Below are 72,089 nucleotides of genomic sequence, written 5' to 3' on the forward strand. Positions count from 1 at the left end.
AGGTGTTGGGTTCCTAGGAGCATCTTCTCTACCCCATAGATGGGTTAGAGAGTGTCAACTCCGATTAGAAGGGTAGTTAACCCAACTTTGAGGAAATTGACACTCAAGGAGCATTTTCAAGGTTTTAGTTAACCTTTGAAAATGAAATGGAATTATTGATTACTCCTTGAAAGAGTAAAATGTGTCTAATGGTGAAAAATTGATTTTATCTTAAAATGGCACAAATTGGGAAAACCTTGAGAAATACCAAGTTGGGATTTTGGTATTCTCTTGGAAATTTAAGGCAATCCGGGCCTTGATTTATGTAATCACTCTTGAGGAAAAATGGAATATGCCAACATTTGAGGACATGTTTATTTTCAATTGGCATACATTAAATCAAGGAAATTAGAAATGCCAATTTAGGCTTTGGCATTGTCTTGTAGCACTTTAGGGCAATCTAGGTTTAAGGTGTAAGTTTAGCTAAGACTTTAAGGATACTTAGATAGTTAATCTAGGTATATTTTATTTATGCTAAATCTTGGCATGATTGTTTGCCCATCATATGCCATGACATCATGTCTAGTTTTGCATTCATGTTTTATTATGAAAAAATCCAAAAATACCATGTCATGACATTCATACATCATGTAGTAATAGGATATTTTCTTTTGAAAATTATTTTCTTTTGATGTATGCCATAACATTATCATGCATTAAGTTTAATTCCTTGTAATTAAGGACAAATGACATTTAACAACACTTATTAACGAGTGACATCCTAGGTGGATGTCTAATATTTCTAAAATGCCTAGATAAATATGCATGATCCCTAGATTAGGGCAAAAACCAAAATCTACATCTCACAAAGACTATAAGGTGACTTGTATGTGTTTTGTCCACAATAGATACAAGTGAGATGTTAGGATGATGAACAAAACTCAACATGTTGATTTAGTGCATTCTTTTGAGTTTTTAGGTTCATCAAAACACATAGTTATGTGTTTTCCCATCATTGGGAAAGCTAATGTACAAGTAATGTGCATTATGCCCATGGAACATGATGGGATATTGGTTTTGAAAATGTTTTTGGAAAACCTTGGTGAAGGCTATCTTTTGATAGTAATCACCATTGAATAGTTAGACACAAACTTGAAGAAAAACACTAAAGTTTTTGTAAGTTTTCAAGTTTGTGTCAATCTTTGAAAATATGATGTATTTTCATAGAAAGCTATTTTTCCATGATTAAGTATGCCCTAAATAATGTCTACACGAAATTTCATGATTTTTAAATTTTTGTAGAATTTTCTAGGGGTTTCTGAAGTTGACTGAAATGGAATTTCAGCAACTATCAGAGCTCCGATCGATCCATGGATCGATTGGAGTTCCCGAATCGATCCGTGGATCGATTCAGAAGGCAAGTCTCCCGCGAGTAGAAGCTCGCTGGATCGATCAGCTGATCGATCCAGGTAGTCTGAATCGATCCGTGGATCGATTCAGAAAGGTTCAATCGATTGGAACCCAACTCCAATCAATCCAAGTTGCTGATTTTGGCTGGGAAGGCTTGATTTCAGCATCTTTGAACCTCTTTGAGTCTAGGTAACCATTCCAAACCCCTAAAATACATTTGTATACATACAAAGGGTGTTTTCATGTGAAAACAAGGATGGATTGGTTAAGGAAGGCTTCATTGAAGTTTAGGTTGAGGTTTGTTTCAAATTTTGAGTATTTGAACCTCAAAACTTCTAAATTTGGGTTTCCTAAAGGTTTAGGGATTCCAAGTCATTGTTGGTGCAATGACAGAAGTCACCACCATGTCTTTAGGGGGAGGGACTCTTTAAAGACATGAAAAATTATTTTTCATGAACCTTGGAAAGTGGTTAACCTTCTTTAAAGAAAATGCTCATGTATGAGCTTTTGAACTTGAAATGGGGAGTGAATATCCTCATTATTTCAAGTGGGAACTCAAGTGGTTAGATAATGCTCAAGGTTGGGTATTTGTCTACATTGAGGGAGAAGTTAAGGAAAAATGAAGGGTATGGGACCTTCATTATCGTGTTGATCACAACGAGTGATGTTGTGAACAATGATGAGTAACTCTTCAGGGGGAGAGTCGTCAACAAATGGATTTGTTGATGTGTACCCAAAATTGGGGCATGGGTTGATGTGTGCCTAAAGATGGGTTGATGTGTGCCAATAGGGGGAGAATGAAAGGACCTATGAATGGGTGTAAGTTAGGCTTTCATTACCTAGAGGGAGTGTGCCCTCGTAGGGGGAGAATGAAGAGCTAAATTTATATGTTCATTACCTAGTGGCATGAAGATTGAGGCTATAGGATTAGCCTAACTTACATGTGGTATTGTAAGTGTTATTGTGGTATTGTCAAACATCAAAAAGGGGGAGATTGTTGGTGCAATATCCCTCAGGTCAAGGTTGACCTGGGTGACCAAGCTGAGTCTTGGTTTGAGTTTAGATGTTTGACAATAAGAAATTGATTGAAGAAGAGTCAAGTAGGTCAAGGTTGACCGGATACTTGACAGGGAAGTCCTGGTGAGTGAAGCCAGGCAGAAGGAAAACCCTAATGAGTGAAGCTAGGTGAAAGTCCTGGTGAGTGAAGCCAGGCAGAAGGAAAACCCTAGTGAGTGAAGCTAGGTGAAAGTCCTGGTGAGTGAAGCCAGGTGAAAGCCCTAGTGAGTGAAGCTAGGCAGAAGGAAAACCCTAGTGAGTGAAGCTAGGTGAAAATCCTGATGAGTGAAACCAGGTGAAAATCCTAGTGAGTGAAGCTAGGTGAAAGTCCTGGTGAGTGAAACCAGGTGAAAACCCTAGTGAGTGAAGCTAGGTGAAAGTCCTGGTGAGTGAAGCCAGGCAGAAGGAAAATCCTAGTGAGTGAAGCTAGGTGAAAGTCCTGGTGAGTGAAGCCAGGTGAAAGCCCTAGTGAGTGAAGCTAGGCAGATGGAAAACCCTAGTGAGTGAAGCTAGGTGAAAGTCCTGGTGAGTGAAGCCAGGCAAGGGAAAATCCAGATGGATCAAGGATGATCGGACATCTGGTGTTGGGAAGTCCAAGTAGGTCAAGGGAGTGACCAGATACTTGGCATGAATAGAAAAGTCTAAGTGGGTCAAAGGGATTGACCAGACACTTAGTGGGAAGTCCTAGCAGGTCAAAGGAGTGACCAGATGCTAGGCATGATGTACCAATAGGTCAAGGTTGACCGGATATTGGTTTGAGAGGCTTGGAACTTGGTTTTGGGCAAAAACCAAGTGTTGGATCGATCAGTGGATCGATCCAGGCTTCTCCTAAGCGAACAGAGAGCCTCTGGATCGATCCGTGGATCGATCCAGATGTTCCAATCGATCAGTGGATCGATTGGGACGCGGCTGCTTCGCGCGATAAGCGCTGGATCGATCCAGGCGTTTTTCCAGAGCACAGAGGCGCTCTGGATCGATCCGTGGATCGATCCAAAGCCTTCCCGATCGATTGGGAACATTCGAATCGATCGGGATCCGACCGTTGGCGTCGATAAAGGCCGCAGGCGTTCATTTCCTTCGGTATCCCTTCTCCGATTCACTCCAGATTTCTCGCCAGCTCCTCCACAGCACTCACAAAGCTCAGATCGCCAGTTCTTGAAGGATCTTGGAAGTTTTCCAAGTCAAGAGGCGGATCAAAGCCAAGAAGAGAAGCTAGGGTTAGGGTTTATACTCATTGTAAGCTTGTAAGCTTGTATTTCTTGTATCCTTTCCCTCTCTTCTTGTATTGAGTCTTGTAGGGCTTCTCCGCCCTTGGTAGTTACCATAAAGGAGAGTTTTATTTAGTGGAGGGTGTGTGTGTTGGTGTGGATCCTTGGATTAGTCACCTCTTGTGAGGTGGATACCAAGTAAACCAACCGTGTTAGCGTTGTGTGATTGTTTCTGTATTTTTCGCTGCACATCTTTGAAGGAACAAGCAACGCCGAGCAACGAGCGAACGCGACGAGCTATTCACCCCCCCCCCCCCTCTAGCTACTTTTGGTCCTAACACCAGACACCAGGCAGGAAGTCCTAGTTGCGGCTAGGCAAGGAAGTCCTAGTAGGTCGGGTGGACCGAGGGGCATGAAGACCTGGTGGGTCGAGGATCAGACGTGGGAAGCCTATGATCCTTTGTTTGAGGGGGGGATTGTTGGAGTTGCAAGGTTGCAAACATAGTCCCATATTGGAAACACATGGGAAAGATCATGGGTTTATAAGAGAAAAGATATCTCCATTGGTATGAGGCCTTTTGGGGAGAGCCCAAGAGCAAAACCATGAGGGTCTAGGCCCAAAGTGGACAATATCATGCTATTGTGGAGATATCTAAAACCATGAGGGTCTAGGCCACAAAAATCAACAATTTAATTAAGAATTGATAAGGTTTTCTCCACAACTAAAACCCTCTCCTTTCTCTTAAGGCCGACGCCCCATCCTTTTCTTCTTCCCTTTCTTCCCTCCAGGGTCGGCGCCCCACTTCCCTTTCTTCCTTCTAGGGCCGACGCCTCATCTTCTCTTGGTGTCCGGAGCTTGGAGGAAAAGAAAACGAAGAGACGAAGCACCTTGGTGGTCGGCGATTTGGAGGAGGAGAAGAAGAAGGAGGTGCCCCTTTTCTTTGCATCCTTTGGTGGTAGGCGGCTTGGAAACAAAAAGGGTTCGGGTGTTTTTGTCTTGGTAGATCGTTGCCCACACGACGTCCAAGAAGAGGAGAGGAATACGACAGAAGATCAAGAGGTCTTTGTCTACGAAGAAAGGTACAACTAGTTATTTATTCCGCAACACAATTAGTTTTGTTTTCTTCGTATGGATCATGAAATACCAACACAAGAGGCTAGCGATTTTGTGTTTTCATTTTTGTACTTCGATTTTGTGTTTCAATCTTGTGCTTTGATTGAGGTCTTTGCAGTTAAACCTAAGGTTACTGTGAGAAGTTTAAATATTCAATTTCTTTGAAAGACTTTATCTAGGAAGTGGTGGATGATCCCATAACCAAGAAGGCCTAGTGCATCGCCAACGACCTGGAAGACAATCATTGAAATAAATATTTAATCAACTTCTGTAATATGGTTTAAATTCTGAAGAACACAAGGGTTGAACTTGGAGTAAAAATGTTAAGTTTCGTTTCCAATCCAAGTTTAACTTTGAAGAACGAACTTGGAGTAAAAATATTAAGTTTTGTTTCCAATCCAAGTTTAACTTCTAAAGAGCACATGGGTTGCTAGGAAACGTTCTATGTTTGTACAAATTTTTGTACAGGGGAAACAAAACGGTATTCTGAGTAGTGCCCAACAATTGGTATCAGAGCCAGTTTTTTGCCTCTGCGTGTTTGGTTTTCGGCTAAATTATGCACTGCTCATACATAAGTTTAGGCCGGATAATAGTAGGATATGCTAGATAGATTAACTCTGTGGTTGCAGACATCCTAGATCCAACTATTATGGCTTTTGTGTGCTTGTATATGATTTGAACCCTCGGGCATGTCGAGGTTGTTGTGTGTGCATGATTGTAATAATTAACTATGGTCGGTTACTGTATTATTATTGTTGTTGTTTTACATGTTGTTCGATCTAGATTACATATATATTTCCTTGTGGAATATAGAATCGATAAGTGTAAAACTTTATTTTTGTCGTAGATCATATCCTTGTAAGGCGTGGTGCTATTTGAGGACCATAGGCACAGCGGAAAAGGAAGCAAGATAGACGCGATGACATGACCCGTTGGCGGCAGCTAGGGTCAGCGACATACGGGGAACAACTATGGATGAGGTCATAATAGTTGGAAAATTATTTTTTCATATTTATTGCCTTTATGTGCTGTGATGTGTATGTCTTTGTGTGCATGTGTGATATGTGTGCATGTTAAAATTCCTTGTTTAAATAACTAAGTGGGAGAGAGTTTATTTATTTAAATTCCACGATCTCCATTACTATTTTGTAAGTGATGCATTCAAACTTGCGCGTTGACTTTAAGTGTCTTCCTCCACATCGGATGAGTTTGTTTACGGATCACTAGATCAAACTTCCTCTATGGATGATTATAGGAAATTATTTAGGTTTGTGTGATCTTCTCCATCTAAAGAGGTACAATCTTAATTAATGGACTAAGTAATCAAGTAATGGTATACACTTAGGTGCATCTAATAGTATCCTCCCCATCGGAGTCACTGTTATTATTTTGTGTGACCAAAGACAAACCAACTATTAATTTTATTTGTCATAAAGTTAGGTTGACAAGATAATAAAATTAATGGGTAAATCCTCCTCTTACAAATATTTGAATTAGTATACGTCCACACTATCGTGACATACGAAATTCACAGTGTTTTGAGGTGTTGGTGAATTTAATTTATATTGTTCGAGGAATCAATATTATTTTAAATTCTAAAGTTTTGACCAAATAGTTTGTGATTCTCAGGATTCCAAAAATGACTTTCAATCCTCTTGTTGTTATTTTAAAAGAAAACAAACTCATTGGTCCCAATTATATTGATTGGAAATGAAACTTAATGACGACCACCATGACTGAGGGGACACCCGTAAGAGATCATATCCTCAAGATGATGACTCATTTAACAGACTGTCCTCACATAAACAAGAACAATGAAGGTGTATCTTATTCATTAGTTGTCGAAGCATGTTTAATGGTGTTATCTACCAGTACCTGGTGTGTAGATACGGGAGCCACTGATCATGTCTGCAATTCATTGCAGGGGTTCCAAGAAACCCGACGACTACATGAAGGGGAGAAAATTAGAGTACCAAGAGAAAATCTAAGGGTAATAAATTTGAAATTTATTTCGATACTTTTTAGAAAAAAAAATTCTAAGTAAAAGAAAATTTCAAAAAAAAATTCTAAGTAAAAAAAAATCCCAAGTTTAGACAATTTGCAAAAAATATCCTAGAATTTTTTTTAAAAATTTTTGCAAGCATAAATATTTTTGAGAATTTACAAACGAATTGAGTAACCCGTTAAAGCATTATTGAATTTTAATTTTATGTCTTTTCAGTTAGTCAATTAAATTTTTTATTTCAATACTTGGCTTCCAGGCAATAGCAAGGCACTAGACCTTCTTGGTTATTGGAACAACAATCACTTTCTAGACAAAGCCTCATAAAGAAATTAAATGTTTAATTTTCTCGTTGAAAGCGCTAAGTCTAATTAAAGTTGTTTAAGTTAGACAAGACTTTGGAACCCAATATAGATTCCAACCAACTGGATTAACTAAGAACTTTTTTGGGACATATTTCTTTGAAATATTTGTAATTTGTCCCTTGTGATATCTATAATATCGATTTAAATTAGTGAATTTTCTAAAGCTTGTATTTGATGAACATGTATGATTTTTCAAGTTATCTATTTGTCTTTTCAAATTTTCATTTTCTAATTTTACTTTGTCTAACTCTTCTAATGGCCAAGATTTAGTTAGAATTAATTTTAAATTTTTAATCTCTTTTTTAAATTTGCAGTAATCTTTAGTTAATAATTTAACAAACTTAAATAATTTATCGGGAGGAAGAGATTGTACCTGACTTACCTTGTCAATCTTGTTATCCGTGTCTCCCCCTGAACTGCTGCTTTCTTCCAACGTAGCTCCCCCTTCATCGATGTTCTCGATGCTCACGATGCTCATTTTGGACAAGCTTGAATCGTAGTCCTCGTCTTGATGACTTGCCATTAATGTAAGTTCGAAAAAAGCCTTGACTTCCTATTCGGACGACGTATCATCCCACGTCGCTTTTAGTGTCTTGAATTTGTTCGGTTGGGCAACCTTCTTTCTTTTGTACTTGTTTCTTAGCTTGGGGCAGTTATCCTTGACGTGCCCTTCTTCGCTGCAGTGGTAGTATCGGATCGTCCTTTTCTTTCTACCTTACGGATGGTCAGTTTTTCTAGATTTACATAATTTCTTAAAGCGCCTTACCATCATTACCAGTTCCTCATCATCGAGAGAAGACTCTAACTCAGGTTCGTCTCTCGATGCTTTGAGGGCGATGTTGTGCTTCGTCTCCTTCGTATTTGCACATCTCGATTCATGCACTTCAAATGTGGAAAATAATTCTTCTAAGAAAATAGTTTCTAAGTTCTTAGATATATAAAAAGCATCTACTAGTGATGCCCATTTTGTGTTCCTAGGGAAGATATTAAGAGAGTACCTTAGCAAATCTCAGTTACTTACCTTTTCTCCGAGATTTGAGAGTTCGGTGATTAGCTCCTTAATCCTCGAGTGGAGATGTGCAATGGTTTCGTTCTCTCCGAATTGCGGTTGGTGAGCTGGTTACGAAGTAAATCCCATCTCACAAGCTTGGCTTCGGACGCCCCTTCGTGTAGCTCAAGGAATTTCTCCCAAAGTTTCTTTGCTGAGTTGTAGGTGCCGATCCAGTTGACTTCTTGTGGCGGAAGGACGCTTAGCAGATGAAACTCTGTTTTACCGTTTGCCACGTAGTCGACCTGCTCTTTTTTCGTCCACTAGTATTCCTCCTTATCTTCGGGTGCTACAAAACTAAACTTCATTATTAAAACTAATTCAAAGTTGGTTTTAAAAAAATACCTGCATTCGCTTTTTCCAACTAGCGAATTCCCCTTCGAACTTCAGAGGTAAATGTTTGGTCCGACCATTGATTCGGTGCTTCGATCGGTGGTTAGTCCTCCCAAAGCGTCCTTGCTCTGATACCACTTGTTGGGACCGCGTTGGTCCGCTAGAAGGGGAATTGAATAGCCCTAAAAAAATATAAACACAAAATACCCTTTTCGAACTTATAACTTAAACACTTGCATAAAATAGAAAGCAATAAAAAAGAAGAGGCTCACAGACTTGACTTGGTTACAACCGGGGAGGTTGTTAATTCAAGGAATGAATCGCACACTAAAAAGATCTCCTTCGGGCGGAGAAGCCTCTTGCAATAGTGAAAGTACAAAAAGAGAAGCTAAACTAGAAAGAAACTCACAAGTGTTGTATTACTAATTCTTGTTCTGATTTGAAGCTTCTGGACCAAGGTTATATTTATAGCCTTGGTCGACGCGCCTGGAAGGGTTCCAGGCACTTGGGAGGGGATAGAACTTTATCCCTGATGTGACGGTCAACGCCCACGTCGATATTGATAAACTTGAGGTTCCGGGCGCCCAGACCCTTAAAGTCAACCTCGTTGACTTTTTTGGTCCGGGCCCTCTGCTCCGGTTCAGCATACCTCAGTCCGGGTCTTCCGCTCAAGCTCCGCTCACTTGGGTGATTTCGGCCATCCGGAATAGGGCTCATCCAAACCCAGCTTCCGGCCTTCTCGAGCAACCTTCCGGTCCGGCTTCTTGTCCCTCGGAAACGCCGCGCGCCTCCTTCTCGTCCGCCCGCGTACTCTTCCGCAGCACCTCGTCCCTCGGACGCACCAAACCCGTCGGCTCTCTCCTGAGTCGTTCTTCTCATTAGCTGCGTTTTTTACTCGACTTCCTGTGCTCCTAAGCTCCTGCACACTTAGACACAAGGTTAAAACACCACATGACCTAACTTAACTTGTTGATCACATCAAAACAATCTTGGGGTTCCAACACTTTCCTCAATTAGACTAGATGAACTCTTTTCAGAATTCGAACTTCATGTACAGAATAATGTGTGCCCGGCCGAGCAAGGTATTACTTTGATTATAGGTACAAGTAGAAAGAGGGAACCAAAAATCAAGCGCCGAACCGAACTCGAATCCGAAGATGAATCGGATCTCGAAGACAAAATCACCATCAAACTAGTCAAACAAGTTTGGAAACCTCTCAAGAAGAAGAAGGTGACTCAATCGAACTCAAAGACTAAGTCTGGAGTTATCTGTTACGACTACAACCAGAAGGGACACTGCAAGCCTGAATGTCCAAACCAGAAGCAAGGAAGAAGGAAGGCGTTGAAGGCAACGTGGTCTGAGTCATCAGAAGAGTCAGACAAAGAAGGACACAAAGAAGCGAGCTTCCTTGCTCTGCCGGTACAAGTGTACGTTGCCGAAATCGAGTTCGAGTCCGAAATCGAGAGCGAATCAAAAATTGAGTCCGAGAGAAGCTACATATCCATATTTATTTTCGAAGGGGTCAAACAGCGTTGTAAGATCTTCTCATGTAGATAAATTGTACAATTTAATTAATTATTTAATGGTAAATTAGCCAAGTTAAATATCCAAGTCAAGTCACTCCAAAAGGAGGTAACAGTCCTTAAGGAAGTGACTAGCCCAAGCTCTTTGACCGAACCTATTCAAACTGGAACTTCAACTCAAGTTCAACAACTTGAGAAAGAAAATTCTAGCCTGAAAGATCAAGTCAAAGAACTAAAGGGAACATTGGAGCAGTTCACCTTAGGTTCCAAGAATCTAGATCTGATTCTTGGAAAACAAAGAGTCATATACAATCGATCTGGACTTGGATATAAGGCTAAACGTAAGTTTAGATCTTATCTATCGCTTGTTAATCGAACACATAGAAGAATAGTCCAAGCATGGGTCCCAAAGTCTAATCTGACTAATGAAATTGGACTTGGTCAATATTAGATTCCCAAGGATCAAATTCATTATCTTGATAAACCTTATCGAGGTCATGATCTAGGGGAGCCAACAAAAAGACCGTCTTTATCATAAAATATAATTGTCTGATGTCTACTTTACTATTTTTCATTATACATGCTTAGATTAGGATAGATAAGGACTTAGACTTGATTCACACTTGACTAGTTAGGCCTAAGATTTTCATAAAGGAAATTAAATATTTAATTTCTTTAAAAGGTGATCCGGTGGTAAGGACGGGGGACCCTCATGGGCGGAGGGTCAAAGACACGTGGAGGTCAACCCCAAGTTCGCGCCGAACGAAGGATGTCGGGCCGAACGGAAGGATGCCGGGCCGAACGGAAGGATGCCGGGCCGAACGGAAGGATGCCGGACCGAACGGAAGCATGCCGGGTCGAACGGAAGGATGCCCTGCCGAACGGAAGGATGCCGGGCTAAACGGAAGGATGCCCTGCCGAACGGAGGATGCCGGGCCGAACGGAAGGATGCCTTGCCTAATGGAAGGATGCCGGGCTGAACGGAAGGATGCCGGACCGAACGGAAGGATGCCCTGCCGAACGGAAGGATGCCGAGCCGACCTGACATTCGGCCAGGAGCTTCCCGGGCCGAACATAAGACAACCCGACCATGGGCGGGTTTCCGACACTCATAGTGAAAAGGGTCACCTGGCCGAGCGGATAGCCCGCTCAGCCGAAGCATAAAGCATCGTTGTTGTGGAACACTCTCAGCCGAGCACCCGGTCGAACCGATACCTACGCTCGGTCGGACCTATGCCTGCCGAGCGGCTGGTCGCTCGGCGCGGGAACAGAAGAGACAAAAGGACAAAGGAAACATCGGGGGAACATCTCCTGACAGCGGGTATGTTCAACGACCAGGCCATACGCAAGATCTTACAACAGAGGATCCCGCTGTCCCATCATAGATGTGCTCGGACTGTAGCAGTATGCTGTCAGGTAAGCTCTTCTGACTAGCCCATACCGAGGTATGGACAGAGGACACGTATGCACCTCGGTATATGTGCCCGAGCCTCTTCACAGCTTTATATAAAGGGTCCTCACCCTTTGCCGGAGGGACGCGTTCTACGATTTTTGGAGCCACTTCTTCATTGTTCGCTTGCCTGACTTGAGCGTCGGAGGGTCGTCGCCGGGAACCCCTTCCCGGCCCGACTTCTGTGCAGGTTCACCGGAGGTTCGTGCGGACAGTCAGGAGATCTACGTCAGCCGTTTGGAGAGCGCCACGTGCCCAGTGTCCGTTGATTCAGCTTTCGGACATGATCAAAAGGTTTTGTCTAGAAGTGGTCGATGATTCCATATCCAAGAAGGTCTAGTGCCTCGTCACAGTCTGGATGCTAATTATTGAAATAGATATTTAATTAACTGACTGTGAAACCTTAGTCTAACTCAAATGTTGATCAATCCTTAGATTGGAATTTAAATTGAAGATTAAATTAACCTATCTCACACAATTATTAAGGTCCCGTGATTGAAAATCTAGAAAAGGGTGAGATGGACCTAGGTTTAAAATATAAAGTAGTTAACCAAATCCAAATTAATTAAACTCAATTAAATTAACTAAAAATTAATTCAATTAAACTAAGTCATTTTATTTAATAATTACCAAAATCTTTTTAATCATAGTTAATTTTAAAATTATACTTGATTTTAAAATTTTAATTATTTTCAAATGATATTCAAAATCTTAATTATTTTCAAATGATATTCAAAATCTTAATTATTTTCAAATATTTAATTATATTTTTTAAAATTCAAATTTATATTTTAAAATCTCAATTTTAGTATTTTTAAAATCCAAATGTAACTTAAATTATTTTAAAAATATTATTCAATATCATAAATATTTTTCAAATTTAAAGATAAAATCAACTTAAACTCCATCACATACACACTTATAAGTTGAACATGCTTGATAACATAGAATGAGTGAGATGGAAAATCAAAAAAATAAATAATAACTTTTATGTTTTTGATTTACATGCTTAGACTTTAGAGCCCTCAAATATTTTTCGCATTAATTAAGGGGGAGTAAAAGGAAGGTTAAGACATTAATTTTTATTTTGTTAAACATTGATTTTAAAAGTTCAAAATACTTCTGAAAGAGGAAGTTTAATTTTTTAAAATATTTTTGAAAAAAATAAATTATTTTTGAAAAGACAGAGAGTAAGTATTTGATAAAGTATTTTTCAAAGAAATCATTTACTTAGCTAAGTATTTTTATCAAAATATTTTTAAAAGATAAGTGTTTATCAAAATCTTTTTAAAAAAGCTAAGATTTTATGAAAATAAATCTTATTTGAAAAAAAAATAAGTTAAAATATTTTTGATTTTTTTTAAAAAAGTTTTTTTAGCTAAGTACTTAGGTTAAGTTTTTATCAAATTTTTTAATTACTTAACTAAATTTTAATCAAAATCTTTTTTAAGCCGTACTTTTAATTAAACTTTTTCAAAACCTTTATAAAGTTAAATTTTTATCAACTTCTTTTGAAAACTAAGTACTTCGACAAAATAATTATTTTCAAAGCTAAAAGTTAGCAAAGTTATTTTTTGGAAAAAGCTAAAACAGTTTCAAAACTTAAGATTAGCTAAAGTTTTTTTTACATCTAAGTAATTTTCAAAGCTTAAGTTAGCTAAGTCTTTGTTGAAAAAGTAAGTATTTTCAAAATATTTCTAATTTAGCTAAGTATTTTTCAAAACAATTATTTTCAAAGCTAAATTTAGCTAAGTTTTTTTAAATGCTATCCTTCTGGGGGAGCTTAAAGTTAAACAAAATATTTTTTTTCAAACAACCTTCTCTCCTTTTTGATATATGTCAAGGGGGAGAGAAAAATTAAAAGTTAAGAGTTAAACATAATTTTTATAAAAGGGGAGCATAAGGGAGTTTTTTTTACAAATTATTGTATTTATGCTAATGCTTAAATTCCTTTCTTTATTATTATGTTTTACTTAACTTTGAACCGTGTTGTCATAATCAAAAAGTGGAAGATTGTTGGTGCGAGAAGCATCAGACGATCGGACCTGAGTTTTGATTATGTTAAAGAGTCCAAAGTTAAGTTGTCTTGTGATCTAACAAGATTGATTGAGCTTGCAAGAAAGACCTAAGTTGTCTTAGACAAAAGTCCTAGTGGATTCTAGGCAGGTGGAAAACCTTAGGGGGTGATAACCCTAGGTGATGGAAAGTCCTAACTAAGGCAAGTGGAAAACCCTAGGGGGTGGTAACCCTAAATCCTAGGGGGTGGTAACCCTAGGTGATGAAAAGTCTTACCTGCGGTTAGGCAGGTGAAAACCCCTAGGGGGATGTAACCCTAGGTTATGGAAAATCATAGGGGAGGTAACTCTAGGTCCTAAGGGGTGGTAACCCTAGGCAGAAAGTCCATTCGGTCTGGAGAACCGGACTGACAACAAGTAATTTCTCCTGAGAGGAGTAGGTGAGGATGTGTTTCTTGGTGAGGGAACAATAGGCGTCAGTTCAACCTAGGGTTTCCGGACGAAATTTGAAGTCAGAACCGGACAGTCCGAAGGCTGTCAAGTTATTGATTTATATATTATTTGCTATTGTGTCTAACTCTGTTTTGCAGGAAACTAACCGTTTTGCAGGGTTGAACTTAGCCTTGATCGATCGACCGAACAACCGGATCAATTGACCGAACACAGTACAGCAGGATCAGATTTCCAGAGATCAGACTGGGTTTGATCGAGGGATCGGTCGACCGAACCTTGGGATCAATCGACCAAATTGAGGATAAGCGATGACCGGATCGAGCCAGGTTGATCGGATTGTTGGTGCGGGAAGCATCTAACGATCGAACATGAGTTTTGATAATGGCAAAGGATTCAAAGTTAAGGTGTGTTGTGATCTAACATGTTGAATGAGTATTTCAGGAAAAGTCCTAACTGCGGTTAGGCAGGTGAAAAACCCTAGGGGGTGGTAACCCTAGGTCCTAGGGGGTGGTAACCCTAGGTGGAGAAAAGTCCTAGCTGCGGTTAGGCAAAGGGAAAAACCCTAGGGGGTGGTAACCCTAGGTCATAGGGGGTGGTAACCCTATGCGGAAAGTCTTGGCAGGTCGATGGCTTCAGGCAAAAGTCCTAGGGGGTGGTAACCCTAGGTGGAAAGTCCTGGTGTCGTGAACAGGTGAAAGACTGGACTAGCCGGGAAGCAGAAAGTCCGGAAGCATCGAGTGCTGAGCAAAAGTCCAGTCGATCTGGAGGATCGCACTGGCAACAGGTAAATCTCCTGAGTGGAGTAGGTGAGGACGTGTTCCCCGTAGAGGGAACAGTAGGCGTCGGGTCGACCTAGGGTTTCCGGGGGGAAACCTGAAGTCAGACCCGGACAGTTCGAATGCTGTCAAAACTTTCATTATTATCATTCATTATGTTTATGTGCTAACTTTGTTTTGCAGGGTATGTGTTTGGGACTAACACATTTTGCAGGAACAAAGGAGCAAGCTACAACTCGGATGAATAGTGTCCGAGGCGCCTCCATGGAGCTTGGAGGCGCCTCGGGTGCGAACCAGGAAAAGCCAGCGCTGAAGGTTGGAGGCGCCTTAGATGAAGTTCAAGGCGCCTTGGGTCGAAGGTTGAAGGCGCCTTGGGTAGGCTGAAGGCGCCTTGAACTGGATGAAGTTCGACCAAGTTTGTGCTGATCTCCGCGGGTGACTCGGCCTGTTTAAGGCGCCTTGAAGGGCTTCAAGGCGCCTTGAACACCCTTTATAAGGGGTCTCGAGCAGCAGCACCAGAAGAACGAACTCCAAGCAATCCTTACGCTACAAGCTGCTCTAGAAACACCCAGAAGTGCTGTTACAAGTCCCCGACAACCCGGAGCTTCAGATTCTGCTACTTTATTGTTGTCGGTATAATTTATTTTAGTTCTTTCAATTGTAATATCTTATTGTACATTTTACGAGCTTATAGTTGTTGCCCACGGAAAGCGATCAAGGATCGCGGGCCTTCGAGTAGGAGTCGCCTTAGGCTCCGAACGAAGTAAAACTTCTTGTGTCCCTCTGTGATTGCATTCGTTATTTCCGCTGTTTATATTTACTTTGATAGTTTTACGATTCCGATACGATCAAAATAGCCACGAGCGCTATTCACCCCCCCTCTAGCGCGTCTCGATCCAACAATTGGTATCAGAGCGGGGTCGCTTTGAACTGGTGCAACCACCATTCAAGCATTTTTTTCGTGGCTTTGTCGTGTTTATAGGGTAAAAATAAAACCTTACGCCTTTCGTTTTTTCCCTCCAAAATTATTTTCGAAAAATACATTTTTCATCCTTTCACGATTTATTAGTATTGATAAAATATTACGTTTTCAAAAATTTATGGTAATATTATTTTAATATTATTTTAATAATATTTTATTATTTTTTCTCGAAATTCCTGAATTACTATCTTTATTTCTCTCCCGCACTACTAATCCAAGACTAAGTCTTGGAACAAGCTTTATTGTGTATATTTTGCGAGATTGTGTTTCTAAAATGGCCCATCAAGAAGGCTACAATACTGCTCGCCCACCGCTCTTCTCCGGAGATGATTTCGGAGACTGGAAGGGTCGGATGGAGGCGTATCTCCAGACTCACTTTGAAGTCTGGATGATCGTCAAAACCGGGCTTCACCTGCCAACTGACGGTGTCGGCAAGCCACTACCGTACGAGAACTGGGACGCGAACCTTATCAAAAAGGTAGAAGCAAACGCAAAAGCAACGTATACACTTCAGTGCGGCTTAACGAATAAGGAGCTGAATCGTGCCGGCCCATTCTCAAGCGCCAAGGAGCTGTGGGAGAATCTGATAGAGCTTCACGAAGGTATGTCAAACACAAGTAAGCATGATTTAAATGATTTATTTGAATTGGATGAGCAGAATGATACTACTTCGGCCGAGGAAGATATTATGATGGTTGCAGGTACAAGTAAGACAGAGAAACATATGTTGAAAGCAACCTTGTCTGAGTCATCAGATGAATCCGGATTCGTTGAAGAGCAACTGAGCCTTCTCGCTCTACCAGTACTAGCAAACATTATTGACACCGAGTCCGAGTTCGAGTCCGATTCAGAGACCGAGAGTGAATCAGACACTGAGCCCGAGCGAAGCCACGGATCCGCATCCGTTTCCGAAGGACCAAAACCCACAGTAAGTGCTTTAATGTCTAGTATCAACTTAGATGACTCACAAAATTTAATTCCATACTTGCTTAAAAAATTGGCTAAATCCAACGTTCGGGTTAAGTCGCTCCAAAAGGAGGTAACAACCCTTAAGGAAGCGACTGACTCGAGTTCTCTAACTGAGTCAGTTCAAATTGGAAGTTCAACTCAAGTCCAACAACTTGAGGAAGAAAATTCCAATCTGAAAGCTCAAATTAAAAAACTCAAGAACACGTTGGAACGGTTCACCTTGGGTTCCAAGAATCTGGATCTGATTCTTGGAAAACAGCAAGCCGTTTACAACAAAGCAGGACTTGGATTTAAGACCAAAACGAAATACAAATCGTATTTATCATTAGTTAATAGAAATAATATAAAGGTAGTCCAAGCATGGGTCCCCAAGTCCAAATTGATCAACCAAGTCGGACTTGACCAATACTGGGTTCCGAAGGATCAAATACACTACCTCGATAGACAATGTCGAGGCCATGATCCAGGGGGAGCAAAAAGAAAAACGATATTAATCAAACCAACTTAATTCAAATTCAAAATTAAAAAAAAATTCAAAGTTAAAAATTCGAAATCAAATTCAAAAATCAAATTACAAATTCTAAATTCGAAATTAAATTAAAATTCAAAATTCAAATTACAAATTCAAATTTTGAAAGTAAATCAAAATTCAAAAATTCAATTTAAATCAAAGAAAAATAGATGGAGGATCCAAACTAGCTGGCACCTCCAACTGAACTACCCGACAGGGTAACTGAACCTAATCTACCCGAAATGGGTAAAACAAGAATAGATTACTCGGCAGAGTAATTAAGGTTAGATTAAAACGGACTAGGTTTAACTTGACCCACAGTACTGGTGAAGTTTTTGGATAATAGTACGTTAGGGAAGCTTGGGCATCGCATGTCTAGGAAGATATGGCTTCGACCTGGTGCATTTGGCCAAGTGGAACTGACCGAAGCTATCCTTAAATGGATCCTAACTAGTTAGACCAAAGTTTAGTATTAAGTTCAGTGGGTAGGACTATTTGGAAAACCTCGAAGGCATGGTTACTTTAATGAGTTCCTTGTGACTCACCATAGCCCAGAAGTTTATCCAAAGAATGCTTACTTGTTGAATCCAAAGCTAAACCTGAATCTAACACAAAGTTAAACCAAACCCTTAAATAGAACCTCAATTCATCTCACAACAATTATAGGATTACCTGATTGAAAACTTAGATCGGGTGAGATGACTAAGAAATTTAAAATTTCAAAATTAAATTCGTTACTATAATTCTATGATTAAATTCTTAAAAATCATTTCAAAATTCTTTTAAAAATTATTTGAAAAATCTTTTCAAAATCATTTTAAAACTTAATTTCAAAATTCTTTTAAAAATGTATTTGAAAAATCTTTTCAAAATCATTTCAAAATCATTTTAAAACTTAATTTCAAAATTCTTTTAAAATTTATTTGAAAAATCTTTTCAAAATCATTTCAAAATCATTTTAAAACTTAATTTCAAAATTCTTTTAAAAATTATTTGAAAAATCTTTTCAAAATCATTTCAAAGTCATTTTAAAACTTAATTTCAAAATTCTTTTAAAAATTATTTGAAAAATCTTTTCAAAATCATTTTAAAACTTAATTTCAAAATTCTTTAAAAATTTATTTGAAAAATCTTTTCAAAATCATTTTAAAACTTAATTTCAAAATTCTTTTAAAAATTATTTGAAAAATCTTTTCAAAATCATTTCAAAATCATTTTAAAACTTAATTTCAAAATTCTTTTAAAAATTATTTGAAAAATCTTTTCAAAATTATTTCAAAGTCATTTTAAAACTTAATTTCAAAATTCTTTTAAAAATTATTTGAAATATCTTTTCAAAATCATTTCAAAACTTAATTTCAAAATTCTTTTAAAAATTATTTGAAAAATATTTTCAAAATCATTTCAAAGTCATTTTAAAACTTAATTTCAAAATTCTTTTAAAAATTATTTGAAAAATCTTTTCAAAATCATTTTAAAACTTAATTTCAAAATTCTTTTAAAAATTATTTGAAAAATCTTTTCAAAATCATTTCAAAGTCATTTTAAAACTTAATTTCAAAATTCTTTTAAAAATTATTTGAAAAATCTTTTCAAAATCATTTCAAAATCATTTTAAAACTTAATTTCAAAATTCTTTTAAAAATTATTTGAAAAATCTTTTCAAAATCATTTCAAAGTCATTTTAAAACTTAATTTCAAAATTCTTTTAAAAATTTATTTGAAATATCTTTTCAAAATCCTTTCAAAATCATTTTAAAACTTAATTTCAAAATTCTTTTAAAAATTTATTTGAAAAATCTTTTCAAAATCATTTCAAAGTCATTTTAAAACTTAATTTCAAAATTCTTTTAAAAATTATTTGAAAAATCTTTTCAAAATCATTTCAAAATCATTTTAAAACTTAATTTCAAAATTCTTTTAAAAATTTATTTGAAAAATCTTTTCAAAATCATTTCAAAGTCATTTTAAAACTTAATTTCAAAATTCTTTTAAAAATTATTTGAAAAATCTTTTCAAAATCATTTTAAAACTTAATTTCAAAATTCTTTAAAAATTTATTTGAAAAATCTTTTCAAAATCATTTCAGAATCATTTTAAAACTTAATTTCAAAATTCTTTTAAAAATTATTTGAAAAATCTTTTCAAAATCATTTCAAAGTCATTTTAAAACTTAATTTCAAAATTCTTTTAAAAATTTATTTGAAAAATCTTTTCAAAATCATTTTAAAACTTAATTTCAAAATTCTTTAAAAATTTATTTGAAAAATCTTTTCAAAATCATTTCAAAATCATTTTAAAACTTAATTTCAAAATTCTTTTAAAAATTATTTGAAAAATCTTTTCAAAATCATTTCAAAATCATTTTAAAAATTTATTTGAAAAACCTTTTCAAAAACTTTTCAAAATCATTTTATTTCGAAATTCTTTTAAAAATTATTTTCAAAATCTTTTCAAAATCATTTTAATTTCAAAATTCTTTAAAAATCATTTGAAATATCCTCTGAAAAATTAATTTCAAAACCCTTCTCAGAAATTATTAAAATCTTTGAAATTCTAAACTCAATTAAGTTTTAAATCTTCAAAATAATGGTCACTTATTTGGAATTCTAACTGATATTTTCAATGTTGTAAATTAAAGTAAACTCCATCTCACACTCACTCATATGCTAAACATACTTGTTAATCTAGAATGAGTGAGGTGGAAAATTAGGAAAATAATTTTTTAACCTCTCATGCTTGAACTCCTGAACTCAAAAATTTATTAAGGCATTAATTAAGGGGGAGTGATTTTGAGTCGGTTTTAAAATTAATTTTTCTTTAAAATAAAATTTTAACTTGACCTCAAAATTAAAAACTAATTTTTACTTATCTTCAAAAATTCAGGTTATTTTTAACTTAACTTTAAAGTTAAAATTATCTCAGCTAAAAGTATCTCTCAAACTAAAGGAAATGCAAATATTCAGGTTAAGCATGCTTGATCTTTAGGGCTCTGATACCTGATCAACGCCAATTAAATAATTTAATTGATATATAACTTGACTTATGCTTGGACTTAAGGACCAATTGAATAAATAACCTAAATTAAAATTTTAGCCACACTCTCTCTTCAACTTAAAAATTAACAAGTTCTTTTTCAAAAATAAGTATTATTAAGCTAAGTCCCTTTTTCACTTAAGCTACATTTTCAAAATTTAATGTTTGCAAAAGGCTTAGCTAAGTGACTCATATAGCAACTTTCAAACTTAGTTACATATTTTTTTCCTCTTTTCCTCTAAAACCAACTAAGCTTACAAAGAGGCTAAAGTCATCCATAAATTAGCCTTTTTAACTTAGGAGAAAAATAACTAACAAATTTTTCAGTTAATAGTTAAGTGTTTCACAAGCATTTTTCCAAAGTCTAAAACTACTTTTTCTAAAAAGCTTAAAACATGCTTTCCAACTAGCTTATTTTTTGATATATGGCAAAGGGGGAGAGTAGGAAATTCAAAATCATTAATTCAAAATCAAAAGTAAAAAGTGTTTTATTAAGGGGGAGAGTAGGAAATTCAAAAGTAAAACTTTATTCAAAAAGGAAACCCTGTGTTAAGGGGGAGCTTCACAAAAGTAAGTGTCAGCTTAAGTTAGGCGTTCATTTGAATTTATATACTTAAGCTTGCTCACTTAAAACTTTTTAACATTTTTATGCATTTGTTTTTACTTAACTTTGAATTGGGTTGTCATAATCAAAAAGGGGGAGATTGTTGGTGCGGGAAGCATCTAACGATCGAACCTGAGTTTTGATAATGGCAAAGGATTCAAAGTTAAGGTGTGTTGTGATCTAACATGTTGAATGAGTATTTCAGGAAAAGTCCTAACTGCGGTTAGGCAGGTGAAAAACCCTAGGGGTGGTAACCCTAGGTCCTAGGGGGTGGTAACCCTAGGTGGAGAAAAGTCCTAGCTGCGGTTAGGCAAAGGGAAAAACCCTAGGGGGTGGTAACCCTAGGTCATAGGGGGTGATAACCCTATGCGGAAAGTCTTGGCAGGTCGATGGCTTCAGGCAAAAGTCCTAGGGGGTGGTAACTCTAGGTGGAAAGTCCTGGTGTCGCGAACCAGGTGAAAGACTGGACTAGCCGGGAAGCGGATGTCCAGCAGAAAGTCCGGAAGCGTCGAGTGCTGAGCAAAAGTCCAGTCGATCTGGAGGATCGCACTGGCAACAGGTAAATCTCCTGAGTGGAGTAGGTGAGGACGTGTTCCCCGTAGAGGGAACAGTAGGCGTCGGGTCGACCTAGGATTTCCGGGGGGAAACCTGAAGTCAGACCCGGACAGTTCGAATGCTGTCAAAACTTTCATTATTATCATTCATTATGTTTCTGTGCTAACTTTGTTTTGCAGGGTATGTGTTTGGGACTAACACATTTTGCAGGAACAAAGGAGCAAGTTACAACTCGGATGAACAGTGTCCGAGGCGCCTCCATGGAGCTTGGAGGCGCCTCGGGTGCGAACCAGGAAAAGCCAGCGCAGAAGGTTGGAGGCGCCTTAGATGAAGTTCAAGGCGCCTTGGGTCGAAGGTTGAAGGCGCCTTGGGTAGGTTAAAGGCGCCTTGAACTGGATGAAGTTCGACCAAGTCTGTGTTGATCTCCGCGGGTGACTCAGCCTGTTTAAGGCGCCTTGAAGGGCTTCAAGGCGCCTTGAACACCCTTTATAAGGGGTCTCGAGCAGCAGCACCAGAAGAACGAACTCCAAGCAATCCTTACGCTACAAGCTGCTCTAGAAACACCCAGAAGTACTGCTACAAGTCCCCGACAACCCGGAGCTTCAGATTCTGCTACTTTATTGTTGTCGGTATAATTTGTTTTAGTTCTTTCAATTGTAATATCTTATTGTACATTTTACGAGCTTATAGTTGTTGCCCACGGAAACGATCAAGGATCGCGGGCCTTCGAGTAGGAGTCGCCTTAGGCTCCGAACGAAGTAAAACTTCTTGTGTCCCTCTTTGATTGCATTCGTTATTTCCGCTGTTTATATTTACTTTGATAGTTTTACGATTCCGATACGATCAAAATAGCCACGAGCGCTATTCACCCCCCCTCTAGCGCGTCTCGATCCAACACGGATCAGATAAGCCGAGGACCATCAGTTGATCGGTCGACAGAATGGAGGGATCGGTCAACTGAACGAAGGCTCATCCAGAGAGACTGCATCTGGACGGAAGGCCGAGTGGATTTAGCAGGTTCGGTCGACCGAACCTGGGGATCGATCGACAATTCGGGTCGAGTTAAAACTTGATCCCGAGATCAGGGGATCTGGATCAGGTCTGAAGAGACTATAAAAGGGGGTCTCGACCAGCTACTTAGAACAACTGAATTCGCAACGATCTTCGAATCTGCGCACTACACCGAGACGACTCAACAACGCTCACCTTCTGTTCCGACAAATCGACGAACAAATTCCTAATTCTTTATTGTCAGTATACTTTGTTTTTGGTACTTGTAATTGCTTATTTGTAAAAGATTTCCAAGCTATTAGTGATTGTCTACCGAAAGTGATCAACGATCACGGGCCTTGGAGTAGGAGTCGTCACATGCTCTGATCCAAGTACAAGAAATTTGTTAGCGATTGCGTTGATTTTTTTCTTTATTCCACTGCATCATTCTGAATTTTTCGAAATGAACGAATTAGTCATGAGTGTTATTCACCCCCCTTTAACACATCATCGATCCTACAACAATTTCCTAATGTGTATTGATTTATCTAATTATCTTTTATTTTTTATAGGTATAAAAAGTCCAAAAGGAGGTATAATTTTTCTTAAATTCAGCAAATTTGAATTAGAATTTAGTATATTTTTTTTATCAAATTGAGCACAACTATTTTTTCCACTTGATCAATCGATTGAGAATTATATCAATTAATTAAGTCAATCAATTGGTATGAGCTCCCAATCGATTGGTTAGGTGATAAAAGAGTTGTGCTCATTTGGATAGAAAATATACTAGATTCTTTTAAATGATATTGAATTTGAGAGTAATTATATTTCCTTTTAGTTTTTCTGTACCTATAAAAAATAAGGGTAATTAGGTAACTTGGTATCCATTATGTCTAGTTAGGGAGTTAAAACAAATATTTTTTGATTTACCTAATTATCCTTTATTTTTATAGGTATAAAAAGTTAAAAGGAGGTATACTTTTTTCTAAATTCAGCCTATTTAGTTTAAAATGTAGTATATTTTTTTTATTAAATTGTGTACGATTCTTTTTTTGTCTGATCAATTGATTGAGAATTGATACCAATCGATTAATTTATGATGAATCGATTGATCAATTGAATCAATTTAATCTAAATTAATTGATTAGTATGATTTTTAATCAATTGGTCAAGTGAAAAAAATAATTATACTTAATTATATTAAAAATATATTAGATTTTTTTAAACAGTACTAAATTTAAGAGAAGTTATATAACATAAATTATATTTCTGGTTAGGTTTTTTATATTTATAAAAAATATAAATAATTAAGTAAACTGATCTACATTATCTTTGATTAAGGAGGAAGAATAAATATTTTTGGATATGGGCACTGATGGTAGAGTTTAAATTGTGATTTACTATTGAATCAATGTTTACACTTGACGACATTGAGTGAGTCCCATCGGCCAACAGAGAATCCGACACTTAGGTGGGTTCCAGCTGGGCCTTGGCAACCAACAGACCCTCCGCTGTCCTCGCCTGCAGTAGCAATGCCAGCTGAAGTCGAGACTGGTCGCCCAATTATTCAAACTCGTTCTAGAGACGATGGGATTTGGGAGTGTTTCTTTGCTCAAGAGACAAAAACATCTGTGTCGTTTTCTGCACTCCATTTGTGATTTAGCGATCAAATGCGCAGGCAAAATGGTGCTAGTTTTTGTGCCAAAATGTTCTATGTCGCCTTTTTTTTTCCTCTGTCGTCTTGTCTTGGAACGAGCGACGACGACAGGCTGTTGCCTCAGCGCTTGCATTTGATGCCGAAGGCCGCTCCAGTTCTCTGTCCTTGCTCATGGTTGCCGAGGAAAGCAAACTTAACGGCTCCGTCTCATGATCTAACGGAACCTTGCGATTCTGTTGACACTTGGACGGCGGCAGACAGCTCATGTGCTTCTTTGCTTCATCCTATATAAATGGGCACCTCGGCCACCGCTTCCCGGCCTTGGGAGTGTTCCTTTTGCTCGCTCTGTCGATCTCAGTCGTTTGATCGCTTTGCCGGAAGAGTTGATGTCGGTAAGTGACAACTCCTCTTGCCTTGCTACCTTTGTTATTTTTTCCTGATTCGGTGATTGGTGTGTTGCTTGTTCAAGGAATATGGGATTCGGTTTGGTTGATCTCGAAGGGTTTGTCTCGTTTTGGATGACATTAATCTTGTGAAGGATCTTTTCTTGCTCTTTTCCTCTTGTCTTCCCCTTTGTTTGTTGAGTAATTGATGATCTAGGTCTTGTTCATGCGAAAATTCTGGTTTTTTTCGGCTTGCGTTTATTATTTTTTTTTTCTCGTGGTGCGTTTATTTAGTTCACTGCCGCTCGGAGCTATTCGGTATACTTTATGTGATTCGAAATCTGATGCCTTTGCTCCTTTCGACAGTCATTATGCGTTTGGCGGTCATCTTTGTAAAGTTGCAAAAGCTGCTTTCTGTTGCATCGTATATACCATACTTTTGTATATTTTGTGAATCACCATGTGAGTTTTATGTAAAATCGTTTTGTTCTGAGACAGGATTTTGAGATTAGCCTGACATGAATCTACTAGACTTTTGTTGTACAAGAGTTTCTGTTATGAAGGAACGAAGAGCCATAGCACTCGGTGCTTGTTTTTTGGACTTCATGAATGATGAGGGTTGAGTGCAAATATATTCGTTTGCTTCTAGACTTTAATTTGATTTAATTTTAATGCATATGCTTCTTTTATAAATTGATCTAAGATTTCATGTGTGTATCTTGGTCTAAATAATTTTTTTCTTGTGCCTTCTGGTATGCAATTCTGCTAATGTCTGACTATGACTATCCATTTGGTTTATTTATATTATAGTGTGTCAGTATTCAACAATCACTTATTCATGTTGTCTTAGTCTTTAGTCTTTGTTTTAATGCCATTCTGCAAATAGATGTAGTTTGCCACTTGCAATGACACATTCTCATGCAATTTTACCCTATAGTCAAGACAGAATAAATATTTTGATTTTCTATTTAAACTGTTGACTCACTGAGCCAAAATGAAGATGACTGGTCAAGAAGAGAGTACATTTCTTGTTTATATTAGATCGTCATTCGGTAAGAGTGTGTTTATATTCTCCCGATACATTTTTGTATGGCATGTTGATTATAATCTGACATGCTCTAGCATTGGCAAAGACCCCTTTTGCCCAACTTGCCTTGGCATGCTTTTAGATCTTTCCGACCATTTAAGCCATTCTGATTAGCATGAAAATCCTGTCCTACTATATCCAAACGTTAATTTGAGTTGAGAACTAAGTTGGCAAAACACCTCTTTGATGAAACAGTAAATATTTTAGTCTATGCTCACCAATAAAGCGTGTAGATAAAATATCAAGGAATTAGACTTTGAAGGATCAGGGATCTATGTAGATTTTTTTTTTTTCATGTGTTTTTAACATGCAAGTGGTATCAAATGATGTTCTAGAGCTTCTTTTGGACATTTTGAAAGTTGGTTTAGTTAAGGCTACAACTTCTATAGTGTTTTTTGGAGTTCAATTGATTCCCTGCCTGATTATTGAGCTAACCAAAATTTATAGTTAATTGAAGTTTGATCAATAACTTGCCTCCTTAATTGACCTGTCATAAAAACCAGCTATATTCTCAGTCAGCTACAGATGTTTGCTGCCTATAGAGATTCTCGAAAAGAAAACTTAATTGACGTTCTTCTGAGAACAAAGAGGTGGGTGATTCAAATGTTGGCTCAAATTGACATTCTTCAACCTTTGTTACAAAGTTTCATGTCCAAACTGTTTTCAGTTAGTTATATGGATTTTATTACATATTTAAATTTTGTGAAAATTTGCTAGTAGTAATATTTGAGATTTTTAAAATCATTTCTATCTACATTGATAAGATTCTTTTTGTTTCTCTTAGACCCTCACATCTTTAATTCTAATCCATTCTACTTGTCTGACTATATTATTTATTAGTTTTGAGTATCTTTCATATTCTTTGAAAGTGTTTTATCTCATTTTATCATCTCGTTCTCCATTTCTAGTATTTTTAACTTTCTTTAATCTTCAATTCTAAAAGCATGAGCTACATTTTTGTTTCTCTTCTAAATTTGCTGTGATAAAACATGAAGAACAACTAAATATCATCTCACTTCACTACTTACAAAAAAAGTGGTTGTAAATTCCAGGAGGAAAGAGGCAGGCCCTTGCCGAAGTTTGGCGAGTGGGATGTCAACGATCCTGCTTCCGCAGAGGGGTTCACTGTGATCTTCAACAAAGCACGTGATGAGAAGAAAACTGGTGCAAATACACATGAAACGGACTCTCCGGCTAAGGAGGATCCAAATTTTAAACCTGGAACTTATTCTTCCAGGTCACCTTCTGTAAGTATCCAATGTGCTTCAACTCCTTGTGTATGAATCCTTTGGATTAATTAGCTCTCTCTGATCTTCTATAACCCCAGAGGAAATGGTTTTGCTGCATTCAAGGATCCACAGAACCTTAGAGATGGTTGGATGCTTGTCACATAGAAGTTACGGAATCAAAATTTTTCCCTTGGTTTGTGGCATTTTCAAGTGACAGGTAGCAATAACCATCTTAACAGTGGATGTCTGATGGTTAGAGTGAGCATGGTGTGGAAGAAAGCTGGGAGAACAACGTTCTTATTCTTGTTCATGTTCATCTGTGGTAACATGAACTGATTAATGCACATTGGTCCATCCTAATTGTTCGTAGTTGGCATTTTTGTTTCAATTAAGACCTATATCGCCTTTTGTTTCGATGATGTGATTTGTTTCATTTATTGGTGAATAATGTCTGCCCTCATTTGCATTTGTTGTTTTATTGGTAGTATATGGAGTTTTTTTTTTTTTTTTGTTAATGAAGTTTCTAATTAAAAAGGAATAGACAATATCCTGATAGTCTGACTGGATATATGGTCCGGTCAAACATTTCATCTATCAGGTAAATCTAGGAGTGCTTGTTGTTTGTGATTGTCCGTTTAAAGCAATCGGCATTTTTTACTTTAGTCAGCATTTTTAGTTTTGTTATCGTATTGAGGAAAACTGTCCCGTACTATATTTTAGTTGAGATTTAAGCTTGCCTAGTTAATCGCTAGAGTGTTGATTGCCCGATCAAAGTCCGATGGTAACTTTCACATATACTTGATAGCATAGGATGATTAGGTTCATCCTATATATTTCTTAGAGCCCGTCTATTTTATGTGAAAGAAGATAAATAAATCAGTTTATAGTCAACCTAAATGCTGTGTTTACTCTCACGCGCAGATAAAGAAAGGAAAGAAATTTATGATGAAAAATTATTTTCAGAGGAAAAGAAGAGAAAGGATGAAGAAATCCTTCCTTTATATTTTTGTTTATCTTAATAAGGAAGGTGGATACATGTGATGTAATTTTATAAACAAAAAATGGTATATGCATCATTTTTTTTATACATGGTGTAATTTTGTAAGTTAAAAAAGGTACATGCGTCATCATTTTTTGGTATATGGTGTAATTTTATGAATGAAAAGGGGTACATGCGTCATTTTTTTTTCCCATCCGTTGATTTACGTCTAATTTTGAGATGATTGATTTTGGCTCCAAAATCATCCGTGGATGGATTGCGTTTATCTTCCATCTGAAAATTTCAATGAAATAAACGATGAAAATTTTCCACTACAGAAATTTTTCCTTAGTTTTATTTTCTGCTCTCCCAAATAAACAGAGCATAAGTGACCAGGAGGAGGAGGAGGAGTTTTTTTCCCTAAGGGCATGCGTCTAACTTTCACCTAAGCTTTTCTAGCAAAAATAATTACATTTACTCTAAGAGTCTTTCAAAGTTTGTCCATAAGTTATGTGAATTGAAATAAATCATAAAGTTAATTTATAACCGACCATAAAATTAATTAAGGGTAGAGGAATTTTTTAGTCCGTCTTTGAGAATTAAACTCTTATGATACGGTGCGTAAATAAGGAGTCTTATAATACCAGAAAGACAATGGTTAAAGAATGTGATAGTCAATAATCAAGGGGAGGTGTTGGTTTAGTCTCCTTTCTTCACCCTCCATATAATTCTTGGTCGGTCACAGACAGGTAGGGTCCTCAGGGCTGAGCCCTGGGCTAAGGTTTTAACTAGTTTTCGACTGACTACCTACTACTCAGGTTATCCAAGCTCAGTCTCTACATATGTCCCTGACATCGGATATCTTCCATCTTTACATTTCAGAACAAGTGCAGAAGTTTCTTATAGACGATGCTAAATTGATCTTGTCCGGAAGTTGAGTCAGACGAAGGCTGGCGAAGGTGGTGTCGGCGTTGACAGAGTGGCGACTTTGACACACCCTATATGTGTGCATCGGAAACTTGGACCCCAACATAGTACTAGAGGCCTGTGATAACGAAACCGGTGGTACTTGGGTTTTACACACACCTAGACAAGCACACGAAGTGTTAGAGACCAAAAATCAGGAAAGGGGTCCCTGATGTTGGACGTTACACTTGGCAGACGAAAGGGTTCGTCCCTTTCACTGCCGCAAACGGCAGTTTGCTGGAAACGCCAAGGAGACGAAGGGGCGTCATTTCCCCTTCGTCTTCCTTAGCCTTCTTATAAGAGGCGTCCAAGGCAATCAGAGGTGAGAAGAGAGGTTGATGCGAAGGTAATCAGCGAGTAGAGGCGTGAGGTGATCAGTGAGCAAAGAGAGAACGTCTAGGGACGAGATTTGGTTTGTGGAAGAGTCCGAGAAGGTTCCGTGTGGTGATCTTCTCGGCGACAGCAGCAGCGACGTCTCCGGCGGTTCATCGGTGACTTCATCGACCGACGTCTTTGGTTGCGGTTCTTCGGGAGATCCATGTGAGTAGTTACCGCATTATTCAATTGATTCGTTTTAGTTTTTCATGCTCTCAAAACTACCAACAATGGTATCAGAGCATGTATAGTTTTGAAAGTATGGAAATCGACGTGAAAAAGCTTGCGTTTTTTCTTCTTCTGTTGCGAAGAAGAAGATAAACAATGCAATTGAATCGATTAAACAATCGATTCAAAAAAATCGCACAGATTGCTTGATCGATTCATGAATCGATTGAAGAGGAATTAAAAAAACACGAACAGTGCATATTTTGTTGTTTGAATTGATTGAAAAGGAATTGAATCGATTCAATTCACGGCACAGTGAATGAATCGATTGAGAAATAAAAGAAAAAGTGTTTTTTTTTACGAAGCACAGTAAAATACATGCACTTGAATCGATTCATGAATCGATTCAAGAATAGGATGAACAGTGCTTCGAAGCACTGTGGAGAAAATAAAATAAAACAAAAAAAACAAAAACGTGTAGTGTAAAGTGCTTTTATGTTTTTTAATTTTTTCTTCACGAATATGAATAGTAGTTGAAGTTTTAATTAAATAATTTATTAATTAATTAAATACATAAGTAAATGTATTATTAATTAATTAATAAATATTTAATTAAATTATGGTTCAATTTATCGAAAATAGAACCCTACCAACTTAATCAATCAAACCCAGGTCTGGTTTAAATTATTAATTGATTTAGGCAGACCAATTTGATTCAATGATACCTAAAGCTGGTTTAAATCATTTGTTGGTTTAACCAGTCCGGTTTATTGAATTAATTGGGTATTCTTGATTACAGAAGTTGGGCTGATCAAATATGACCGGATTAGTTCCGTTGTGTCAAAATTTGATCAGAAACATTGGATTTGTTCTAATGAGTCAGACTTAATCCAATGGGCAATTGAACGAGTCAAACGAACCTGAGTTTGATTAATAAGTCTGTGATTGACTCAAATGAGCTTAAACGAAAACAGAACATAGGTCCAATTAGATTAGTTCTAATGAGGACAATAGATTAAGCTTAAGATTCGGATTCATGATCGACTAATCCAATGTGTCAGTCACATGAGACTCCCTAATATAAGGAAATTTATTTTTCTTAATTGCTTGTGTATAATGTATATTTTATTCTATATGTAGGAATTGAATTTGACCGATTTTGTACTGGTCAGTCGGTTTTGTACTGACATCATGTTTTTCAATTCCAGATACAAAGAACGATATACACGATGACTGGTCGCTATGAACGACAACATGAGCTGTGGGAGGAGATCAAGAAGATGGAATATGACCCGGATCACGGAGTCGGTAGGCTTATTGGTCAGCTCGATTGGTTGTTCTGGAATCTCGAGCAAGAAGGGTATCCAGTTCAGGAAATAGAAAGAAGATTTTCTCTGGTTTATTCATTATCGGAACATCTGAGGCAGATAGCATTCCAACTTTGGGATGATTCTGATGGGCACATCTCATACTCAGAGATGTGCAGACAACTACTTCATCTGCAATGGGGTCTTGATGAATCTGAAGAGGATCCAGAAATGGAGTCTGAAGATTTAGAGGAGGATCCAAATCCTGTAGAATCTGAAGATGATCCTGAAATGAACCTTGAAGAATTTGAAGAGGATCCAGAAATGGATCCTGAAGATTCTGAGGAAGATCTAGATATGGATTCCGAGGATGATCCAGAGATGGATCCTGAGGAGGACCTAGAGATGGATCCCGAAGGATCAGAGGAGGATCCTCAAGAGTGTGTAGAAGATCCAAAGATGGATATGATGGATACATCTGAGGCTGATCCACCTATCATAGAATCTGGGATGCAATTACCCACTACTCTAGCATTTATCCTAGTGGGAGTAGTGCTAGCTTATCTAGTTTATTAGTGTTCTGTTACTGTCGTTATGTACGAACAGTGTAAGCTCATTTAGTTTTTGAGTCATGTAATAATTTCTGTTGTTTTGTACGAACAGAATTATATAATAAAAGTTAAGTTATATGTTAACAAACTTGGAAATGATTAGTTCATTTCATGATATGATTAGTTCATATAAATATGATTCGTTCATATAAAATGATTTGTTCATTAGTTGGGATGTGTGCAATAAAATTGATCAATGTTGATTAGATTAGAACATACAAATGATGAGTGGAAACAATGTTATCACTTGATTTTGTAAACTAATTCTAATTTACACTGAGTCAATGATTAATTGCACATATATGAATTACACTGAAATAATAAATAATTTGTTTATTTATGTAGATCATGACAACTAAAAACATCATAGCTGAACTCAATAAGGGTGAGAAATTATATGGGGATAACTACAAAATCTGGCACCTCAAGATACAATATGTTCTTGAGGAACAAGAAGTTCTGGAGGCTGTAAACCAAATCATGGAGGAACCGGTTGATGGTTCCACAGCACAACACAGACGTGACTTTGATGCCTATAAGGTATGGAAAAGGAAGGACTCCATTGCTAAGGGTATATTGATTAGTTCAATGGTGGATGACCTGGTATTTGAGTATGAGTCATTACCATCAGCTCATGCTGTCTGGGTAGCCCTTAGAGAGAAGTACAGTGGAGTCAGTCTGAGTAAGCTCCGTCAGCTGACTATCAAGTTTGATAGTTGTAAGAAGCGCTCGAATGTTACCATGGCCCAACATCTCAGGGAGATGGGTAACATGATTCGAGAGCTGAAGACTGCAGGTTATACGTTGACCGATGAACAACAGGTTCAGGCAGTTATCCGTTCCCTTCCTGATTCTTGGGAAACGATGAAACAGAACCTGACCCATAGTGAGAGTATCAAGACTTTCACTGATGTCTCACGCCATGTGGAACTTGAGGCGGAGAGGATTGAATCCGCAAGGATTTCGGGTCAAGATTTTGTAGCTGAAGGTTCTGGTTCCAAGAATAAGAACAAGTGGTTCAAGAAAGGAAAGGGGAAAGGAAAGGAGGTTAATGTTGTTGCTGCGAAAAACCAAATCAAGAAGAAAGGAAAGAAAAATGGACAAAAACCTAGGAGCAAGTTGACCTGCTTCAATTATGGCAAGAAGGGCCATTTTGCTCGGGATTGTACTGAGCCTAAAAAGGTAAATCCATTTTTGTCTTCTTTCCACGAGCACTATGTTGCAAGTACAGTGTTGTTAGCTGATTCATATCCTTTGTGGATTGTAGATTCAGGAACAATGAACCACGTAGCTCGTGATCGAGCTACATATGTGGAGTACCGTCGGGTACCGGCTGGCAACAAATGGATATATGTAGGAAACAATGCAAGAATAGAAGTCAAAGGAATTGGCACTTGCAAGCTCAACCTACGTGGTGGAGGCACCTTGTTTCTACATGATGTCCTGTACGCTCCTGAGATTCAACGGAATCTGGTTTCCGTTATTTGTCTTCTTGATTTAGGTTACAATGTAAATTTTTATAGCCGTTGTGTGGAACTTCGAATTAACTCTGTGTTAATTGGATATGGTTATGTAATAAATGGTTTTATGGTTCTTGATGTAGAACCGAATAATAATAGTTGTTTTTCAAACATTGCTCTTACTAGTAATGCTGATGTTAATGATGAAATTTGGCATGCTAGATTGAGACATATAGGACAAGAACGAATGAATAGATTAGCTAAGGAGGGCCTATTAGGCACTCATGCTAAGATTAACTTGTCTGTATGTGAGCATTGTCTTGCTGGAAAGACGACTAGGAAACCATTTGGTAAGGCTATTAGGGCTGATTCACCATTGCAATTAATTCATTCGGATATTTATGGTCCAATGAATGTGAAGGCTAGAAATGGGAGTTCTTATTTCATTACATTTATCGATGACTTCACATGTTTTGGTCATGTGTATTTGATTTCTCACAAATCTGAAGCATTGGATTGCTTTATTCGTTACTTAAATGAAGTTGAGAATCAATTGGAACGCAAGGTTAAAACCTTGCGCACTGACCGTGGAGGAGAATATTTGTCTGATCAGTTCAAGACAATGTGTAATGAGAAAGAGATTATTAGACAGCTTACTATCCCTGGAACTCCACAGCAAAATGGGGTTGTTGAAAGAAGAAATAGAACTCTTCTTGAATTGGTTAGGTCTATGATGGCACAAGCTAATTTGCCAATCTCCTATTGGGGAGATGCATTACTAGTAGCGACCTATATACTTAACAAAGTGCCTTCAAAGTTAGTTCCATCTACCCCACATGAACATTGGATAGGCAGAAAGCCGAATCTGAGTAATCTGAGACCTTGGGGGTCAGCTGCCTACGTTCATGATAAGACTCACGAATATGGAAAACTAGGACCCAGAGGTAAGAAGTGTATCTTTATAAGGTACTCTGAGACCTCTAAGGGTTATGTTTTTATTGGTGAGCGACAAGATGGAACCATCTCTGAGATAGAGTCAAGAGATGCTACTTTTCTAGAAACTGAGTTCCCAACACGAGGTGAAGTTGATAAGACAATTCCTCTATATGAGATAGAGGAGGAGGATAATGTTCCTTTATCAACAAATCAGGAGATGCCTGAATCTAGTCAACCGAGTGGGAGTAATTTGCCACTGAATGAGTCAGTTTCTTAACAGTCTAACCTTCGAAGAAGTAGTCGCCAGATTATTCCTCGGAGAAGGTTTGATATTAAGAATGAGGCATAATGGTTCTCCCAGTTGACGATGAGGAACCTCGAACAGTTGAGGAAACTTTGAGCAGCTCAGTTAGAAAAGAATGGAAAGTTGCAATGGATGAAGAAATGGAGTCAATGAGAAAGAATCAAGTTTGAGATTTAGTCGATCTTCCTCCGGGCCGAAGGGCTATTGGGAATAAGTGGATTCTCAAAGTAAAGAGGAAAGCAGATGGATCGATTAATCGATACAAAGCTCTATTAGTTGCAAAAGGATATACCCAAAGGTATTGACTTTGAAGAGACATTCTCCCCAGTTGTGAAGTTTGTGTCAGTACGTGTCATCCTAGCTATAGTAGCACAATATGACATGGAATTACATTAGATGGATGTAAAAACAACTTTCCTTAATGGTAATCTTGACGAAGAAATCTATATGGTACAACCGGAAGGTTATGTTGCTGAAGGCCAAGAGAAAAGAGTATGTAGACTTCAGAAGTCTATATATGGGCTAAAGCAAGCGTCAAGACAATGGAACATAAGATTTAATGAAGTAATATTATCTTATGGTTTCGAAATGATCAATGAGGATCATTGTGTTTACCTAAGAAAGGAAAAAGGAAAGGTTGTCATTTTATCATTATATGTTGATGATATGCTAATAGCTGGAAGTGACATAAAGAGTGTGATAGAAGTCAAAAGTTGACTGTCATCACAATTTGACATAATAGATATGGGAGAAGCAGAGTACTTCTTAGGAGTGAAGATCGTTAGAGACCGATCAAAGAGGTTTTTGGGTTTGTCTCAAGAAGCTTATATCACTAAGATGCTACAACACTTCAATATGTCAGATTGCAACATTGAACAGACGCCTATTGCGAAAGGTACTGTCTTGAGCAAAAGTATGTATCCCAAGACTCTTGAGGAAATAGTCGAAATGAAGAAAAAATCATATGCCAGTGCTATTGGTAGTTTAATGTACACTATGTTGTGTATTCGTCCCGATATAAGCTATGCTGTTGGCTTAGTTAGTCGTTTCCAGTCAAACCCAGGATCGAGATACTGGAAAGCGGTGAAGAGGATATTCAGATATCTTAAAGGAACAGCTAATTATTGCCTCTGTTTCCAAGGATAAGATATGAGCCTAAGTGGCTACTCAGATGCAGATTGGGCAGGGGACCTTGATGACAGAAAATCCACATCTGGCTATGTCTTCTTGCTGAATGATGGCGCCATCTCATGGAATAGCAAGAAGCAAGCTTGTGTAGCCTTGTCGACAATGGAAGCTGAGTATGTGGCTTGTGCAAGAGGCTGTCTGGCTAAGAAGGTTCCTGAAGCATCTGAGGATTGCTGAGGATAGTGGGAGTCCTGTTACTGTGTACTGTGACAGTCAAGCTGCGATAGCTTTTTCCAAGGATCCCAAATACCACAGTAAAGACAAGCATATAGAAATTAAGTATAATTTTGTAAGGGATATTGTTGACAAGAAAAAGATTATTCTTGAGTACATCCCTACACGAAATATGCTTGTTGATCCTTTTACTAAGCCATTGACTAAAGAGTCATTTCATGGGCATATGAAGTCTTTGGGACTTCGAAGAATGTAACAATTGTAAAGACATTTTGATAAATGAAAAATTCCATGATCTATTCAGTGTATATGTCTTAGTTACATTCGAATAAAAGTCTCGATAAGAATGTTGGCAGATTGGGATTGGTCCACTCACATGGACAATCATCTCTATTTGTTAAGTACGAATAGAGGTAAGACCGTTGCTTATGGGACAACTTTTGTAGCTATGAATAGAGACATACCCATAAGTTAAGGTCGCCTTGATATTTGTGTCAAGATGAGATCATTTGTGTAATGATTGGAGTAAATGCACCCACCATTTACTGAATCTGCTTGAAGCCAGATTAGAATTCATATGTTGAATTCAGGATTAGACATTGGGAATGTCTAGATCGAAATCTGTACGATGTTAAAATTGGGAAAAACATGCGCTCTTTTTTGTAAAGAGAATAACATCGTAGCATGTGATTCATACCACATGTGCTATGGCGACAAGAAGGGTTGTAGGAGAATGGATCCCTGCTTCTCTACTATGTGAGACCCTTGAGATTATAAGTTAATCTCGATTTTACTCTAAGTGACTATTTAACTATCTACTTGAAGTTCTGATTAGTGTATGCTACTTTAGCATGTTTCCTATTGGCTATGGATGATTCGGTCTATGGAGCATAACTAGGAAAACAACTGATTAGAATGAATGGATTCTACCTAAAAAGGAAGATTAAGATTGATTTACATCTGCGACATTTATTCACTGGTACCGGTTATATTTTTAGTTCAGTACATAAAATGTAATTGTGAATAATTTGTTTGATTGGAGGTGTTGAACATGCTCTTGACATATGGTCAATATGAGGGATTAGAGATGTTCATGATGATGTAAATAATTTAATCTGGGGTAAAGGCAAGCCATTTATGTCTATGATTCGTTCTATGGACATTTATGTCTCTGATTTTTTCTATGGAGCAGCTAAGTAAGGTGTGACAATCTTCTTAGCAATTGAATGCTCACTGTGCTTGCTGTCGCACGAACCATTTTTCCTAATGTATGGAATGGATGTTCTGATCTGGTCTTCGTGACTTGATTCTCATAAAGTCTATGTGACTTATTTGGTCTTTGTGACTAAATTTTGCTCTGGTCTTCGTGACTTGATCCTCATAAAGTCTTTGTGACTTATTTGGTCTTTGTGACTAATTTCGCTCTGGTCTTCGTGACTTGATCACCTTGTAGTCTATGTGACTGACATGGTCTATGTGACCATATGGATTGACTTGGACGAGTGGGAGATGTTGGGCGTTACACTTGGCAGACGAAAGGGTTCGTCCCTTTCGCTGCCGCAAACGGCAGTTTGCTGGAAACGCCAAGGAGATAAAGGGGCGTCATTTTCCCTTTGTCTTCCTCAGCCTTCTTATAAGAGGCGTCCAAGGCAATCAGAGGTGAGAAGAGAGGTTGATGCGAAGGTAATCAGCGAGTAGAGCCGTGAGGTGATCAGTGAGCAAAGAGAGAACGTCTAGGGACGGGATTTGGTTTGTGGAAGAGTCCGAGAAGGTTCCGTGTGGTGATCTTCTCGGCGACAGCAACAGCGACGTCTCCGGCGGTTCATCGGCGACTTCATCGACCGACGTCTTTGGTTGCGGTTCTTCGGGAGATCCATGTGAGTAGTTACCACATTATTCAATTGATTCGTTTTAGTTTTTCATGCTCTCAAAACTGCCAACACCTGACGCAGGTCATCTGAACATATCTTCAGCAGTTCCTTTTTCTTCCGTCCTTCATACACTATTTCGTCGGAAAAAGAACCTGACTTGAGCGTCAGAGGGTCTGCGCTAAGGACCCCTTCCCTGGATTTTGGTCTTTAACGCTTTGTGTACTTGTTTGGGTGTGCAGGACCCAAGTAACACCGATTCCGTTATCACAGACCTTTGGTACCACGTGGGGGTCCAAGTTTCCGACGCACACATATAGGGTGTGTCAAAGTCGTCGCTCCGTCAACGCCGACGCCTCCTTCACCAACCTTCGTCTGACTCACCTTCACCAACCTTCGACTTTGACACGCCTTATATATGGTTCTCCGTCAACGCACCGGAGCGTAGCAGGAGGATGAACGGCCTGCGCGAGCAGCAGTGCGCCTACCAACAACACAACTCGGGCTTGGTGTTCTTTTGGTAGGCGAGATTTCAGTTTCACATCGGAAGCGAGGGAGAGCTGCCCAGAGATGTGCGAAATAAATAAGGAGGGAGGTGCGTTGGAAAAAGATTAAAAGGGTCGGTTGGCTATGTATGCCACGCTCGTCTTTCAAATGATGAGTGCTGTATGGTTATCAAGACATATGGCCGACACAATTTGTGGATTATGAGAACCACCACTCCTCTCCTCCTCCGCAGGTGGCCTCGCGTGTCCGGTAACCTCCCTCTCTAGCGACGCTGCTAACCCCGCCCAGAAGCCCTTCAGGAAGCTTCAATAGGTTCAGGCATCAATTTGACTACGTAGTGCAATAGGAAAGTTTTTGGTAGCGTAGGCATTTTAATATGCAACAAGGCTCACTACAGCCCATTCAACTAGTTTCGATAGGTCATGATTGATTGAGGAACACAGTTGGAAAACTTCCGTGGAGACCGATTGATTATTAGTCGGTTTAAAAGTTGGAAACTTGATTTTTTTTTAAAAAAAATAAATAAATAAAAATATGATTGAGGAATGAATGCATATCATTCTCTCAACCACTACTATTGTCTGAAATTCCTTTGTTTTTCATGAGGTACTTAAATCTTGACCAACACAATATAAGGTGTTGTTGCAAGAGCCAGTAGGATCCAGCGTTCACAAATCCGGAGAAAACGTCAAGTAACACAAGGAATGATATATATTTCAGCAGATTTAACAAATACAAATTAAGAAGCATAAATAATGGGAGAAATGGGAGGAAAATTCAACAAGGAAATAAGATCTGTTCCGAATCCGTCAGTGCACACGAGACTCCGAGTAATTCATTTCTTGGACAAGGATCTTGAAACAGCAGTCGCATGTTGATCTTGTTCTTGTAAGAGTGGAAGCTATGGCAGTCCTATGTATCATTAACTTGAGAATGAAAAATGAAACTCGGGAATGTTGTTGTGATGTCCCTGTTCAGGATTTAGACGACGATAATGAGAAGAAAAAAAAACTGAGAATGGCACAAAGAAACTAGAGTTGATAACAATGTAAAACAACACTATGTTTACACATTAGATTTCAAAGGCGACTAGAATAGTTGATGCTTATAGCTTCTATTGTCATCTACAAAATAAAGACACACACTTCAATGCAGTGACAGAACGATCATGCTTTGCTGGCGGTGTCCTTTTTTTTTCTAAGAGAGAGACAACTCTCATCTTGGAGGGAAACGAAGGTTTGGTTACTTTACAAGAAAACAACGAACCTAAGCCACTCTGCATCATGAAGCAACTTTAGGTTAGGTTAGGTTAGGTTTGGCCCATGAGATCTAGAATCAGGTTATATCTACAATCTTTGGATTATTTTGATATCTTACAATTTCATTGAATTAGCCTCTTTTTTTGTTGGGGAAAGATTCAATGATCTATAAAGCTACCATGTAATAGTTACCCACACAGACAAAGAAGAGGGATGCTACAATTACTTGAGGTATTGTAGAGTCATATTCTTCAGAAGAGAGGGATGGTGCAAGACAAGATTGCGCCATTCATCTTTGTCGATTCTCCCATCATTCTTGGTATCTGCTTCCTCAAACGTCTGAACAGAAGAAAGGAGAAATAAAACTGCTTAAAATTTCCAAATTTAATTGAATCTTATTCTGTTTTCCTTAATCTCAACTGGAAGTTAGCCAGTAGCACCAAATCTCATATACAGATGCAATTACTGATGAGGAAAAGCAGAGAGTTAAAAACGCAAAAAAAAAAAAAAAAAAAGAGCAAGCTAACAAATGCCAACCTTGTCAATGATGCTTTCTATGACATCGTCCGAAAGATTCATTCCAGATTCGGCAAGGGTTGCCACAACCATTTGCTTCACCTGGATCGAATGCATGGGGAAATATTTTAATGAGACAATTTTGTATTGCACAATTGCAAGCAGAAGAAAAGATGTGAAATATCTTGAACAGAAAGTAAATCGTTATGCAAATTGGCACATCCAAAATATCAGTGTGAGGATATTCTTTTACTAATATCAATTTTCTTGGAATAAGTTAGGTGTTTAATTATTTTGATATCAATGTTGCCAGTCCACCTGTTGAGTATCAGAAGATGGTATACAGTTGACAAAATGATGATATCGAGTTGTTTGATTATTTTGATATTTAAATGGTTCCAGTCCACCTTTTGAGTTTCAGAAGATGGCATGCAGTTGACAGATTGATGATATTAAGTTTCTGCAAGACCAAGCTACAAAATCTCACATAAGCATGAATTGGATTAGTTTCAGTTTTTTCTGGTCAAGCTTTTTTAGATCTCTGGGGAAAAACAACAGGTGAAATTTGAGAAGAATGTTTGTACCTCTTGACGTTCAATAAAACCTTGCTGCTTGAGATCATATAACTTGAAGGAAACTGCATCATGAAATAACACCAAAGGCATGTTTACCCAACAATACAAGTATGTCATTCTAATGATGCAAAAAGAGAGAGAACAAGTAAAGAGCAGTTTCAAGACCAAAACTTTTAAAAATTTGAAGAGAGTAGACAAGATATGATGTAGAGAAAAAGAACTGATACTAGTAAATGTACCATGGAGCAGGAAATAAAAAACAAGTTGGATCACAATTCAAATTTCAAAAAATGCCTAAGACAACTGCTTTTGAAAACTTAAGTAGGAACTTGATCCGTGCTTTTTGACACTGCTATCATTCTACTATTTGATCCCGTAAAGCTCTTTTCATTTCTATGTAGGAACTTGATCCTATGCCTATGCAAATTATTGTTGTATGATTTGTTTAATAGATTCTGCAATAGTAACAATAACCAATAACATGAAAAAGACAAAACCACATCAACCACTCGGGCTTATATGCCATCTGCTAGACCTTAAAACTCAAAAACCCTTGAAAAAACAAAGCAAAAGAGCAATCCAGATCGATCTTACTTACAGTCAATTTTGTCACCAATAGGAGCACTTGGATGGAAGACTGACATGGCACGTGCAAACTCTTCAAACCCCAGTACTCCATTGTGCTTTGTGTCAAATATATCAAACACCTGAAGTTCATTTACAATATTACAAAGCCCAAACTCATGATGCTCACTATCACACTATAAGTAATTTGCTAAAATTTGCTTCCAGGAAAATAGCATTATGAAGACACATCATAACTATACATTATTCAACAACCTTTCTCCTTCATGTTTATTAATTAACATAAACAAAAAAAAAATCCATTTTATAGTGTTCCCTTGCTAAAACAAAACTATTTCTCATTCATAAATCATCAAGATATGAATTAATTACAACAAGAACACCATGTAGACTAAGTGTGGGCTCTCTAGTACCCAGGGAGGCCAATCAATCCCACTGAAAATAGTTAGACATTTAAGCGGGGCTCTCTGGTTCTTAGGCAAGCACAAGTCTTTGTTACTGTACCATGTGGACTAAGCTAAGGTGTGAATACATAGAACTTCAACTAGCTTTCCACCTTGGTCAGCAAACCGAGCTCTGTACTATCTAGATACACAAGAAAGATGAATCGAATCCAAAGCACCTAGGCATTTAGGTAGGGACTGTAATTTCTTAAGCATGGCAGCGACCATACTCTGTTGTGTAAGCAACCATGGTTTTTCTTTGTTGTATGCGATTTCATTTAGCAATTCGAGGATCCGACCTTGTCTCCCTCTTTCAGGAAGGGAAAAACAGCAACGAAGATGCCTTGTGGATTGTGCCACAACAGATGGTAAATTGGCAAGACTTTTAATAAAACCATTACTTCAAATGAAACGATAAGAAGCTAATTCGAGAACATTTGTAACTTTCCTAGCAAAACAAGAAAGCCCAGCCTCATGAGAAGCGATAAGCTCAGTATAGAAGAGAATTTAAGAATACATTGTGCATAACTTCCTCTAGAGTATAAAAAATATTAGAACTGATATGTATTGTTGCAAGCATACACCTAAGAAATGGCATCAAAATAAATAAAGCAAATTGAAATTAAAGAAGCAAGTGCTGTGTTAGTAAAATCATTAAAAGAAATAGAAACCAAAATACCCTATCAGCAAACAAGCTCTCCTTTTTAGTCTTAAATAATGCCAACTGGAATTCTTCCTGCAGAGAAAAAGTTGAGGCCATTAAAGAAACACGGATCAAATTGTCGAATATCAGAAATCAACTGCTCAAAGCTATAGTGAGAAAACCACAGACAATTGCAACAATTACTAGATAAATATATCTCTTTTACTACTTAAACCTGGGCTTTCCTAAAGTAAGATTTGTTAAATGGAAGGGGATACCTTTCCATCTAAAAAAATGAAATGACCAACTAATAATTCTCTCACAGATATGCATGCGGAGTCTATACCTCTGACATGACTGTTCAAAAGATTAAATTAGATGCACAGATATTAAGAGAAATTAAATCCAAATGCAACTATTTGACTTGAGAGAGAGAATGAACTTCCATACCTTGTGGATCAACCCATCATCAATGACAGCAGTGCTGATCCCTTTAAACAGCTCATACAAAGCTTCTATTTCGCTCACGCTAACTGCAAAGTCAACAAACAGAACTTTAGGTGGAATTCTTATTTAGAGCCAGCTTGAACCCCTATTCCTTAATAAAAGAACACATACACAGAAATATATGAAATTTTTGTTGTCAACGACCCTAATAGTTGGGACATATAGTGATCTGTTATTGTGTTTGGTGCATGTGCGCACACACACACACACACACACACATTCATATATGAAGATCCACATGGCTGATCCACACAGTTAGTTGATGATGATGTACAAATATTTAATTGTAAATATGAAGAGGAAAAGAGATAATCATTTAAATCTATCAAAAAGGTAGAATGAAAATATTCTAAATAAACATTAGTAACATACACACAGTTTGTCTGGCTAACTGTTCAAGTTCCTCGATGCCTCTTTGGGGCTTGTACAATTCAAGATCACAGCACTTCCCAAGGATAGTGATCAAATGCTTCAACCAGTCTAGACACAGCACCATGATTTTTGCCACTCATAACAACACTCCATAACCTGCATTCAGATTGAACAAAGAGAATTATGCTTTTATGTTGATTCAAAGAAGCAGTGCTGCTTAGTATTTCATAAGTAGTATGATATTTTTCAAAGTGATGAAGGAAGTGAAAACTTTTCATTGTTGGGTTGCTGAAAATGCTTTAAAGATTAGATTCTGGTGGTTGGGAATGAAGCTACAAGCTAATTCTTATAAGGGCATTCAAATGAATGTGTTGGATTAACGAAAAAGAGAAAAACAAAAAGCATTCTTGAGCAACTATGTTTTCAGTAGGAGTAAACACTTAAAATTTGATGAACTTAACATTACTACATAAAGAGTATAAGAAGGCTTAAGAAACTCTACTTATCTTTACAAGAACAGTGAGGTTTCAATAAATAGACTCAATGGAGAGAAAAAAAATCAATGTAGCAAGCCAAATGACTAGAATTTTAAAACTTGTTGTCAGGCTCAAGCAAGCAGGTACTATAGACATGCAAAACAAAGATCGATAATTATATCTGATAGAAATTATAACTCATTCAGCATGTATAAAGTTCAAGAAATCCTGTTCTAAGGTAAACTCAGGAATGCAAAGCACTTATCTTCATAATGCATACCATTAACTTTTTTTCTCTAGACCTTTGGACTTCATATTACGATCCAAAAAGATACTCAGAACATGAACCCACCTGCATCGGAGACTGGTTATTGATACACTAACCTTCGAAAGAAAAGAATAAATTTGACCACATAGAATCAAATTTACGACGCCACTTGAATCCATTTTCAATCTTTTATCGACAAAACACAGAATCAAATATACGACGCCACTTGAAAAATCCAAGATAAAGCCATTTTTCCAAGATCTGAAAAGGGGGGGGGGGGGGGGGTTTGCACAAACTAAACAGAGAAAAACTTACCGGATTCGGAGCCGACGGAATCACCTCTCTTCCTGCTCAACTCCAATCCGTCGAGAATTGGAGATCGTCTAGGGAAGAAGAAGATCTTCCGATGATTGTGGAAACTGATTAAAAAATGGACCTAAAAGGAACAGGAGAAGCCGAGATTCAAGATCTCGACCATTTTGGTCCAAACGACGAGAACAGATTCGAGAAATGCCCTCATTCCCGATATAACAATTACCATTATTTTATTTCCATGATGAATAATTAGCGCGACAAATTCCCTGGAAAATCATACATATAATGAAATTCCTAAATGCCATTTTAAAATGGTTCATCCATTTTTACATTCTCTTGTTTTTTTTTTTCACATCTCTATTGTTTTCTATAAAAATTGGATCTATCAAAAACGGTGTGTGCTAAATAAATGCCAATAGTATCATTCACACCATTCAATTCGAAAAATGCCTTCATTTTTTTTTCAGATTAATTTGATGTACTGAATTCCTTTCAGCGTAGGTGGAAGTTGTCTCGACATGAGGTAAGATGATACAGTGAGGAAAGATGAGGGGTATGATACTTTCATAAAGTTATTAGTCAAGAACGTGATAATCAGTAGTCGATGAAAGGTAGCGGTTCAGTCTCTCCATTTTATCCTCTGTATAATTTTCAGTCGGTCATAGATAGATCGGGTCATGACCGACTTTAGTATAAGCTTATACCTAGGGTCCCAATTTTTATTGGAGGCTTATTATTTTCATGTATTAAATATATTTTTATTTATTTTTTAAATATAATGGAAAAAAATATGGCTCACATGGTAAAAAATTATATAATCTTATTCTCTAAAATTTTCTAAAAATTGGAGTCATTATTTTTAATATATTAAATATATATTTTTTAAGAGAATGGAAAAGAATAGGATCCACGTGATTAAATATTTACATGATCTCAATCTATCAAAACTTCAGATTTCACAAAGATTTTATTAGAGTTCCAATAAATAAAGTCATAAAGGAATTCTTTTTTTAACAAATTAATTTTTTTTAATTATAGATGTTATTTTATAAAAGCTAATCTATTCCTCTTCAATATCTACTCTGGTTACATTTCTCATTTGTTGGTGATATTTTCTCCTTTAATCAATAAGAACATTAATTAGAAATATTTTATCTTATCCTTATAATACAAAATAAAAATGTTAATTTTTTTAAATTTCCCCTCTTCTCCTTTTCCAACTCCCCTTCTCTGTGCTTCTCTTACTCATTGAGATGGGAGAAGAGAAACCGCACCTAACGCTAACACGTTGATGCAGTCAGTGCTGCGATGCTTGTTGCTTGATAAAATTCAAATGCTCATGCATTCATCCATATTATGTCTGATGAAAATGGAAGATTTTATTATTTTTTAATAATAACGAATTAATATCTTTACCATTTCGTTTCCTTGATAGACATTAAGTTTAACTTTTATTTAAATATATTTACCCTCATAAAATATTTGATTTTTCATTTGTCTCCATTCCATCATTTATAATTGTTCTAGTTTAGGTAATGAAAAATATGGTTTATTTTTCCTTTTGCTTTATGCCTAAAACGACTTTCATTTAGTTCTTAATAAATGAATGACGGGTTTAATCTCATTGTGATCTTTATTTTCTAAGGATGATATTCAATTTTACTATTTTATACATTATTTTTTATTTATTTGTTTTTTGTGCATCACTTATAATAATGAGTTGAGTATGGAAGCATGATTTTTTTATACCGTTATCATATTTTATTGTTATTATTTTCTCAATTTTGTTCCTTCTTGTAAGGATTGTTCTCTCTATCTTTCATTTAAATATACTTAGTTTTTAGCTAAGTGAATTGTAAACTTATTATCAACTTAAAATGTATTATTATATCTAATAATAATATTCTGTTTAATACAGTAAAGTTTATATTTCTCTTAATTAGGTTATCAAAACATGAATATAAAAATTTAATTAATAATTTTACATCTAAAAGTGAAAAAATTAAATTTTATAAAAACTATTTTAAAATTAATATTTAATTTGTTTAAAAAAAATTAAACCACCATTTTCAATCCAAATCCGAATGAAAAAAAGTGAGAATTTTTTAAAAAAAAATAATATCAAAAGCTTAAAAAAATGTTTCTGCCTAGTCCTCAAATAGGCTTGAACTGGCCCTAGATCGGCTCCTCAAGGTTGAGCCCTGGGCCGGGGTTTTAACTAGTTCTCGACTGGCTGCCTACTGCTCAAGTTATCTAAGCTCAATTTCTACATATGGCCCTGGCACATATGCCAAGCAATCCCTGACCGGTTCTGTATCGGTCGGATCATGCAGGTTTAGTCCTCGGTTACAGTCTGATGATTCTCGACCGGTTCTGCACAGCTCATTCTCTTCATCTCGATCAGGCGTAGTCCCTTGATAGCCCCTGGTCGGTTGCACACGGGAAAGGGAATCAAGGCTCAGTCCTTGCATCGCATTTGAGCAATCATCTAAAGATGTCTACGGTTGAACCTGGGCAGGACAGATAACACTAAGAGACAACAGTGTCAAAGAATCATAACCTCTTATCAGAGAATAACTGTCGTGAGTCAGGGAATATTCCAGTGTTCTGCCACACACTAAGAGTGGAACCTTCCTCTTACCAATGGGAGGCTAACGAACATCCTCCGTCACCCCAACACACCCTGACACCCGACATTTTCTAGCAGCGTGCAGACTCAAGTCGTATAAAAACAGAGGTCCTCTTTATTGGCCAGGTACGCGCACATTTGTACACATCATCAGCAGTTCCTTTTTCTTCCTTTCTTCAAACACTGCTTTGTCGAAAAAAGGACCTGACTTGAGCGTCGGAGGACCTGCGCCAGGGACCCCTTCCCTGGTTTTTGGTCTCTAATGCTCCGTGTGCTTGTCTGAGTGCGCGCATGACCCAATTGTTGGTGCAGCAGGGCCGACAAGAGGGGAGGGGTGAATTGCCTACAAATAAAGAATACCCTCCTCAAGACTTTTCAACTCAAAAATTAATAGCAACAATAAAATGTAAAATAGCAGTAATAAAAGAGAAACAGGAAATTTAACTTGGTTACTGTTGGGACCGAAATGTAGCTAGAGGGGGGGGGGGTGAATAGCTCGTCGCGCGCTTCGTGTTCTTCGTTGCTTGTTTCTTCAAAGATGTGCAACGGAAAATACAAAGAAAACAAACACAACGCTAACACTAAGGATTTACTTGATATCCACTTCACAAGAGGTAACTAGTCTAAGGATCCATGCACACACACACACCTCCACTAATAAACACTCATTTTCGGTAACTACCGAAGACGGAGAAGCCCTACAAGACTCTGAGTACAGAAAGAAAGGAAAGGGAACAAAAGTATAAGCAAAGCTTACAATGAATACAAGAAACCCTAACCCTAGCTTTTTTCTTCTTGCTTTTGATCTGCCTCTTGACTTGGAAGAGCCTCCAAGAACCTTCAAGAACTGACGATCTGGAGCTTAGAGAGAGCTGTAGAGTTGCTGTCGAGGATCTGGAGTGAACAGTGCAAAATCTACCGAAGGAATCGAACGCCTACAGTTAAATACGACGCCAACGGTCGGATCCCGATTGATTGGATTGATCCCAATCGATCGGGGAGGCTTTGGATCAATTGGCTGATCGATCCAGAGCACCTCTGTGCTCTCTAGAATGGCCTAGATCGATCGGTTGATCGATCCAGCTTTTATCGTGCGAAATCGCACCTCCCAATCGATCCATTGATCAATTGGGAGCTTTGGATCAATCGGTTGATCGATCCAGAGCTGTTCTGTTCGTGCAACACTTCTCCCCAATCGATCGACTGATCGATTGGGAGGAATCTTGTCGCTGGGACTCACCCAATCGATCGACTGATCGATCCAGCTCCTTGATTTTGTCCAAAATCAAGTCCAAAGCCCCTTAAACCAACATCCGGTCAATCATGACTTGTCAGTATATAAAACCTAGCATCCGGTCACCCTTGACCAGCTAGGACTCTCTCACCAAGTGTCTGGTCAATCCCTTTAACCTACTTGGACTTTTCTCCTCTTGTCAAGTATCCGGTCAATCCCTTTGACCTACTTGGACTTTTCTTCCTCGTGCCAAGTATCCGGTCAATTCCTTTGACCTACTTGGACTTTCACCAGATGTCTGGTCAACCTTGACCCATCTGGATTTCCCCGTGCCTGGCTTCACTCGCCAGGACTTCCCTTCTGCCTAGCTTCATTCACTAGGACTTCTCTTCTGTCTGGCTTCACTCACCAGGTCTTTCACCTAGCTTCACTCACTAGGATTTTCCTTTTGCCTAGCTTCACTCACTAGGACTTCTCTTCTGCCTGGCTTCACTCACCATGATTTTCACCTGACTTTACTCACTAGGATTTTCACCTGGCTTCACTCACCAGGATTTTCCTCTGTCTGACTTCACTTACCAGGACTTTCACCTAGCTTCACTCACTAGGATTTTCCTTTTGCCTAGCTTCACTCACTAGGACTTTTCTTCTGCCTGACTTCACTCACCAGGGCTTTCACCTAGCTTCACTCACTAGGATTTTCACCTGGCTTCACTCACCAAGATTTTTCTCTGCCTGGCTTCACTTACCAGGACTTTCACCTAGTTTCACTCACTAGGATTTCCTCACTGCCTAGCTTCACTCACTAGGTCTTTCACTTGGCTTCACTCATTAGGATTTTCCTTCTGCCTGGCTTCACTCACCAGGACTTCCTTTGCCTAACCTCTAAGTTAGGACTTTCACCTGGCTTCACTCACCAGGTTTTTCCAGTCAAAAATCCGGTCAACCTTGACCTACTCGACTCTCCATCACAATCTCCACACATGAACAATTGCACCTGCAATCTCCATGTGTTGTCTACATGTATTGTCAAACATGTATTGTCAACATGTATTGTCAAACCATCAAAACAGAAACATTAAGACTCGAGCTTGACCCAATTCAAGCTCAGTCAAACTAGGTCACCCTTGACCTGGGGAATATTGCACCAACAATCTCCCAACAATCTCATTCTTTTTGATGTTTGACAATACCTTCTTTAAGTTAGGCTAATCCCATAGCCTAAACCTCCTTCATGCCACTAGGTAATGAAAGTATAAGTTAAACTCTTCATTCTCCTCCTAAGAGAGAAAACTCCCTCTTAGATAATGAAGTCCTAATTTAAACCCTACATTTCTCCCCCTATTGGCACACATCAAAACAAACTCTCCCCCTGAAGAGTTACTCAATGTTGTTCACAACTTCACTCATTGTAATCAACCCGATAATAAAAGTCTCATACCTTTCATTTTCCTTTAACCCTACATTCTTCCCCAATATAGACAAATGCCCATCCTTGAGCATTTTTAACTTAAACAATGAAGATATCCACTCTTCATTGTAAACAAATGCTCAACCTTGAACATTTTTACTAAAGAAGGTTAACCACCTTCCAAGGTGTATGAAAAATAATTTTCATGTCCTTAAAGAGTAACTCCCCCTAAAGACATGATCGTGTCTTCTGTCATTGCACCAACAATGACTTGGAATCCATAAATCTTTAGGAAACCCAATTTAGAAGTTTTGAGATTCAAAAATTCAATAATGAAACCAAACTCAACTTAAACTCCAATTTAGTCTTTCTCAACCAATCCATCCTTATTTTCAACATAAAAACACTCTTTTTATGTATACAAATGTATCTTGAGGGGTTAGGAATGGTTACCTAGACTAAAGATGGTCCAAAATGTTGAAATCAGGCTTTACCAGCCAAAATCAGTATTCCCAATCGATTGGAGTTAGGTTCCAATCGATTGAACCCTGCTGAATTGATCTACTGATCGATTCAGTCTGCTTGGATCGATCGGCTGATCGATCCAGTAAGCTTTTGCTCGTGAGAGATGCCTTCTCAATCGATCGCCTGATCGATTGAGGCACTCCAATCGATCCACTGATCGATTGAAGCTCTGAAAAAGCTGAAATTCAATTTCAGTCAATTTCAGAAACTCTCCAAAAATTCTACAAAATTCAAAAAATTATGAAAATTTATGTAGGCATTCCTTAAGGCATAAAAAATAGTTTTCTAAGAAAATACTTCATATTTTCCAAAAATGACACAAACTAGAAAACTTGTAGAAACTTTAGTGTTTTCTTCTAGTTTGTGCTCAACTATTCAATGATGATTACTATCAAAAGATAGCCTTCACCAAGGTTTTCCAAAAGCATTTTAAAATAATTTTCAAAAACCAATATCTCATCATGTTCCTTGGGCTTAATGCACATAACTTGTACATTAGCTTTCCCAATGATGGGAAAACACATAACTATGTGTTTTGATGAACTTAAAACTCGAAAGAATGCACTAAATCAACATCTTGAGTTTTGTTCATCATCCTAACATCTCACTTGTATCTAATGTGCACTAAAACACATACAAGTCACCTTATGGGTCTTTGTGAGATGTAAAGTTTGGTTTTGCCCTATTCTAGGGATTATGCATATCTATCTAGACATTTTTGAATTATAGACATCCACCAAGGATGTTACTTGTTAATTAATGCCATTAGTCCTTAATAAGTAAGGAATTAAAATGATGCATGATGATGTTATGACATACATCAAAAAGAAATAATTTTCAAAACAAAATTTCCTATAACTATATGATGTATGGATGACATGACATGATATTTTTATGTTTTTCATAATAAGGCATGAGTGCAAACACAAATAAATAAATATGATGTCATGGTAATTGATGGGCAAGCAAAGCATGACAAGTTAGCATAGATAAAATACCTAGATTACCTACCTAAGTATCCTTAATCCTTGGCTAAATTAAAAATAAACCTAGTTTGCCCATTATTTCCCAAGAAAATGTCAAAAACCAAATTTGACATTTCTTTTGCTTTTCCTAATTTGTGCCAATTTAAATTAAGCATATTCATCAAATTTTGGCACAATTTACTCTTTTAAAGAGTAATCAATTGAGTTAAGGCTTAAATTTGCCTTTAACTTCCTAAGAACATACCAAAATCCCAACTTGGTAGTTCTTATGATTTTCTCAAATTGTGTCATTTAAAATTTCATCCAATTTCTCAAAATATGACACATTTTACTCTTTCCAAGAGTAAACCCTTTATCCTTTTCATTTTCAAAGGTTAATAATAATCTTGAAAATGCTCCTTGAGCGTTAACTTCGTCATGATTGGGTTAACTACCCTTCCACTTAGAGTTGACACTCTCTAACCCATCTATGGGGTAGAGAAGATGTTCCTAAGAACCCAAAACCTATTGGTGCTCCTTGGATGCTCTAGGTACTCACTAGGGATAGCTTCCCTAGATACCTTCCTAGTGACCTTGTTTGACTTCTTAGAAGCCTTGGTCACATTTTCTAGGTCAACCTTAGGGATTGCTTCCCTTGTGACCTTCTTTGTGACTTTCTTGGACTTCTTAGAAGTCTTAGTCACATTTGTTGCAAAAATACTCTTAGGAATAACCTCCCTAGTATTCTTGACTTGACCACTAGACCTAGGGTTTGTTCCATAACTATATGGAACTCTATGGTAAGTAGGTACATCCTTTTTGGTTTTAGGTTTGTGTCCCAAACCTCTATGGCCCTTGGATGACCCTTGTTGTCATAAACCTAGATTTCACTCATTTTGCCCTTTGAGGATATTTTCCATCCTTTTTAGGGTCTTTTCTAGTTTGTCAAGTCTTGACCTCAAGACTTGATTTTCCATCACTAAGTCCTTAGTTTTTGGGTTTCCATTATGCCCATGAGCATTTTTGTTTCTAGGCTTGTAGCTAGAATCCTTAGAGTTCTTGCCTAAAATTCCATCTACCTTCCTAACCCTAGGTGTGGTAGTTTTAACATGGAGAGCCATGTGTTTTTCCTTAATGCTATCATGTTCTCTATTCTTATGGTAAATAGCATTAAAATGATAAAGACTTGACTTAGCATGCCTTTTACCATTGTTCAAGGGAGTAGGCTCAATAAATGATATTTTTCTTTTTACCTTGGAGACTCCCCCTTGAGATGTGCTTCCTCCTTGAGCCTTGACCGCCTTCTTCCCCTTGGGACATTGACTTCGGTAATGTCCTTTTTGATTGCACAAAAAGCACACAATGCGCTCCTTGCTTCTTTTTGTTCCGGGAGCGGTCTCCTTGGGCTTCTCCTTGCCCTTTTGTGCCACTTGACCTTTCTTCTTGGCCAATCTAAGGCATTTACTTTTGTAATGTCCTTTTTCCCTACACTCAAAGCAAATGATATGATTTTTGTTATTTTCTATTGAAATTGTTATACCTTTGCTTATAGGGGTGACATCTTCTCCTTTTGATCCGGAGGTAGAAGCTTCCTCTTGATCCGAACTTGATACTCTTCCAATAGATTTGTCTTGACTTGTGGAGGTGGAAGCTTCTTCATCCTCTTCTTCTTTTGACCCGGATGTGGAGGCTTCTTCTTGCTCTTGATCCGGTGTCAATGAAAATTGCTCCCCCTCAATCCTAGAGGTGGAGGCTTTCTCATCCTCATCTTGTACATGGAACAAGGAGTATGCTCCCTCCTTACCTTCTTCATTGCATTCCTTTGAAGATGAAGCTTCTTGGACTTCCTTTTCTTCGGAAGTTGAGCATCTCTCAACTTTGGAGTCCTCTTGCTCTTTATTTTGATCCAATGAGTCGCTCTCTTTGGATTTTTCTTGGTCTGGTACAGTGGAGGGGATCTCATGAATTGATGGCAATTTGCTCCAAAGCTCCTTGGCATCCTTGAACTCTCCAATTTTTTCAAGAATGTGGCTAGGCAATAGATTGACCAAAATCTTGGTCACTTTATCATTGGCCTCACATCTTTGGATTTGTTCTTGACTCCATTTGCTTTTCTTGAGGACTTTGCCCTTGGAATTTGTTGGAGCCTCGAAACCTTCCATGAGAGCAAACCATTGCTATATTTCTACCATCAAGAAATTCTCGATCCTTGATCTCCAAAGATCGAAGCTTATCATGGTGAATGGTGGAGGCACCCTCGTGTCGAATCCGAGTCCATCTCGGAATTCCATTTGAAGTTGAGCTTCTTGTGATGAAGTCTTCGACTTGTAGAATTGCTTCAACTTCTTCACCCTCTAGCTTGTTGTCTCTTCCGGCGATGATTCCGGCGAAGAGCGGCCTCGCTCTGATACCACTTATTGGGACTGAAATGTAGCTAGAGGGGGGGGGAGGGTGAATAGCTCGTCGCGCACTTCGTGTTCTTCGTTGTTTGTTTCTTCAAAGATGTGCAGCGGAAAATACAAAGAAAACAAACACAACGCTAACACTAAGGATTTACTTGGTATCCACCTCACAAGAGGTGACTAGTCCAAGGATCCACGCACATACACACACCTCCACTAATAAACACTCCTTTTCGGTAACTACCGAAGGCGGAGAAACCCTACAAGACTCTCAGTACAGAAAGAAAGGAAAGGGAACAAAAGTATAAGCAAAGCTTACAATGAATACAAGAAACCCTAACCCTAGCTTTTTTCTTCTTGCTTTTGATCCGCCTCTTGACTTGGAAGAGCCTCCAAGAACCTTCAAGAATTGGTGATCTGGAGCTTAGAGAGAGCTGTGGAGTTGCTGTCGAGGATCTGGAGTGAACAGTGCAAAATCTACTGAAGGAATCGAACGCCTACAGCTAAATACGATGCCAACGGTCGGATCCCGATCGATTGGATTGCTCCCAATCGATCGGGGAGGCTCTGGAATGGCCTGGATCGATCGGCTAAACGATCCAGCCTTTATCGCGCGAAATCGCACCTCCCAATCGATCCATTGATCGATTGGGGGCTCTGGATTGATCGGCTAATCGATCCAGAGCTGTTCTGTTCGCGCGACACTTCTCCCCAATCGATCCACTGATCGATTGGGAGGAAGCTTGTCGCCGGGACTCACCCAATCGATCGACCGATCGATTGGGCATGAGCCAATCGATCGGCTGATCGATCCAGCTCCTTGATTTTGCCCAAAAATCAAGTCCAAAACCCCTTAAACCAACATCCGGTCAATCATGACTTGTCGGTACATAAAACTTAGCATCCGGTCACCCTTGACCAGCTAGGACTCTCTCACCAAGTGTCTGGTCAATCCCTTTGACCTACTTGGACTTTTCTCCTCTTGTCAAGTATCCGGTCAATCCCTTTGACCTACTTGGACTTTTCTTCCTCGTGCCAAGTATCCGATCAATTCCTTTGACCTACTTGGACTTTCACCAGATGTCTGGTCAACCTTGACCCATCTGGATTTCCCCATGCCTGGCTTCACTCACCAGGACTTCCCTTCTGCCTAGCTTCACTCACTAGGACTTCTCTTCTGCCTGGCTTCACTCACCAGGTCTTTCACCTAGCTTCACTCACTAGGATTTTCCTTTTGCCTAGCTTCACTCACTAGGACTTCTCTTCTGCCTGGCTTCACTCACCAAGATTTTCACCTGGCTTCACTCACTAGGATTTTCACCTGGCTTCACTCACCAGGATTTTCCTCTGCCTGGCTTCACTTACCAGGACTTTCACTTAGCTTCACTCACTAGGATTTTCCTTTTGCCTAGCTTCACTCACTAGGACTTCTCTTCTGCCTGACTTCACTCATCAGGTCTTTCACCTAGCTTCACTCACTAGGATTTTCACCTGTCTTCACTCACCAGGATTTTTCTCTGCCTGGCTTCACTTACAAGGACTTTCACCTAGTTTCACTCACTAGGATTTCCTCACTGCATAGCTTCACTCACTAGGTCTTTCACCTGGTTTCACTTACCAGGATTTTCCTTCTGTCTGGCTTCACTCACCAGGACTTCCTTTGCCTAACCTCCAAGTTAGGACTTTCACCTGGCTTCACTCACCAGGTTTTTCTAGTCAAATATCCGGTCAACCTTGACTTACTTGACTCTCCATCACAATCTCCACACATGAACAATTGCACCTGCAATCTCCATGTGTTGTCTACATGTATTGTCAAACATGTATTGTCAAACCATCAAAACATAAACATTAAGACTCGAGCTTGACCCAATTCAAGCTCAGTCAAACTAGGTCACCCTTGACCTGGGAAATATTGCACCAACAATCTCCCAACAGTTACAACCCAGGGGGTTGTTAATCCAAGGTAGTCAAATAGCTCCACTAGAATGTCTCCTTCACTGTAGGCGGAGAAACCTTTTTTTACACACTAAGAACGCTCAGAAGTTGCTAGGAACTTAATACAAAGTTGATTGATTTATTCTTAACTCCAGGGGCCTTTATATAGCTCCTGGAAATTCTATCTCGGGTCTTGAAGGCGCCTCCAAGAGGGTTGAGGGTGCCTCCAATGGATTTGATCGGATAAAATCTTATCTGCTTCACAAACGACCATCTAGACTGGGTCTGAGGTGCCTCCAATGCCCTTGAGGCGCCTCGGACAAGGTTGAGGCGCCTTCAAGGTAATAGAGGCGCATCCAAGACTGCAGTCAGCGCAGGCGCCTTCAGCACTTCGTTGAAGGCGCCTCCAGCTAGCTTTTTCAGCTCATTTTGACTCTTTTTCTTCTTCCGAAGCTTCAATTGTTTGGGTGATTATGGCCAAACGAAATAGGGCTCACCCGAACCTAATTTCCGTCCTTCTTCTCAAGCAGACTTTCGACCCGACTTCTTGTCCCTCGAACACTACGCATGTTATTCTCGTCCACCGGTGTACTTTTCCGCAGCTCTCTCGTCCTTTGGACGCACTGAACCCGTCGGCTCCCTTCCTCTGCCATCCTTCTCGCTAGCTACGTCTTCCATTCGACTTCTTGCGTTCCTAAGCTCCTGCACACTTAGACATAGGAATCAAATAACAAGCAAGACCTAACCTAACTTGGTTGATCACATCAAAACAACCACGGGGTCCAACAATCTCCTCCTTTTCGATGTGCATCAACCCAAGTTTAAGTTAGGAAAAAAAATAGACAAACAGTAATTTATAGAAATTACTAAACTAACAGTTTAAGCATAAAGATTGTAATAATAGAATTTGCAACACTAAGAATTTTCTTTAAAAATTTTAACTCTCCTTAACTTGTTCCTATCTCTCCCCTTTTGATCACAGTAAAAAATGGGGGCCATAACTATCAAGTAGAAGTTTTCTAAAGAAAAGTTCAAGTTTTAAAAGAAATTATTTTTAGAATAATTTCTAAGTTAAAAACAATTTAAAATAAATCAGTTTCAAAATAATTGCTAAATTTTTTTAAAAATTATTTTACAAACATAAATATTTTTGAAAATTTTATAAGTAGGAATTTTTTTTTTTAACTTAGGTAATTTTTAAATAATTTTGAGAATTTCTTTTGAAAATTTTCTAAGTTAAACTTAGGTAAGATAATTTTCAAAAAAAATTTAAGCAAAAATTTCTAATTTCAGAGGAAATTTTACCTTAGGAAATATTAGTTTAGAATTTTTTTCCAAGTAAAAATTTTATGCATGAAACATTTTTCTAAGTATAAAAATATTTTTGAAAAAATTGTTTAAAAAATATTTGAAAATTTTTTAAAGCATTATTTAATTCTAATTTTAATGCTTTACCAGAAAGTTAATTAAACATTTTATTTTAATATTTTGGCTTCCAGGTCGTGGCGAGGCAATAGGCCTTCTTGGTTATTGGAGCAACAACCACTTCCTTAGACAAAGTCTCATAAAGGAATTTTAACGTTTAATTTTCTCGCTGAAAGCTTTAACTAAAAAAATTTAGTTTAGAAAAGATTTTGGAATCCAGTAAAGGTTCCTTCCTACTAGATTAATCAAGAACTTAGGGGGTACATAACTTTTGAAAATTTTTCTAAGTTGTCCCTGATGTTTTCTAATGTATCAGTTTAATTTTTCATATAACTTGAGTTTTGATTTTGAAAATTTATCTAAGCATGCATAATCATTTTTCAATTTCATTTCCCAATTTCTCATTTTCTAATTTTAAATTATCGTACATTTCTAGTGGGTATGCTTTTGCTAAGTTTAACTTTAACTCATTATTCTCCTTTTCTAATTTAACTAAAGGGCTGCTTGTTTAGAGGGTTTGATAAATGGGGAATGGGAAAGGAATGAAATATAGGTGCTTGGTTTGAGGGTTTCATTTTTTCACAAGGGTTTCATTCCTTATTTGTTAGCAATCATTCATTCCCCACTAAAACCAGTAGTTTGAAACTCATTCCTTTAAAAAGCCTCCCATTACTAATGATACTTGATCCGACGGTTAGAACACGGGACCCCATAGCGAGGGGTCAACGCCACGTGGAAGTCAAAGGGCCAGGTGGTCCATCGGAGAAGGGTGAGCCGACCAGACTCATGAGAAAAGGGCAGACCGACCGGCCGACCGATGAACATCCGATAATAAAAAGGCACCCTGACAGGGATCGGGGTTCCGGCGCTCGTTTGAACAGTAACGAAGGGCCGATCGGACGTCATGATCGTCCGAAGACAATGTAACATACTGCTAGTAGTCCCTATATAACATCTTACCGAAGATCTCCCCAGCATGCCGATGAAGAGGGAAGGCCAGACGTGATGTAAGGGCCGTCCGGCCGGGCGTAAGAGGAATGCTGGCCGGCCGGATGCCTCGTCACGCCGGCCGGATGGACGCCCCGACCTATGGTAGGTAAAGAAGGACAATAACATCTTATGACAGCTGTCAAGTCCTATGGCTAGGCCATACTCCAAGTCTGACAACGAGGTGTTCTGTTGTCCCATCGAAGACGTGCTTGGACTGTAGCAGTATGACGTCAGGTAAGCTTTCTGACAGACACATACCGAGGTATGGGCTGCGGACACGTATGCACCTCGGTGGACGTGCAGGAGCTCTTTCACCGCTCTATATAAAGAGCCTTATACTTCGCCGGAGGTACGCGTTGGACACCTTTGGAGCCACTTTTTTCATTACCTGCTTGCCTGACTTGAGCGTCGGAGGGTCGCCGCCGGGAACCCCTTCCCGGCCCGACTTCTGTGCAGGTTCACCGGAGGTTCGTGCAACCAGTCGAAGATCCACGTCAGCATCCGGGGAGCGCCACGTGTCTAGCGTCCGTTGATTCAGCATTCGGACAGGATCAATTTGGCGCCGTCTGTGGGAACGCTCCTGCATCCGATCGGAAGCAATGGACGAAGCTGGACGACCGCATACGGTGATGCTCTCCACGAAGGAGCTCGACGCTCTAATCAAGGCAAGAGCAGCTAAGCTCGTGGAGCAACAGAGAGAGAATGCGCAAGCCGAGCGGCTGGAGCAACAAACAACGTCAGCATCAGGTGGCCGAGCGGACGCCTCCCCCGAGACAAAGATCCAACCGGCATTCAAGGGGGAGCACCGCCGAGCGTATGAAGATGGATTGGGACTTGGATCAACCATGAAGCGCAAATCATCTCCAGCCTTATCGAGCTGGGTGAAAGGTGCACTGATGCAACTCATTTTTGTGTATATGCTAGTCGCCCATGTCCTTGTAATGCAGGAAGCAGAAATGAATTAAAAGATGGCTAGTGTGTCCGCCGAGCGGCTGTGTTAAATATTAGCCTTTAAGGCCGTCGAGCTCCGACGTTAAAAATCGAGAGACGAGCCGGCGTCTATAAACGCTCCGAGCGGAAGACCGTCGAGCTCCGACGTTAAAAATCGAGAGACGAGCCGGCGTCTATAAACCCTCCGAGCGGATGGTCGTCGAGCTCCGACGTTAAATATCGAGAGACGAGCCGGCGTCTATAAACCCCCGAGCGGAATACCGTCGAGCTCCGATGTTAAAAATCGAGAGACGAGCCGGCGTCTATAAACGTCCGAGCGGAAGACCGTCGAGCTCCGACGTTAAATATCGAGAGACGAGCCGACGTCTATAAACCCTCCGAGCGGAAGACCGTCGAGCTTCGACGTTAAATATCGAGAGACGAGCCGGCGTCTATAAACGTCCGAGCGGAAGACCGTCGAGCTCCGACGTTAAATATCGAGAGACGAGCCGACGTCTATAAACGTCCGAGCGGAAGACCGTCGAGCTCCGACATTAAAAATCGAGAGACGAGCCGGCGTCTATAAATCCTTCGAGCAGAAGACCGTCGAGCTCCGACGTTAAATATCGAGAGACTAGCCGACGTCTATAAACCCTCCGAGCGGAAGACCGTCGAGCCCGACGTTAAATATTGAGAGACGAGCCGGCGTCTATAAACCCCCGAGCGAAAGACCGTCGAGCTCCGACGTTAAAAATCGAGAGACGAGCCGGCGTCTATAAACCCTCCGAGCAGAAGACCGTCGAGCTCCGACGTTAAATATCGAGAGATGAGCCGTCGTCTATAAACGTCCGAGCGGAAGACCGTCGAGCTCCGACGTTAAAAATCGAGAGACGAGCCGGCGTCTATAAACCCTCCGAGCGGAAGACCGTCGAGCTCCGACGTTAAATATCGAGAGACGAGCCGGCGTCTATAAACGTCCGAGCGGAAGACGTTAAATATCGAGAGACAAGCTGGCGTCTATAAACGTCCGAGCGGAAGACCGTCGAGCTCCGACGTTAAATATCGAGAGACGAGCCGGCGTCTATAAACCCTCCGAGCGGAAGACCGTCGAGCTCCGACGTTAAATATCGAGAGACGAGCCGGCGTCTATAAACCCTCTGAGCGGATAGCCATCCACGTGATACATTCCGACGGTAAGAGCCGACCGACGACGGAGCCTGTTCTTTAAGGCCAACATACGGCCGAGCGGCTCGCTTAGCAAAAATATATGGAAAACCCCTTTGAGGTAAGGTGCAAAGTAAAAGATGGTTAATAAGAATTAAAGATGTGAGCATGTGAACGAATGACGTTCGCGCGCCGAGCGGCCATGCAGGCGCATGGCGAAAGACGTTTTTTGAAGACAATCGGCTTGAGATCATATAAGAGTATGGAGCCGAGCGGAGGAGTTTTAAAGAACACTTTAAAATGACAAAAGAAAAATTTCTTGCCAAAACAAAAGTTGCAAGAACAGAAAGATGATCTATTTACGCCAAACGCTGGGCAAACAAAAGAAGTTACAGCAAAAACAAGTTGTGCCGAACAGCAAGAGTACAAAAACATAAACACTCCTCACGCGTCAAAATCAAAAAGAGCATCAGGAATGCAGCCCATCACGGTAGCCAGATCCTCTGGGGGGATGGTCAGCTCGGCGGGAAGGTGGCCTTTAGCCTTCAAGTAATCCACCGCTGCCTTGATCGCCTCTTCGAAAGTAAGGAAAATCTTGTCGGTAAATTTCTCTCCGAAATCATCCGAGCGGACAAATGCCTTCCTCACTTCGTCAGAGCGGCCCGACTCCCCATCCTGATAACCTTGGAGCGCGGCTCGAGAAGCATCGTTGGCGGCATGGAGATCCTTCAAGTCTCCTTCAAATTTGAGCAGATCGGCCGAGCGGCCCTCCTTCTCGGTGGCCAGGAGGACATCCAGCTCCTTGACGCGTTGCTCTAGCCCTCTGATCTCCACCTTCATTAGGTCCATATCATCGATGGCCTTGCGCTTCCGAGTGGTCGCCGTCTTGATCTCTTTATCCCGTTGTTTGACCACAGCTTCAAGCCGAGCGACCTCACTCGCCAGATCGGAAGCTCGTTTCCGTTCGGCTTCCAAAAGCTTTTTGCTTTTCTCTAAAGCAGCCGTGGATTGCCCTTGGTTTGCGTCCGAAAGTTTGAGTTTTTTCATTTCTTCCTCCAGCTCAGCCAGTCGATTGCTGACTGCGATCTGCTCTACCCAACTCTGCGAATAAAGGCAGTTAAGTTAAAAGCTAAAATAAAAAATATCAATAAAGCAGAAAGGCATACCCCGGTCGCCTGCTGCAGGTTACTGTCCCCTAGCTGACTGGGGGACATGAGCGCGACGCGTACGCGCGCGTCCTCCCAAACTTTGGCGAGCGGACCGGTGAGGGTGATCTGCTGTTCGGGAACCGATGGCCGATCAGCGGCCAGTAAGTATTCCTCCGAGGGAAATCTGAGGGCAGTTTTAATCACCCTCGGGCCGCTCGAGTCATCTTGAGACGCAGCAGCATGGCCAGAGGACTTGCCGATCGGGACCGGACGGTCGCCCAGTCGCCTAAGACGACGTAGAGTCTGAGAGGTGGAAGGTTGCGCCTCAGTGATGGTCGGCGGCAAGTCAAGCTGAGTCGGAGTGTGCTCCGAGGAGACCGCCTCAAAAACCACACGAGCATCATCGCTCCGCTCGGAAAGCTGCTCTCCTGGTGGAGGTTGTTGAGCGGCTTGCTCTAGCCGACGACGTTTACGAGTCACCAAAGGTGCCTCGTCAGCTGATCGGCCTTCCTCCTCGGCCTGGGCAGATGTTGTGATATTGGCCGCGGCCTCGTCAGTGGAGACGCGGGCGGCCGAAGCCTCGGGAGCAACTTGAGTTCCCTCGCTCCCTTCAGTTGTATGGCCGGTCAGGACCAGCCCCCGATCGACCTCTTCCTTGTCCTTCGCCGCCTCAATATGGGCGGCTTTCAGCTTGAGCTTTTCGGTTGCCTTAGCACGCCACATAACTTCGGCTGCAGAAACAAAGAATAAATCAGTTAGAACAAAAGAAAAAGGGGGGATAAGAATCGCTTACTCATGCTACAAGGCAGATCGGCTTGGATGGGAGACAAGCTGAATATATACATTACTCCAGGAAGGAGCAACTTGTTGATGTCGTAATGTTGGCCGACCAGCTGGTTGGCCGCATGAAGATACGCCGGATGGCTCTTGAATTTGCCAAGACCCGGTTGAGTCGGCACCGCCGTCTGCCACTTCGTTCGGAAGGCCGACCGTTCGGGGAGACGCATAAAAAAGAAATGCTCCTTCCAATGCTTAATGGAGCTCGGCATGTTGGTAAATAGGACGAAACCCGACCTAGATTGAAATATGAAGGTCTCCCACTCGGATTGTTTTGGGTAGAAGAAATAGTGGAAGATTTGGGGGTCCAAGGGGATATCATTCAACTTGAAAAGGACTATCACCCCGCTCAGCAACCTAATCGAGTTCGAGACTAATTGTCCGAGCGGGAGGCGAAAGTGGTTGCATATTTTGATGATGAACGGATGTGGAGGAAAGCACAGCCCGACCAAAAATTGATCACGGAAGAAGCAAATGGTGCCGGGCGACGGGTCATTAGGCCGATCGGAAGGACTAGCCACAACTATCTCATGGTCAGCCGGAATTTCATACGTTCGAATGAGACGCAGTGCGTCTTCTTCATCGAATCGGCTCTCCATAGTCGTATACCAGAGACTAGGAGCGCCGACTGTAGGCGTAGAAGTACTCGCCATGGTCGAAACAGAAGAGATATTGACAGAAAAACTAAAAGAAAATGCCGACAGAATGAAAAAGAAAGCAATACAGGAGGAGGGGAGCTGAAAATGAAGGCTTACGGGTACTAGAAAGATCGAGGAAAGGAAGATGATGGCGAGCGCACCAAACGGGCGGGGAATAAGGATCGCCGGAACAGAAACAACAGCGGGGGGTCGAAGGCCGATGAAGAAGAAGGCGGTGGAGAAAGGGGGTCGCGAGATTTATAACGTTTGCCCCGTACGACCTTAGCCGTCCGATTCAGGTCGTGAAGAACGAGGTCATCATCCAGCCGTTCATTTCAAACGGCGGCTGTCCCATCGGAGGTGACGCCACCGCCATACCCTGACAGAAGTAAGATTGCCACGTGTCAGCAAGATACGGGTTACATTTAATGAGCGCCATGTATCGCACGCAACGCACGTGGTTGGCAGTAGAGAAGAGGATTCGACATGAATTCCAAGGCAATACAAGGCACGGGCAAGATACCGCCGATCGGATGAGCATCCCTGATCCTGGCCGAGCGGACTAATGTATCAGTCGTTACTCGGTCAGATCGGCAGTCCAGTCAGTCGGACTTCGCCTCCTTCGACTAGACTTGAGGGGAAGGCAAGTGATCCGGCAGTTAGAACACGGGACCCCATAGCGAGGGGTCAATACCACGTGGAAGTCAAAGGGCCAGGTGGTCCATCGGAGAAGGGTGAGCCGACCGGACTCATGAGAAAAGGGCAGACCGACCGGCTGACCGATGAACATCCGATAATAAAAAGTCACCCTGACAGGGATCGGGGTTCTGGCGCTCGTTTGAACAGTAACGAAGGGCCGATCAGACAATTTGATCCTGTCCGAATGCTGAATAATGCTGAATCAACGGACGCTGGGCACGTGGCGCTCCCCGGATGCTGACGTGGATCTTCGACTGGTTGCACGAACCTCCGGCGAACATGCACAGAAGTCGGGCCGGGAAGGGGTTCCCGGCGGCGACCCTCCGACGCTCAAGTCAGGCAAGCAGGTAATGAGAAAAGTGGCTCCAAAGGTGTCCAACGCGTACCTCCGGCGAAGTATAAGGCTCTTTATATAGAGCGGTGAAAGAGCTCCTGCACGTCCACCGAGGCGCATACGTGTCCGCAGCCCATACTGTCAGACTTGGAGTATGGCCTAGCCATAGGACTTGATAGCTGTCATAAGATATTCTTGTCCTTCTTTACCGACCACAGGCCGGGGCGTCCGTCCGGCCGGTGGGACGAGGCGTCCGTCTGGCCAGCATTCCTCTTACGCCCGGCCGGACATCCCTTACATCACGTCCGGCCTTCCCTCTTCATCGGCATGCTGGGGAGATCTTCGGTAAGATGTTATATAGGGACTACTAGCAGTATGTTACATTGTCTTCGGACGATCATGACGTCTGCTCGGCCCTTCGTTACTGTTCAATCGAGCGTCGGAACCCCGATCCCTGTCAGGGCGCCTTTTTATTATCGGATGTTCATCGGTCGGCCGGTTGGGAGGCCGACTCATCCTTCTCCCGGTCGACCGGTCGGTCTGCCCTTTTCTCATGAGTCCGGTCGGCAGACACATACCGAGGTATGGGCTGCGGACACGTATGCGCCTCGGTGGACGTGCAGGAGCTCTTTCATCGCTCTATATAAAGAGCCTTATACTTCGCCGGAGGTACGCGTTGGACACCTTTGGAGCCACTTTTTTCATTACCTACTGGCCTGACTTGAGTGTCGGAGGGTCGCCGCCGGGAACCCCTTCCCGGCACGACTTCTGTGTAGGTTCGCCGGAGGTTCGTGCAACCAGTCGAAGATCCACGTCAGCATCCGGGGAGCGCCACGTGCCCAGCGTCCGTTGATTCAGCATTCAGACAGGATCAATACTCATTCCCCTTGCTAAACCAAGCAACCCCATTAAATTAATGATACCCATTATCATTCCCCACTAATATCATTCTCATTCCCATTCTCATTCCCCTTATTGAACCAAGCAGCTCCTAAGTCTTTAGTGAGAACTTTTATGAATTGAAAGGACTGTTTGGGAGTCAGATTATGTACCTCACTTACCTCTATTTCTGATGCTTCCCCTTCATCATAGCTTTCTTCTTCTGATGATCCTCTCCCTTCATCTATACTCATTTTCGAGCTGGTTTCTTCGAAAAGATGGTTGACCATCAGTGCTAATCCCGAGAATGCTTTGACTTCTGATTCCAAGGATGATGATTCATCCCATGTAGCCTTCAGACTCTTGCGCTTCGAGGACGTCGACCTTTGAGACTTCTCCTTGTCCCTTTTCTTTAGTTTTGGGCAATCGTCCTTGATGTGCCCTTCTTCGTTGCAGTTGTAGCATCGGACCGTCCTTTTGTTGTGTTGCTGTTTCCTCGATTGCGATCTAAATTTATTAGTTTTAATAAATTTATTTAACTTCCTTACCACAAACGTCGCTTCAGTTTCATCGATCGACGCTTTAGAGTCGGGATCTTCCTTTTCAGCTTGTAGGGCTATATTGAGATTTGGTTTCTCTACTTGTTTAGGCTATGTAATTCAAGATTCGTGAAGTTCAAATGTAGAAAATAAATTTTCTAAACTACTTATTTCAAAATCCTTAGAGATGTAATATGCATCTACTAAGGACGCACATTCTGGAGACCTTGGGAAGACATTGAGCGCATACCAGATCGAGTATCGATTTGTTACCGATTCTCTGAGGTTGTTCAGTTGCGTTATCAGCTCCTTAATTCTTGCTTGAAGTTGCACTACTTTTTCGCCGTTGTTCATCCGAAGATTTGTCAACTGGGTCTGGAGAATGTCCCGCTTTGCTAATTTTGCTTCTGAAGTGCCTTCGTGGAGCTCCAGGAATTTCTCCCAGAGGTCTTTGGTGGAGTCATAGCTTCTGATCTGACTTACCTCCTGAGGCGGTAAAACGCTGAGCAGATGAAATTCCGCCTTTCCGTTGGCCACGAAATCGACTTGCTCCTTCTTTGTCCACTGATACTCTTCTTTGTCTTTTGGAGCTGTAAATCCAAATTTCATAGTTAGAAGAATGTCGAAATCCGTTTTAAAAAAATACCTCCATTCTTCGTCTCCATGTAGCGAAGTCTCCGTCGAACTTTGGGGGATGAATGCTTGTTCCGGCCATCGTCTTGATCTTTGTGATTCAATCGACGGTTAGTTCTTCTGAGGTAGTTGGGCTCTGATACCACTTGTTGGTGCAGCAGGATCGACAAGAGGGGAGGGGTGAATTGCCTGCAATTAAAGAATACCCTCCTCAAGACTTTTCAACTCAAAAATTAATAGCAACAATAAAATGTAAAATAGCAGTAATAAAAGAGAGAGAGGAAATTTAACTTGGTTACAACCCAGAGGGTTGTTAATCCAAGGCAATCGAACAACTCCACTAGAATGTCTCCTTCACTGTAGGCGGAGAAACCTTTTTTTTACATACTAAGAACGCTCAGAAGTTGCTAGGAACTTAATACAGAGTTGATTGATTTATTCCTAGCTCCAGGGGCCTTTATATAGCTCCTGGAAATTCTATCTCGGGTCTTGAAGGCGCCTCTAAGAGGGTTGAGGGAGCCTCCAATGGATTTGATAGGATAAAATCTTATCTGCTTCGCAAACGACCATCTAGACTGGGTCTGAGGCGCCTCCAATGCCCTTGAGGTGCCTCGGACAAGGTTGAGGCACCTTCAAGGTAATAGAGGCGCCTCCAAGACTGCAGTCAGCGCAGGCGCCTTCAGCACTTCGTTGAAGGCGCCTCCAGCTAGCTTTTTCAACTCATTTGACTCCTTTTCTTCTTTCGAAGCTCCGATTGCTTGGGTGATTGCGGCCAACCAAAATATGACTCACCCGAATCCAATTTTCTGCCTTCTCCAAAAGCAGGCTTCTGACCCTGCTTCTCGTCCCTCGAACGCCGCACACGTTCTTCTCGTCCACCGGTGTACTCTTCCGCAGCTCTCTCGTCTTTCGGACGCACCGATTTCGTCTGCTCCCTTCCCGTGCCATCCTTCTCACTAGCTGCGTCTTTCGCTCGACTTCCTGCACTCCTAAGCTCCTACACACTTAGACATAGAGATCAAATAACAAGCAGGATCTAACCTAACTTGGTTGATCACATCAAAATAACCACGGGGCCCAACACCAAGTACCACCGGTTCCATTATCACATGCCTCTGGTACCACGTGGGGGTCCAAGTTTCCGACGCACACATATAAGGTGTGTTAAAGTCGTCGCTCCGTCAACGTCGACTCCACCTTTGCTAGCCTTCGTCTAACTTAGCTTCCGAACATGATCAATTTGACATCGTTTGTAGAAAACTTCTCCACTTGTTCTGAAACGTGAAGATGGAGGACACCGGTAAGATCAATGTAACCATGACAGCAGGAGAATATGAGTTGTTCAAAGAAGCCAAGAGACGAGCAGCCTCCGAGAGGCAGACCACAGATTCACAGCCACAGAAGATACCTGCGGCCTCGAGGGACCAGACCCATGCTTCAGACAAGAGGTCTAAGAGGAAACGGCCAAAGGACTTCCCTCGAGCTTTCTATCGCAACCCCGGCTGGGATTGCAACAACAAGAAGGAGCAATACCAAACCTCCACGGCTGAAAGTTCCCCGCCGAGAGACTCAAAAAAAGGAAAGGTCATAGTCATCCGGAAGGAGCCCAGGGAGGTGTCAGAGGAATGACAAGTACTCTTCTTTCAAAGGGTGCTCGAGGGAAAATTGTCGAAGGAGCATAAGCCCCTAGCTATTGGGGAATACGAAGACAGTACAGACCAGAGGATCACCTCTGTAAGTTTCAAAACGCTACGTTATTGCACTAATATAACGATGCCATTAAATGTTGAGTGTTCTTAAATACTCTATCAAGCTCAGTACAAAGATGATTCAATAGATTACTTATCAAATCCATCACTTATTTTTAAGATTTTCGATTGACTATAAACTGATTTACTTATCTTCTTTCACATGATATATGGACGGACTTTAAGAAATATCTAGGATGAACCTAATCATCCTCTGCTATCAAGTATAGGTGAAAGTTACCATCGGACTTTGATGGGGCAATCAACACTCTAGCGATTAACTTGGCAAGCTTAAAGCTCAACTAAAATATAGTACGGGACATTTTTCCTCAAATACGATGACAAAACTAAAAATGCTGACTAAAGTAAAAAAATGCCGACCGCTTTAAACGGACAATCACAAACAACAACACCTAGATTTACCTGATAGATGAAATGTTTGACCGGACCATCTATCCAGTCAGGCTATCAGGATATTGTCAATTCCTTTTCATTTAGAAACTTCATTAACAAAAAAAAAAAAAAAAAAACTCCATATACTACCAATAAAACAACAAATGCAAATGAGGGCAGACATTATTCACCAATACATGAAACAAATCACATCATCGAAACAAAAGGCGATATAGGTCTTAATTGAAAAAAAAATGCCAACTACGAACAATTAGGATGGACCAATGTGCATTAATCAGTTCATGTTACCACAGATGAACATGAACAAGAATAAGAACGTTGTTCTCCCAGCTTTCTTCCACACCATGCTCACTCTAACCATCAGACATCAACTGTTAAGATGGTTATTGCTACCTGCCACTTGAAAATGCCACAAACCAAGGGAAAAATTTTGATTCCGTAACTTCTATGTGACAAGCATCCAACCATCTCTAAGGTTCTGTGGATCCTTGAATGCAGCAAAACCATTTCCTCTGTGATTATAGAAGATCAGAGAGAGCTAATTAATCCAAAGGATTCATACACAAGGAGTTGAAGCACATTGGATACTTACAGAAGGTGACCTGGAAGAATAAGTTCCAGGTTTAAAATTTGGATCCTCCTTAGCCGGAGAGTCCGTTTCACGTGTATTCGCACCAGTTTTCTTCTCATCACGTGCTTTGTTGAAGATCACAGTGAACCCCTCTGCGGAAGCAGGATCGTTGACATCCCACTCGCCAAACTTCGGCAAGGGCCTGCCTCTTTCCTCCTGGAATTTACGACCACTTTTTTTTGTTAAATAGTAAAGTGAGATGATATTTAGTTGTTCTTCATGTTTTACCACAGCAAATTTAGAAGAGAAACAAAAATGTAGCTCATGCTTTTAGAGTTGAAGATTAAAGAAAGTTAAAAATACTAGAAATGGAGAACGAGATGATAAAATGAGATAAAACACTTTCAAAGAATATGAAAGATACTCAAAACTAATAAATAATATAGTCAGACATGTAGAATGGATTAGAATTAAAGATGTGAGGGTGGTCTAAGAGAAACAAAAAGAATCTTATCAATGTAGATAGAAATGATTTTAAAAATCTCAAATATTACTACTAGCAAATTTTCACAAAATTTAAATATGTAATAAAATCCATATAACTAACTGAAAACAGTTTGGACATGAAACTTTGTAACAAAGGTTGAAGAATGTCAATTTGAGACAACATTTGAATCACCCACCTCTTTGTTCTCAGAAGAACGTCAATTAAGTTTTCTTTTCGAGAATCTCTATAGGCAACAAACATCTGTAGCTGACTGAGAATATAGCTGGTTTTTAGGACAGGCCAATTAAGGAGGCAAGTTATTGATCAAACTTCAATTAACTATAAATTTTGGTTAGCTCAATAATCAGGCAGGGAATCAATTGAACTCCAAAAAACACTATAGAAGTTGTAGCCTTAACTAAACCAACTTTCAAAATGTCCAAAAGAAGCTCTAGAACATCATTTTATACCACTTGCATGTTAAAAACACATGAAAACAAAATCTACATAGATCCCTGATCCTTCAAAGTCTAATTCCTTGATATTTCATCTACACGCTTTATTGGTGAGCATAGACTAAAATATTTTCTGTTTCATCAAAGAGGTGTTTTGCCAACTTAGTTCTCAACTCAAATTAACGTTTGGATATAGTAGGACAGGATTTTCATGCTAATCAGAATGGCTTAAATGGTCGGAAAGATCTAAAAGCATGCCAAGGCAAGTTGGGCAAAAGGGGTCTTTGCCAATGCTAGAGTATGTCAGATTATAATCAACATGCCATACACAAATGTATCGGGAGAATATGATGCGATGCCAATGCACAACCACACTCTTACTGAATGACGATCTAATAAAAACAAGAAATGTACTCTCTTCTTGACCAGTCATCTTCATTTTGGCTCAGTGAGTCAACAGTTTAAATAGAAAATCAAAATATTTATTCTGTCTTGACTATAGGGTAAAATTGCATGAGAATGTGTCATTGCAAATGGCAAACTACATCTATTTGCAGAATGGCACTAAAACAAAGACTAAGACAACATGAATAAGTGATTGTTGAATACTGACACACTATAATATAAATAAACCAAATGGATAGTCATAGTCAGACATTAGCAGAATTGCACACCAGAAGGCACAAGAAAAAATTATTTAGACCAAGATACACACATGAAATCTTAGATCAATTTATAAAAGAAGCATATGCATTCAAATTAAATCAAATTAAAGTCTAGAAGCAAACGAATATATTTGCACTCAACCCTCATCATTCATGAAGTCCAAAAAACAAGCACCGAGTGCTATGGCTCTTCGTTCCTTCATAACAGAAACTCTTGTACACCAAAAGTCTAGTAGATTCATGTCAGGCTAATCTCAAAATCCTGTCTCAGAACAAAACGATTTTACATAAAACTCACATGGTGATTCACAAAATATACAAAAGTATGGTATATACGATGCAACAGAAAGCAGCTTTTGCAACTTTACAAAGATGACAGGCAAACGCATAATGACTGTCGAAAGGAGCAAAGGCATCAGATTTCGAATCACATAAAGTATACCGAATAGCTCCGAGCGGCAGTGAACCAAATAAACGCACCACGAGAAAAAAAATAATAAACGCACGCCGAAAAAAACCAGAATTTTCGCATGAACAAGACCTAGATCATCAATTACGCAACAAACAAAGGGGAAGACAAGAGGAAAAGAGAAAGAAAAGATCCCTCTCAAGATCAATGTCATCCAAAACGAGACAAACCCTTCAAGATCAACCAAACCGAACCCCATATTCCTCGAACAAGCAACACACCAATCGCCGAAACAGGAAAAAATAACAAAGGGAGAAAGGCGGGAGGAGTTGCCACTATGTAATCAAATTGATGCCTGAACCTATCGAAGCTTTCCTGAAGGGCTTCTGGGCGGGGTTAGCAGCGTCGCTAGAGAGGGAGGTTACCGGACACGCGAGGCCGCCTGCGGAGGAGAGGGGAGGAGCGGTGGTTCTCCGCCGACGCACCGGAGCGTAGCGAGAGGACGAACGGCCCGCGCGAGCAGCTGCGCGCCTGCCAACAGCACAACTCGGGCTTGGCGTTCTTTTGGTAGGCGAGATTTTAGTCCCACATCGGAAGAGAGGGAGAGCTGCCCAGAGATGTGCGAAATAAATAAGGAGGGAGGTGCTTTGGGAACAGATTAAAAGGGTCGGTTGGCTATGTATGCCACGCTCGTCTTTCAATTGATGAGTGCTGTATGGCTATCAAGACATATGGCCGACATAATTTGTGGAATCTGATGGGGTTGGCTCGCTTGGCCGACCCTACAATTCATATTATCTAAGTTTTCAAACATAAATTATTTTTGTTTAGCTCGAGTTAATTACTTGTAATGTTAATCGATTATTATGGAAAAATTTGATTATTGTTTTATCCATTTTTAAAGGTTGGGCTGTATTCAGATATATATATATATGTTTATTTATTTAAATGAGTATTGATAAATGAGAAGAGCGAAAAATGTAATTTTCTAGCTCAGGGAATGAACCTTCTTTCGACCGTTTTTAATTTCATTTAACGAAGTCCAATTCCTTAAAAAAATTTCTTTCTTTTTCCTCCCAGCGAAGAGAAGAGAATCATCCAACCCAAATTGCTCAGCTACGGAACTCAACCATTGGAGTGAAATTGCGTGGCTCGTCTCCATTGCTCCCAGTGAATAAATACAGCGAAGGAGGCTTCAAACTCAGCGAAAGATTCAATCCGTCTCCCTTCAAGTTGCTCTGACTTGTACACTCTAGCTCCTTTTTCCCGTCCCTTCAGCCGCGACCACACTTCCTTTAAGTCGATCGAAAATTCTAGGTAGCGATAAATCCCCCTCAAAATTCACGACTACAACATTTGGATATATATATTAGATTGTTCAGTCTTTTAATTATTGGGTTAGGAAATGATTGAGAATTCGGATTCTTTTGATTTGAGAGTGCTATAACATCTGGAGTGGCTGCTGTGTACATGATAAAATTTACATTGATTGAACATTTTTTTTGGGTTTCTATACATTCGGTCTCTCTATTTCTTAGCAACCAAACAAGTTATGTTTATTCTACTATTTTTTTTTTTGGCTGAATACTATGGGGAATTCAATCAACTGAAAGTTTGAATTAAAGAGTCAGATGGGGTACCTTGCCTTCCCCTTTTTTTTTTGCTCAGTTTATTGCTTTAATTTTGGGCCGTGTTCAACTAATGAATGTATTTCATCAGTTTGAGGTTGAATGTTATGTTTCCTATTTTTTTTTCTTTTACTTAACTAATAAAATTTTAAATATTAGGTTGTTCATGACATCATCAAGGAGCAGCAGCATCAACAATACTAAATTTGAAAATGTAACATATAAAGAATGCAGACTAAGAGCATTGATGCTAATATCTATATCGACCAAGAATTCAAAAAGACTATTATGAATGTAAGCATCATGACTAGTTAAAGTCAGTGATGATCGATATGTTTGATGAAGACAACAATCATATATATTTAGGAGATTGGTAAGAATAGGTGGTCAAGGTTAGGGAGTGAACACACTTTTTATCATGGACATAATATGAAAAATTGGAATGTATCAAGATTAGTCTTGATATTAGTGATTGTGAGCTTAATGTTTTTGGCTGTGTGCATGATTTATTTGATAGTTCATCTAGTTAAGCAGTGGTTAATTAGTGTTATGTTGTAATGTGATAAAAAAATGTAATTTTGGAAACACAATATACTTGATGGTTATAATATGTTTGCTAAATATGACTCTTATGCTTACCAGATAGAGCTTGTCAACATTTTTTTTATTGTGAAAAATTTTTACTTGCCAGAGTTCAGTTGTGCGAGCTTAATGTTTTTGGTTGTGTACATGATTTATTTGATAGTTCATCTAGTTAAGCAGTGGTTAATTAGTGTTATGTTGTAATGTGATAAAAAAAATGTAATTTTGGAAACACAATATACTTGATGGTTATAATATGTTTGCTAAAT

At 39.6% G+C, this 72,089-nt stretch overlaps 2 protein-coding genes, 1 long non-coding RNA gene and 2 other non-coding genes across 9 annotated transcripts; 3 read left to right on the top strand and 2 right to left on the bottom strand.

Moving 5' to 3' along the window:
- Positions 1-24,209: 24,209 nt before the first annotated feature.
- LOC122051623 (protein NOI4-like) lies at positions 24,210-27,217 on the top strand. The gene is made up of 3 exons (XM_042612831.1): positions 24,210-24,432; positions 26,563-26,757; positions 26,838-27,217. The coding sequence occupies exons 1-3, from the start codon at positions 24,427-24,429 to the stop codon at positions 26,877-26,879; spliced, it is 243 nt and encodes an 80-aa protein (XP_042468765.1). The 5' UTR covers positions 24,210-24,426; the 3' UTR covers positions 26,880-27,217.
- A 10,470-nt stretch (positions 27,218-37,687) lies between these two features.
- LOC122054531 lies at positions 37,688-37,824 on the top strand. The gene has a single exon (XR_006132819.1). It is a non-coding gene; the product is annotated as a U11 spliceosomal RNA (small nuclear RNA).
- Positions 37,825-38,265: 441 nt separating this feature from the next.
- On the bottom strand, positions 38,266-43,771 carry LOC122051624 (calcineurin B-like protein 2). Of its 2 annotated transcripts, XM_042612833.1 has the most exons (10): positions 43,542-43,771; positions 43,239-43,310; positions 42,483-42,638; positions 42,054-42,136; positions 41,640-41,696; positions 40,531-40,639; positions 39,942-39,994; positions 39,379-39,459; positions 39,068-39,180; positions 38,266-38,552 (listed from the first exon to the last, which is right to left on the bottom strand). In XM_042612833.1, exons 3-10 carry the CDS (start codon positions 42,604-42,606, stop codon positions 38,495-38,497), a joined length of 678 nt encoding a protein of 225 aa, XP_042468767.1. In that variant the 5' UTR covers positions 42,607-42,638; positions 43,239-43,310; positions 43,542-43,771; the 3' UTR covers positions 38,266-38,494. The 2 variants fall into 2 exon arrangements, with proteins under 2 accessions (XP_042468767.1, XP_042468768.1); XM_042612834.1 differs by lacking the exon at positions 43,239-43,310.
- Positions 43,772-67,362: 23,591 nt separating this feature from the next.
- On the bottom strand, positions 67,363-70,242 carry LOC122051625. 4 transcript variants are annotated; one of them, XR_006131475.1, is made up of 4 exons: positions 70,036-70,242; positions 69,344-69,463; positions 67,616-67,810; positions 67,363-67,535 (listed from the first exon to the last, which is right to left on the bottom strand). It is a non-coding gene; the product is annotated as an uncharacterized LOC122051625 (long non-coding RNA). The 4 variants fall into 4 exon arrangements; XR_006131476.1 differs by lacking the exon at positions 69,344-69,463 and having other exon boundaries at positions 70,036-70,236; XR_006131473.1 differs by having other exon boundaries at positions 69,344-70,236.
- A 27-nt stretch (positions 70,243-70,269) lies between these two features.
- On the top strand, positions 70,270-70,397 carry LOC122054530. The gene has a single exon (XR_006132818.1). It is a non-coding gene; the product is annotated as a U11 spliceosomal RNA (small nuclear RNA).
- The last annotated feature ends 1,692 nt before the right edge of the window (positions 70,398-72,089 follow it).

Source organism: Zingiber officinale, chromosome 3A (assembly GCF_018446385.1).
Source record: "Zingiber officinale cultivar Zhangliang chromosome 3A, Zo_v1.1, whole genome shotgun sequence".
Classification (NCBI taxonomy): Eukaryota; Viridiplantae; Streptophyta; class Magnoliopsida; order Zingiberales; family Zingiberaceae; genus Zingiber; species Zingiber officinale.

What these genes read in the sequence shown, in the direction of transcription:
- LOC122051623 (XM_042612831.1), top strand. An exon ending in ATTCTTCCAGGTCACCTTCT is followed by an intron (nt 26,758 to 26,837) that starts GTAAGTATCCAA and finishes CTATAACCCCAG; the next exon opens with AGGAAATGGTTTTGCTGCAT.
- LOC122051624 (XM_042612834.1), bottom strand. Translation starts at nt 42,606, where the DNA reads ATGGTGCTGTGTCTAGACTGGTTGAAGCATTTGATCACTATCCTTGGG. An exon ending in GTTTTATTGAACGTCAAGAG is followed by an intron (nt 39,460 to 39,941) that starts GTACAAACATTC and finishes CATTCGATCCAG; the next exon opens with GTGAAGCAAATGGTTGTGGC. An exon ending in ATGACTCTACAATACCTCAA is followed by an intron (nt 38,553 to 39,067) that starts GTAATTGTAGCA and finishes AATCCTGAACAG; the next exon opens with GGACATCACAACAACATTCC.